Genomic DNA, 71,875 nt, shown 5'->3' on the forward strand with positions numbered 1-71,875 from the left:
CATGACGGGTCTCATTTTTTTCTCACTATTGTTGATGATTATTCCCGTGCTACTTAGGTATATCTTATGCAATAAAAAAGTCAAAATTTTAGTCACCTATCACGATTTCTTTACTTGATTAGGAATCAATTCGATAAAATTGTGCAAAAAAATCGTATAGATAATGGTCGTGAATTTTTCACTTATGATTGCAAAGAATTCATGTCTTCCCATGGAATAATCCACGAAAGTACTTGCACTTACACTCCACAACAAAATGGAGTTGTTAAGCACAAGCACAAACATTTGTTGGAAGTAGCTCATGCATTGAAATATCAAGCTTTTATTCTTGAGTCCTTTTGGGAAGATTGTGTGGTCACGACTACCTATTTAATTAATCGCACGCCAACTTGGATTCTCAATGATAAAAACTCCTTTTGAAATGTTGTACAATAGAAGACCAGACAATGATCATCTTCGAGTTTTTGGATGTCTGTATTATGCAAGAAATGTGGGCCCTATGAGCAAAATGGACCCTCGACCAACTCAATGTGTGTTCATGGGATACCCCTTCTTTCAAAAAGGATATCGAGTTACTGATATTTCTACAAGTGAATTCTTCATTAGCAGGGATGTTACATTCCATGAAGACATATTCCATTTCAAGGAAATAATATCTTCACCAGACTCGACTTCACCATCTTTAGAAAGACAACGGCCATTTTTATCTAATGAAGATCTATCCTTACCTTTGCCTCATTATCTTGTTGCACCAAAGCCATCCACGACAGAAGCTGTGCCAGCATTAGAAGAACCAGAACCTCATAGTACTATGGAGGAATCACAAGAAGTGGATATTCTCCTTCCTCATTAGGCACTTAAGAAACTTTTTCTCATTTCTCATTAGAACTTGAACCACCTTAGCAACTTCGACAATCCCAATGACACTTTCGTCCACCACGTGGACTAAAGATTATATATGTTTTGCAATGAGTTCTCTAATTATCCCGTCATGGCTATCCCTTAAGCACATGAATTGCATTAACCAAATATCAAAAGAATGGGAACCATCTTCTTTCACTAAAGCGGCACGTGATCCTCGGTAGCAATGTGCAATGGAATTGAAACTTAATGCTCTCATGGAGAACCCACACATGGGATTTTGGTCCATTGCCTCCCCATCGGAAACCAATTGGTTGCAAGTGGGTGTATAAAATCAAGTTCAAGGCAAACGGCTCTATTAAAATATATAAGGCTCGTTTGGTTGCGAAAGGATTTACCCAAAGAGAACGTTTTGATTACCATGAACTTTTTCACTTGTTACAAAGGAAGTCATGGTCCGCTCCTTCTTATTTATTGCCATCATTTAAAATTGGTCCATGCATCAAATGGATGTCCATAATGCATTTCTTCATAGTGATCTAGATGAAGAAATTTATATGAATTTTCCTTTGGGTTTATGCAAAGAGAGGGAGTCTTGAGTATGTTGCCTACATAAATCCCTATATGAGCTGAAGCAAGCATCCAGACAATGGTACACCGAGTTCACTGCTACACTAATTAATGTAGGATTTCAACATTCCAAGCTTGATTATGCTTTGTTCACACAAACTGTAGGGAATCCATCAATTTATTTACTGAATTATGTTGATCTTATACTTATCATGAGAAATAATGAATATCATGTTGCAAAATTCAGGGAGTATCTACATTCCACATTTCATATCAAAGACTTTGGGCCTCCCAAGTACTTTCTCGGCATTGAGATTGCTCGGAATGACAAAGGAATTAGCCTTAGTCAAAGAAAATTCATCTTGAAGATTGTTTCAGAAGCAGGATTATCAGGATGTAAGCCTACAATTATCCCAATCGAGCAAAATACCAAACTTACAACACACGAGTATGATCGGGGATCTTCTTCATCTACTAAGGATGCATTACTCAAGGATCCATCAATATATCAGCGACTCGTTAGCAAATTAATATATCTTACTATGACAAGACCTAACATATGCTATGCGATATAGATCCTTAGCCAATTTATGTATATTCCAAAGCAATCCCATATGAAAGCAGCTCCGAAGGTTGTAAAATATTTAAAGGGGTGATCCAGACTTGGCATATTCTTATCTCATGATTACAACATGAAGATGATAGCAATCTGTGATACAGACAATGCTACTTGCTCGATGACCAAGAGGTCCATCACTAGTTTATGTATCAAATTGGGAAATTAAATGATATCATGGAAAACAAAAAAAAACAAAAACAATTGACCATATCATTATCATCAGCCAAATCAAAGTATTGAGCCATGGTGAAGACCACATGTGAGATTGTTTGGATACAAGGACCACTATCAAATCTTGGAATATGGATCAATAGACCTAGTAATTATTTTGCGATAACGGCGCTGCACTCAAATTGGCAGCAAACACAGTTTTTCATGAAAGGACAAAACACATTGAGGTTAATTGTCATTTTACTTGAGACAAAATCAAAGAAGGAGTCCTTGTGACAAAGGGCATTGGAATCATGCAACAACCTACATACATTTTTACTAAGCTCTTATGCTGAAGACAACACACATACTTATTAAGCAAGCTAGATGTCTTTGATATATATAGGCTACTAGCTTGAGAGGGAGTGTTGGAAATATATCCAAAGATTCTTATATCTATTATATTCGAAGATTATGGTATCAATTACAGACAAACTGATTTGGTTAATATGTGATTAATCCAAAGAATTGGAAATTGTATTTCTTGTATATTTTTTACTTTTTTATCTTCTTTTCCTTTACATTATAAAGGAACGTTGTATACAATATAGAGTAATATATTGAATATAATTTTTCTCATTTCTCTCTCAATTTCTGTCGAAAGGTACTTGGGTAAACTCTATTACATGTAAGATGAATGGGCCCGTGATGACTAGCAAGGTCATATAATGATAATCACAAATTTGGTTCTAAATAAATGTCAATTAGTTCGTTTTATATTTCTTTGTGAAAATATTTGGCAAGTGTAGATGGATTAGCTTTTCATTAACAAAAAATAATTAAAATGTGCTTGTATTTCACCGAAACAATCGGAAAGATTTTGGGTTTTCCTAGCTCCCTTATTGTCACTTAAATGAAGGTTATGCAACAACCAAGACAAAGTATTTTTAGTTTCCAAGTTTAATTTCCAATTGCCTTGGTTTTGTTGGAAAATTTCTTGGTGACCATGTCAAATAGTGCTTTCATTCTCAAACATTGAAGATCCATCGCATACCTAATGGCCTTCAAACATCGGCCGTCGCTCTCACATCTTTGTGTGGTCACCCATTCCCTTACCGTTGCATAGATTAATTGAATGTCTTGAATTTGACCCTTTCACATAATCCAATCCCCTTGCCGTCGCATAGGTTAATTGAATGTCTTGAATTTGACCCGTTTATAGAATCCGATCCGTCGGAAGATTTGAATGTTCAAAATCTGATACCAGATTTCTTCTTATTCTTGGTCAGTGGTTCTTTGTAATTATCCATGAGTGCATCGTTGCATGTATGACTCCAACTTTGACCTTGGAAAAGTTTTGCACTACAAGGCAAAATAAGGGGGGACATATTTGTTCATGTCATGGGTTAAAAGGTAATTGTCAAGGAATAAAATAAAAGCCAAGGGTTTTTGCTTTTGTATCTCCTACTTGCTTGTAGGAGCCACACAAGTGTAGCCACATGAAGGAAAAGAAGGAGGACGCACGTTCTTGTCTTTTCTCGGCCTAATGAAAAGAGTTTTAATTTTGTGCAATGAAAGTAACGGTAACTCCAATTCTTCAATTATATTAAATTATTTGCTACTAACTCTCCCTTTGGATGTTAATGCTCGAATCAAATTTCATAAATCTTTGATATCTTTTATTGTTTGTAATTAGTCTTCACATTGCTTCAGACTCCTTTCTCTTCGTGGGTTTAAATGCTTCAGTCTTTGGTTTTTTTTGCATTGATTCAATTATAAGATCTCGGTTAGCTTCCATGTTCATATTACAACACAATCCTTATCATTGCTCCCATCTCTCTTAAGGAAAAAGAACGGTGATGGGTTTTATAAAAGGTACTGGGCCGCCCATGTTGGGCCAAACCCAACCCATAACTCAAAAAGGGCCCATTAAAGTATGTAGTTATTTTTGTATAAAATAAACTACAATATAAAATAACATTAGAAAACAAAGACAATTGACAATGTTTTGCAAGTTTTGGTTATTGGTGGATTCTCTCTCTGAAGAGAAAGAACTCAAGAGGCTTTAATCGACAATTGAAGGATCAATTGCTCTTGAGACTGTAATAACATTTAATCCGTGGAAAATAAGGTACATCCATCTTGGTGATGTCATTTACAATCATTGTTGCAATAATCCTAAGACATGTTTCCGCATTTGTGTTTTAGTATTACTCGATAGTTCAAGTATAAGTTTTTTATTAGGAATATGTTTCCGACATTGGTATCAAAGCCTAGTGTTGTTGTTTCCCAATTATTGTTGTTGTTTATAAATGAAGCAGTGGCCAAAATTCATGAAACGATGCCGATGAACACTCGAGGGTACAAAACCTAACACTCAACCTTTATGTTTGACATCCTATCTCAAAGTTTCATGAGTCAAAATTTGTTTTTGAATATGCAGGATCAAAATTCTCATCAAGACGAGATAATCGACTGGTGGCATGCCGCTGGGGGAGGTTGGACATGCCTGCAGGTGCGGCCAGAAATGGCAGTTCGTCAAGCATATGTGTTGCACATGCGCAACGGGCACAAAACCGTTGGCATGTGCGTCACATGCTATTAATGTCATCGAGACATCAGCTAACACTAAAAGTTAAGTCAATCGATTTGACCCAACCAAGTTGGCACCACCAGGCAACTTGTTAACCATTGATCAGCAATGACTGTTGATTATTGATCGTTGAACAACGTTGAACCCAAAAAAAAAATGTGTTTTTTTAATTGCATTCACCATGAATTATATGTAATCCATTTTTTGTTCTACATTTATTGTAGGAACAATGGCACTCCATCACATGCACACACTTATTCACATATTGTTAGATGGACAAAAGGCAAAACTTGCAATGATGATATTTGAGTTAACTGATTATTGATAGGAATGTGATAACATAACGGAACATGTGGTCAAAGTCAATAAGATGATACAAAACATTATCTAAAACAGTTATCCCATGCCTAATTTTGAGAAGGTGGAAGCCCTAATTAACACTTCCATTTGAATGGCTAATAGTGTTAAATCATACATGAGAGGTTAACGTGGTTTTGGCTTATAAACAGTTTGCAATGGCTTTTGTGAGCAATACTATAAGGAAAAGACCACGAAGACTTCAACCCTAAGAATGAATTAGACCTAGCGTAGAATGAATGTGCTAAGGAGAAACCCTAAGGATTCTTATATGTCTTCTCTTGGTTGCCAAAGAGGAAACTTAAGTTTACTAAGAAATTTAAAAAGTCATTCCTTGTACATAAGTTAGATGAGCATCATTGAATTTGTGGTCTTTTAGAATGTTTTTGAATATCTTATATAGATAGTTTCTTCAATGTTGATGTTGTATTTTCTATTGTATTGTTTATTATATGTAAATGAGATTTTTCGTTAATAGATGTTTAATGTCAATTGTTCATGTTATTATTAATTCTTGTGGAGAGTTTAAAGAAGTTTTAAGTAGTTTCAAACAACTTATTTTGCATAGAAGATTATATTAATGACAATTTTAGTTTAGGATTTTAAATGATAATTGGAAACAATTGTGATCTTTTGATTTTGAAACATTATTTAAAATTATTCATCAATATGATTATTTTATGCAAAATAGATATATAAATGATAGATATTAATAATTTATGCATGTGTTCTAATATGTTCAAGTTTAATGATTTGGCAACTAAGAGTATAATCGCTAAACTGAACAGAGGAGAGAAGTTGAATGATAATAATTATGAAATATAGCATATGAAAATCTAATATATACAGTGCGTCACCTTGAGCAAAAAGATAATCACCTCCTAGCGGCTAAACTAGAAACATATATATTACGTTGATTCTAACTTACATAGGGTTTTGAGCTTCAAGCGCAAACATCTTAAAAATTCATTTAAAATGTGAAAATGTAAGGGAGCGAGCTATTTAGGCAAGAAACCAGGATTCAACCAACAAGAGAGAAGAAAGCGTCAATGTGTGAAAAGAATGTCAAGAGTGAAATGTTACAATTGTGACAAAAAGAGTCACTATGATCGCGACCGTAGCGAGCTAAGAAAGTTAAACATTCTTGTATTCTTGAGAGAATTTTGCTTATATATCAAGTTTTGTATTTCTAACTAAATATAATCATTTGTGAATTGTAGATTCGAAAGCAACATACCATATAGCGAAGGATAGAAAAGCTTTTGTGGAGTTTTGATGAGTACTGACTAAAATAAAATAGATTTATGTAGGGAACAATTCAAAAGCTGAAGTTAAAGGAATTAACACCTGCTAATTAGTTATGTTTGGTGAACGCCCATTAGTTCCTATATGATGTATTATATGCTCTGAAAATTCATCGAAATTCAGTGTCTATTTTAGTGTTAGTTCAATTTGGTTTTAATTTGAACTTCCATAATAGTAGTATAAACTTGTATTTAGGTATGAGTTACTATGATTGTGGTTACTTTCTAAATAAGTATATTGTGTTAAATAGTGATTATAGTAATGTCAATATTAGTTATTTCCCATTCATGTCTTCTAATTCATATGATAATAATATGAATGTATAACATGTTAGACTTGATCACATTGATCAATAACGAATGAATAGATTAGATAAAGAGAGCTTATTGGACAATATTAAAATGTCGATTTGCCCATATATGAGCATTGTCTAGTAGGAAAAATAACAAGTAAACCATTTGAAAAATGAACAAGAGTTGAATTTCATTTGCATTTAATACATTCTAATATCTATTATCTATTATCTAATGAATGTGAGAGTAAGGCATGAGATTGTATATCTTATCACACGTATAAATGATTATACTCGATTTAGATATGTCTATTTGATTTACATAAATCCGAGACATTATATTGTTTCAAGAATTTTATGAGTTTGGTAGAAAATCAATTATATAATAAAATAAAAGCGTTATGATATGATCAATATCGATAATATCTATCTGATGAGTTTAAAAACTTATATGATGAAAAATGAATAAAAAGATCATTGCATATTCTATATACTTCTCAACAAAACAGTGTCACGAAAAAAAAAACATAATCCTACTAAAAATAGTTAAGTCCATGATAACGCGTGCTAACTTGCCTATATTTTTTTAGGGTGATATTTTGTTAATTACTGTATATGTATATATATATAACCGTGTGCCTTCCAAATCAGTTATTTCTATTCCATATAAGTTATGGACTGGTAACAAACTCAACTTAATCTTTTTAAAATCATGTGGTTATGCTGCCTATGAACCCTCTTACAAGTATGGGAAATTGGGTTCCATAGGCAAAATGAGTATTTTCATAAGACATTCAGAGCACTCAAAATGATATATACGTATAGATGAGTAAGAAAATGAGAGTATAACTGAATTTAAATTCCGAGATATCACATTCTTAGATGATGAATTTCCTAAGAATGATGACTTCTTCATATTTTGAAATATTTGATTAAAATAATGAACTTAATGGAGTTCGTCCAAATGGAAGTAATGTGAGAAATGGATAATTAAATTCGATTTAGTTTCAATGACAACTACTTGATGAGACAATATTATTATTATCTAATCCAAGTGGGAATGTAATTGAGAATAATGTACTAACTGTACAATCTCTCATATGGCGAACAACTCACAAAAGTATTTCTCATTAACGTTTTAAAATTAAAGGGTGAACTTTTATAATTGCTCTTTAAAATGAAGATAAGCCAAAGAATGTAAATGAGACTTTAAATTGCTTTAACAAGGAAAAATGAATGCATACAATGGAAGATGAATTAAGTCAATGAAGTGAAACAATATTTAGGAACTAGTTGATCTTCCAAAAGAACGCAAAACCATTGGAAATAAATGGGTTCTCAAAATAAACTGTAAAACCGATAACTCAATAGAGAGATATAAGGATCATCTTATGGCAAAAAAGTATAATCAACATGAATGAATTGATTATGAGGAAATTTTTTCTCTTGCAGTGAGATCTACCTTAATTCGTCTTATTTTGACAACAGTGGCCTGCATGGATCTTGAACTATATCAAATGAATATAAAGACTATTTTTCTCGATAAAAAATTAGAAAAAAATTATATAGAACAACCTATTGGTTTTATTTCAAAAGGCGAAAAAGAACAAAATGTATGTCTTCTTTTGAGATCAATATATGGTTTTAAGTAATTATCGAGATAATGATATATACATTTTCATAAGGCAATAATGACATATGATTTTACAATAATTGATGATGATTATTGCGTATATATCAAAAGATTCAAAAATCAATTTGTGATCATATCATTATATGTTGATAATATACTAATTACTAGAAATAATATAGAGTTTGTTAATACTGTTAAGAATTGGTTATTTGCCAACTTTAAAATGAAAGACATAGGCGAGGCTACACATATTCTTGGAGTTAAGATTTCGAGAAATAATATTCTTGAACGATTGCATATGCAAAATTGCAAACTCATAGATACACCAATTGCAAAAGGTAAAAAATTGGACTATAAATTGTGTTCAAACACTCCACAATAAAATGAACAAATGTAATGTGTTTCTTATGCTAATGTTGTTCGAAACTTGATGTACTTTATGATGTGTACAAGACCTGACATATGTTTTGTAGTTGAAATGGTAAATATGTATCAATCAAATCCAGATTAAGCACATTGAATAGCTGTCAAAATGATACTAAGGTTTCGAAAAAGTACTATTGATCATTTACTAAGTTATTAAATAAATGATCTACGACTTGAAAGCTACTCAAATGCTAATTAGAGAAAAGATTTAGATGAAAAGAAATCTAATTCTAAATTTGTTTTCTTACTGAACAATGGTGTTATATCTTGAAGTAGTAAGAAACAAACGTGTGTAGCCTTGTTCATGATAGTAGCCAAGTCCGCAGCATTATCAATAGCAGTACAAGAAAGTGTTTGGCTTCAGAGATTTCTTGATCATTTGGTGTCGCTAAAAATGCTACAACTTATTGTTGGTTAATTGTAATAGTAAAACAACGATAACGTACATTAAGGATCCAAAATATCATGAAAAAATTAAATATATAGATACTAAATATAACTTTATCAAGGATATGGTTGCACAAAAAAATGTGAATTTGCAATACATATCTATTTATAGAATTATAGCAAATTTCATGAAAAAGCCAATACATAGATATTTTCTGCGATCATGTAAAATATTTAAGATTGCGTAGAGGTTGATATATTGAATATTTTAATTTCCCTAAGTATTCACATTTAATGAAGTTATCTATTTATTATTAATGCCAATGACTTTTAATTTGACGTTTATAAATTTTAATGCTTAGTGCATTATATATTGAGAAAGTATGTTAAACAGATTAGAGATTATTCTACTTACACAGGTAATCACATTTATTTACTGTATGATAAATAGAGATGAGATAATTTTTAAGCTTATTATCTATGTGATAATTAATAACTGAAGCTTAAAATATAGATGCCGCATTAATTGAGTGTTAAAATGAAAACATAATATTTATTATATCTGATCATGTTTTACTTTATCTGTATTTAATGCCACATGTGAGTTTTGATGGATTTTTGAAAGAATAGATACTTAAACTCAAGTTAGATATTAGGTATGTTTGAACTATCATCTGTACATTATTAAAAATGAAGAGACACACTCCATAATAAGAGAGTTAATTCCATAATATGTATTCTATACTATATATACACGAGACAATTAATAAGAGTGACAAAGGTTTTTATCTTAACTTTCATGCGGTGTAAGACTCTTAAGGAAAATAGTTCATCAATAAGTACCTTCATGACTCTTAGTTGTTCTTAATATTTCTATTCAATATTTGCTATATTAGAATGTTGTTAATAATCATTAATTGATTTAATCTAATAGAACATGTCTAAAAAAGCAAGTTGAACTGAAATTGAGACTTCAAGGAAAGAGGAAAATCAAGTTTGAGATATTACATTTTAGTTTTATATTCTTTAGTCGACCAATTATAATTAGTTTAGGTTAATTATAATTGTGAATATGATATATTACAATTAAAAAGAGATCAAGAGATATAAATACAATCAATTAATTTAGGGTATTGCATACTATATCTATTTGAAAATGTTATGTCCATTTTGAACTGCTATATATTCATAATAGATGTATGACAACAAGCTCTCGAAGTATGTTGGTTACATGAATTATTTGTTGGTATGAACATTGCAGAAATGAGAAGAGAGAGCTATGTTCAGTCCATCATGTGCAAGTGGGAATGGGTTTTATAAAAAGTGCTGGGCCACTCATGCTAGGCCAAACCTGGCCCATAACTCAAAAGGGGCCCACAAGAGAAGGCGGTTACTTTTGTGTAAAATAAATTGCAATATAAAATAACGTTAAAAAACAAAGATAATTGACAACTTTTACAAGTTTTGATTTTTAGTGGGTTCCCTCTTGCAAGTAAAAGAAGTTAGAGGCTTCCATCAACGATCGAAGGATCGATCTTTCTCGAGATTGCAACAACATTTAATCCATGGAAAACAAAGTACGTCTATCTTGGTGATGTGCTTTACAATCGGTGTTACAAGGATCCTACGACACATTTCCACATTTGTATTTTAGTGTCACTCGATAGTTTAAGTGTAAGTTTTTAATTAGGAATCCGTTCTTGACAAATGGAAAAATAGAAAATCAATAGGAGCCTTTTCATGAATCCAATGATGACCTGGAGAAGGTAACTTCAAAATGCAAAAGCACCACTTGTGATCTTAGAGGATTTCAATCGGCTTAATAAAGGAGGTTGATCGACAAGTCCGATGGACAACTGGTTTCAAACCCTCGTCACTCCCCGTTCACTAGTTCTCCTCCAACAATTTCGTTCCTCCTCATCTCCTCCCTTGTCTGCATCCAAAATTGGAAGTCACCAGACGGGAAAGGAGGGTAACTGCGCGAGTTATTTCCTCCCAAGATCGATCAAAGAAGTCTGATACAAACAGTTGATGTTTCGTAGAGAAGCCATCGTTTTTACCATGACCGTGCCTTGTCATTTTGGTTCCCAACCAGCGCAAGCATCAAGCTCTAAAACCCTCTGTGATTGCACGACTTATATTTTTGTTGAGTCCATGTACTTCATTTCCTTAAAGGAAACAATCCCCGGCCGCCGTGCGCCCTAACCGACAAACGATTCCAGGGGATCACTGTTGCCTGGGTCCCACCTCTTGTGGGCCCAACTAACATTAAAATAAAATAAAATAAAATAATAAAAAGAAGACGTAAAAGTCAAAAAGTTAAAAAGGACATCTACGGTTTTGCGATCCAGTGGCGAACGCCTTTCATAATATTGGCGCAAATTCAAGTATGTTATTCTTGCTCCGTTTAAGCTAATTTATCTTTTTGGTGAGGAAATATGCTTGTATCGTTAATATTAAGCCTTTAGCGTGTGATTAAGGAAGAATGTATTGTATACTCTGCTATTCTTTATGTTTACTGAAAATCATTTAGGCTGTCGATAATTTTTTTTACATTGAGTTTTCACATAAAATCTTAATACTTTTATCTTCTTAGCATTTTGGCATTATCTTTACTTATTGAGAGATTGTATTGGCTGATTATTGTTGATTTCAGTTGATTTAGTTTTGAAAAGAGAAATTGATCCTAAATTAGATTTGTTCTTAGTAAATTGTTGCTCTGGGTTCTCTCCAGCAACCGTGGCACAAGATATTAATTAACCAACATATGCCAAGATTGATGTCGCGAATGAATCAAGGGTGGATGATAGCTTGAACAAGAATGACTTGGCGTAAACAGAGTGGAAATATTTTTCTTGTGACACATAAATACGTTGATATAAAAGTTGCACTCGAGCATAAATCATAGAGGTCGATCAAGTTGTATTCAAATTCGTTAATTTCATGCCGGGAGTAGGTTGTATACTTAGGGTGTGCAAAATCGTAGTTCACGTTCCTAAATCGGACATTCCGACGACATTTAGCCATGTGATTGTCGCCATCGCTAGAGGCTTTGCACCTCCCTTGAGTTCAGTCCGTTCGGTAGTATCGGGCCTTACAATACAAAACGTGACTCACGTTTACAGCCATCTTATTTTCTTTGACGCTGCACCTTTCATATAGGCAGAAAAATAGAGCAACGACTAAATCTAAATAGACAGTTTCACAAGTGTAGTAAATTTCTGAACAAATCAAGTTCCTGGATGGAAACTTGACTGCAATTCATACGCTGGCAACAAATTCCAACCGAGCAAGCTAAGTAGCATAACAGCTTGCTTCTACTGGATCGCATCTGCACATGTCCCCTCTCTCTTCCCTTTGAATATCTCTAAGAATCTGACTCGAATCATTTGCAATTTTGGGGCAATTTAAAACTAGACGGCCCTTAAATGAACCATGTAAAGAGCCCTGGAGGATGTTTGATCATTCACATAACAAATCTCTCCTTCATCTTGCACCTACTAACATCTTTGCAATACGTTTCTCGATTGTGTGGAGATTATAGCCTTTAGGATGCGTTTGAAAATATTTCTGTTTCTACGAATAATTTTTTTTTTTTTTTTTTAGAAATAGTTCTTTTTTTTTTCTACTCTCTATAATAGTTTCTGAATAAAACAACCCGTTCAGTAACAACACAATATTTCTATTCTCCGAATAGAAAAAGGACAAGAATGTGTTTGATACAACCCATATTTTTTTTTTTTTTTTGTGATATAGAATTTTTTTAATTTTTTGAGATTTTTCCTTCTTTTTATTTTTTTTCCATCGGCAACTGGTGGATGGTGGCGAGGGTGGCAAACAAGGCAGGCGATGGATAGCAAGGAAAAAGAAGAAAATAAAAGAAAGAAAATGACTTATTTCTATAAATTATTCTTAGGAATAATAAGCTTTTTTTTTTTCTTTCTACTTTTTATTTCTATTCTAAATCTATTGATCGGCTACTTTTCTAATCTGGTGTTATCAAACGAATTTTTTTGTTTTTTTTTTTTTTCTGGAGAGCAAAAAAGAAAAAAAAAACAAAGGAATATAAATGTTACCATATAGAGAGCCTTCGGTATCATTTGATTTCACTTAGATTCGTAAAACTTGTTTTTTCGTCCGTTTATTTAAAAGGATTTTCAATCGAAAAAGATGTTTGGTTATGCTAAATGAGAAATGTCTATCCAACATCGTTTTCACTTGACAACCTTTGCCTGCTATGTGTAAATGTCTGGTCCATTTCGTTCGTAGCTACGTGTCTAACGTGAATTTCAACTGCCCTCACGATGATAGGATCAAGAGAGAGGCGCCCCACCATTTTTAGCGTGACCGACTGACCAAAACCCTATTTAAAGATGCAATTCCCTTCGCGGGTAATGTCCGAACAAAAACAAAACAAAAGCAGAAACAGATGACCAACGCAGCACCGTATCGAGTCCCATGTGTTGCGCCGCATAGAGGGGGCACGTGCTTCTTCGTCGCTACACCGTCGCGAAAATGCTTTGCCTCGCTTGCCAGTTTCACTTCGAATGGCAAAGTTCTGGTGAACGCTTGTATTCGAGCATTCGGGGATCTAGAAGACATGCGCGTGTTTGCATGACGTTTTCTCGTTGGATATGTCATGTCTTTATGCATGACCGAATGGAGCGTTGAGTCAAGAGATAGATATGAAAGTCGACGAAGTTCCCTTTCGCCCAACTAACCCACGTCCAAGAGAAAACAACAACGCGGTTTAGGGTTTGGCCTTTTACTTGGAGCGTTGACCGTGATGGAGACCTCCTCTTTTAATCCTATATAAAGCGATCGTGATCGTTTCCTCTTACGCATTTAGGGATTGGATTCCTTATCGTTGCTGTCGTTGTTCTCTCGCCAAGCAAGTTTCTGTGTGCTTACCCTCCAATTTTGTAGAAGTAACGCCTGATATTAGACCCTTGGATCATGCCTTGCCACGTTTCTTTTTTATAGGTGAGCGCATTTAAGACGCCAAATAAAGAAGGGGAGACCAGGTTTTTTTCTTTAAGGCTAGTAATCAAGTCTACTCAAGTGACGAGTGAGTGATTATGATAGAAACTTTTTTTTTTTTTTTTTTATGACCGCCCTCTAGACACTTGTAAGGCATATTTGATAAAATAAATAGTTTCATTTCTAATGTTTAGGTTATGATAAAACCATAGAATCTCAGCGCATTAAAAATTGCAGACTTTATCTCCCTCAAAGGGGTACTTGTCAACAAGATCTTAATCGTGGTTTTGTTTGTGATGGGTAATAGTCTATCTTTTATCCTTGAACTTTTAATCTGTCTAATTAAGTTCTTGAATTTGCATAACTTTGCTAATTGAACTTGCATAATCAACGCCCATTTATTTAGAGCTAATCAAACTTGATCAACTTTTCCAATCATGCTTGCCCTGCTTCAAATCCAATTCATTGGAATTGATTATTTGCCAAAGCTAGCAAGATTTAAAATGAAAACCTTTTTAATTAAAAACTTCGAAGATGACAATCACAATCAAATCTTGAGCAATTCAATTTCTCTCCATAAACATTACACTTGAGCTTTTCAAATGTGACTTTCTCTGGCTCGAGCAGACTCTTTAGCTTTAAGGAATCGAATTTGGAGGCGAAGGGGTTTGATTGGAAAAATTATGCGAACATAAGAACTTGATTTTAAAGAAATGCATAAATAGACTTTTATCTAAGTAGTTGATGCTTTCTTCCGCCATTGGCCATATATACATGGCATCAGCACTTCACTAATAAACATAAAATGTATTACGTTTAATTACGTTTTCTCCTTATGAATGTTACATATAAAGCAACTTGACATACTTGCAAGTATTTTCTAATAAAGCCCGTCATGATATACTATTATCATTTCACAAATCTATTTCCTTTATTAGTCCTAATACACCCAATATCATTCTTCTTTTGTGCCATCACCAATTATTACAGAATTTTGCCCAAACATTATGCCGGCACAGGTAACACTGCTAACCCCTGAAATCCATATCGAGATGCTGCTATATACGTGGTTACCGACAACGACACTAGCTAAAAAAAAAAAAAAAAAAACCGGCGGGAGAAGTTGTAACTTTCGATGTACTGAATGATTAGGAAAACTTACTCGTTAAGACAATAAATGATGAGGATAGGCAAAGGCAAAAGGAAAAGTAGGACCAAATAAAGATGTACCCTTTTCTTATGCCACGCTGGATTTTACGTGTTTCCGAGGACCGACCCCTTTTTCTGGTTTGATTGATTAAAGCCGACGTGACATTTGCGTGATTCGCGGTGGCGATCCACCGCCACGAGAAAAAAATCATACGCCCCGGCGGCACGGAATCGTGGTGGAGATCGGGTGCGGCGTCCGGCGCGCGCCTTTTCATGCTCCCTTCCTCCCCGCGTCCGCGTCCGCCAATCCAATCCGCGGGAATTCCGCGTGCATTTGCTCGTCGGCAGCAAGCGGGGCCGCCGGTGCTTCCCTCCATCATCGAACGTCCAGCTTCCACTTGTCTGGGGAAGCGCAGAACTCGCTCGGTTGAGATTCAAGATGAAATTTTTAGCGTCTGGGCGTGACTGGACGATCTGAATCTGACAACCCTTTTCGAAATAGTCAATTCGCGGATCCGGTGGATTATGTGGAGTCACACATGATCTCGTGCGCGCTATGCAAGGATGGCTGGCAGTGTGGTGAGAGGATTCGGTGCGCTTGACTGCACCAGATGTTTGTCTCCATATGTTAAAGTGAAGGCTGATTAGGCGTAAGCAATTCAGGGGAAAGATACTCTAGTTTATCGCTATAATCTCAGTGGCTGATTTAACATGATAGATTAAGCCTATGAAAAGCGGCAAAAAAAAAGAAAGAAAGGGAGCCAGAAAAGCGAGAGAGAGAAGGGGAAAAAGCAGAAGTAGACAAAAGATATCAGGTGGGGTAAGCAACAGTAGATATCGATAAAGAAGAAAAGCCCACACTGCTTATCTCTGCTGCTTCGTTAATGCACAGGGAACGCGGAGTTAGAGAGAGAGAGAGAGAGAGAGAGAGAGGGTCCTTTGGTGGTGGCATTCACACCCGCCTTTTTTTCCTCTCTTGTCACTCCTCCCACCATGTGACTCCCTGTTCCCGTCTCTCTCCTTGTCTTTCTCTTTTATATGCTGTGAATGGGTCGGCTTTTCGCATTCAATCTCCGCCCATCTGACTCTTGGTTTGCTCTGGGTGCCGGATTGATGACCAGCTGGCTCTGTTGACCGCTCCCTCCGTTGCCCAATTCCCAAGTTTCGGTTTTTTCCCGGGGTTTGGCGCGGGGGCCGAATCTTGGAGATGCTTTTTCTTCTTCTCCGGTCGCTCCAGTGATATCGGGTTCGCCGGAGAGGAGGGGAAGCGGTCACGAGACATGGGAAGGCTCTTGATCGCTTTCTTGGTTCTCTCGTGGGCTTCTTCGAGCTCGATAGCAGATGACTCTGTTTCGACCCGGCATGGACTCGCCAAGGATCCGCTCAAGTTCATCTTGGGTCAGTCACTTTACTAGGATTTCGATGATCTTGCTAAAATCTCGAAGCTTTGCGTTTCTTTCTTTTTATGCGAAGTGGCAGTTCTTGGAATGGGCTTGTCGGTGATTTTCCTTTCGTTTCGTTGCTAAGGCGAGATGAAGAATCTTTTCTTCGCATGTAACTTTACATCCGCTGAGCAGTTATGTGCAGAAGATTCGTCGTTGGGATTGCCAGAAAGCTGGGTATTACTTTGTTTGAAGCGTTGTACTGGTTCAGTAGATGATGTAGTGCATTGGCAGGCCTGAGATTCTCTGCACTATGTTACTCGTATTTGTTTTTTAGTAGCTTGGTGCTTGTTCCAATTATTTGCAGCATTGCAGTTGGTGCTTTGTCGTCTAATAGTTTGTACCCGCAGGTCAAGAGAATTTGGGGCCATGGAAAAATGGCATCTCGAACACTGCCCTTGCAGAAGCGCCTGGGCCAGAAGCGAGTGGTCCGCAGAGCACACTGGTGTTAGCGGGGAATAGAACAAATAGGCCTGATATTCTTCGCGGGTTTAAGCATTATCGAGATGGTTGGGACATTTCTAATCGGCATTACTGGGCTGTAAGTCTGGTTTTTAGTTCTTGTTCATAGCATTTCTTAACGTACTACCATTAAAATTATTTAGAAGCATTGAGTCTCGTAGTAGTTATTCCTCTTTGTTTTTCTCTTGTGCTAGTGGACCTAGCCAAATTGTATTGTTGTTTTGCTTCGTTCCTTGTGTATGTACTAGCAAACATGAATATGGTGGATTGAGTTGATGATTTTTGGGATAACTCAAGTGTCCTCGTTGTATAAGTGGATCCAATAGTTAGGTTAAAGTTTTGCATTTGACTGTTCACCTATACAAAACTCTACGAATCCCAGTGACTGCTCTGACATTAAATTGGATGTCAGGCCTCTGTTTCTTCAGTTGCATGGATAGGGAAGCAAGCCTCACATGATAGTGCATCCCTTCGTTTCATTTTGAGAGTTACTTGTTGTCTCCCTAGACAGCTGTTTCTGCTGTTTAAATCACCAAGGTACCTTGCAAATTCTGTTAGTCTGGATTATAATCTGACAAGGAAAAACAATAATAAAATGACATCCAACAGTTTGTGTTTTGTATACTTGTGACATCTGCCTTGTCATGATCAAAATCAAGTTGGCATATGTATTTGTACTTCAGATGTCGTCTACAGCATTTTGACGCATATCGATTGGATTTGTGTCATATCATTTCCAATCTGCAAGGACACATCGGGGTAGTTATATTAAATGATTCTATTGCATTAAGATTAAGTTAAATCTCTGCTATATACCTGATTTTTCTAACCATCTTTCTTTGCAGTCTGTTGCATTCACAGGTGCTTTTGGTTTCGTGCTTGCTGTCCTATGGTTTGTTTTTTTCGGGGTGGCTCTACCGGTACATCATTGCTGCAGATGGCAAATGACAATAAAAGACAGGGGATCTCCCAATTCACAAAGAATATGCCTCATAATGCTCCTTCTCTTCACATCTGCCGCGGCGTAAGAACCCAACTTCAAGCTCATATCGATAAATTGTTAATGTCAATGTATTTTTGCTTCCTGTTTCCCATTTATTTATTTATTTGGTAAAGGCTTTTTTCCCATTATTTGCATTCTCTTTGTTCTTTCTTTTTTATTCTTTCATCAGTTAATTTTCTGACTTTTGGTGGTTTATTGGAGTGAAATTCACTTAATTGGATTAGGGGTCCTCTTTTGTGCATGTATAACTTGGTTGGATGTACTAATGTTATAGTAATAACATGTCTGATATGATCATATGAGCACATCATTCACTTCTTGCCAAGTGGTTTCTATCTGTCTCCAACTTTCGTGAGTTTTGTCTTCTTTAGCAAATCACCCACACATTGTGTGTGCATAAGAGGTAGAGGATAGAGATTTCCGTGCATTCCATTGATTGTTCATGTGGAGATTTTGCCTCTTTTCTCTTCTTCACATTCTCTTTGAACTGTTATTCTTTCATTCTTATTATTGTTTACTTGGCCTTCTGTTGTAATGTGATTGACAGAATGACCTCTGCTAATATATATATTGTTCGTCCTAATCTAACTCTAAAGTTACTATCAGATTTTTGCCTTAGCTCTTTACAGAGTGTGAGAGTTGAACTCCACATTTGAAATTAAACGTACCCACCCCCCAGCCCTCCTTGAAAAGATGGGGAATCAAACTCCCCACCTCTCCCTTCTCATGTGAGAAGAGTGCTCACTAGGGTAGACTCCTGTAATTGACCTCTGCCAATTTAACTAAGATACATAACATCTGAAAATTGATCTACAAATTTCATTACCGATAGAATAGTCATGAATGTTTAAGTAAACAGCACTCTAAAACTTTTGGATCTTCTGTTCATTTTCAAGCTCTTCTTAACACACTCTAAATCTTCAAATGTACAGGGTTGGATGTATACTTCTATCTGTTGGACAGGATGAATTTCATGGTGAAGTTTTTAGTACTCTGAAATATGTTGTCAACCAGTCAGACTACACGGTGCAGACACTCAGAAATGTTACTGGGTATTTGTCTCTTGCGAAGAATATCAGTGTGGCCCAAATTTACCTTCCATCCAATGTCATGAGTGATATAGACAAGTTGAATCAAGATTTAAATGCTGCGGCAGATACTCTGGCAGAGAAGACAAGCGAAAACTCTGGAAAAATAAGAAGAGTATTTAATGCAGTGTATGTATTGTCCTTGCAACACTTTAACATACCGAGTTCTTATTGGTATTTGAGGCAACAATAAGTTTTTTCGATGCATTTGTGCAGGCGCTCAACATTGATCACTGTGGCTGCTGTGATGCTTCTGCTGTCTCTCATTGGACTTTGTATGTATCTGCCACACTGCTATTATTTACAATCTCTATCTGACCAGTATGATTTTATTTCTCCTTGTCTTCTTGCCTCTGATTCATTATATTTTCATCTGCCAGTGTTGTCTGTCCTTGGCCATCGGCATGCAATATACTTGTAAGGCTTTTGCATTGACAATGATCTTTTTGCAATGCAACAGTGATTTGCATTTCTTTCTCAATATTGTTTTATTACTTGAGTCTAATATGCTATCTCTTATCTTTGCAGATTTGTCATAAGTGGGTGGCTACTTGTTGCTGTTACTTTCATCCTCTGTGGAGTTTTTGTAATTTTCAACAAGTAAGATGCTGAACTCCACTGCAAGCATCTTCATCAATTCTCCCTAGCCTCTGTATTCAATAAAACGAAAGATCTGCTTGTAGATTTCTATATAGGTGCAAGCTGAATTTAGACTTTATTAGTTCATTTATTTCTCTGAGACATAATCTGCATGCGGACTTCATTACTTTCGTAATATCATTCTTATGTTTGAGGTTTGATGTTTCATATTCTAAATTTGAACCTCCAACAGTTCCCATTTCTTCATTATTTACTTCTATTTGTCCTGTTATACATTTTCTTGTGTTGTATCCTAAAACTTTTTAGCTTTTGCTTGCATTGCCAATATATTAACTGGTTGTACCTTTCATGACTAGACTAAAAATCAATCCTGTTGCCTGAATCTATGCCTTCTTAAGATCTTTAATGCTTTGAGAATATATTCATGTCATGTGAATGAGAATACTGGGAATGATAGAAACTGAACCATTGCTTCTCCTCTTTGTCTCAGTACAATTTCTGACACTTGCATGGCAATGGAAGAATGGGTGGAGAATCCCCATGCTGAATCTGCTCTTAGTGACATCCTTCCTTGTGTCGACCAGAGAACCACAAATCAGACACTAGTACAGAGTAAACAAGTCATCTCGGGTATTGTCAATGTTGTGAATCAATTTATATATACCTATGCCAATACATACCCAGCCCAGGGCAATCTCTATTACTACAATCAGTCCGGACCTATGATGCCGCCTCTCTGCTCTCCATTTGACTCTGCTCTGAAAGATCGCCAATGTGGACCGCAAGAAGTGTCCATTGCAAATGCTTCTTTGGTATGATACTTGTTGGCCATTATTTTGTCCTCCTCTTTCTACTAAGAGAACAAGCCGTTGCAATACATGCCCATTTGTGGGGACACATTAGGTCCTTGGTGCTTAAGTTAAAGCTGTTAAAAATGATAATTTTAATTATTCACGAGGTCCACATCTGATGCTTTTGTCAAAAAAAGACCTGGTTTGGGTTGTTGTTGATATTTCTTTTATTCATTATTAGTGGTTAAATTTTGTCTTTCTCGTTTCTCTAACACATATACTTCTGAGAACAATTACTTTGAAGCTAAGTCACACCTGCAAATGTGAGATCCAGTGATCCTGTGCATTTGTCTGCTTTCCTTTCACTGATGAAATACTTTTGGGATTTCCCTTTTGTATTCTTCATGATAACTAAATCCCAAAGTAGTTAGTCTTTCACGGTTTTTGTTGAAGTTCTGTACTAGTGGGTGAAAATCACTAAAAACATCCTTTGCTTGCCTTGTTGCTCTCAATAAGCTGCAGTAGTTTAAGAGAAACGATCACCAAGCAACGCCTAGTCCCTTTCCTTGTACTTCAACTGGTTGCATTATTAGCCTCAATAGATTTTTTGACTTCTCCATTTCTTTTGAAATGTATTCAGGTCTGGGAGAATTACACATGCCAAGTATCTGCTTATGGCATATGCACTACACCCGGTAGAATCACCCCTACAATTTACACGCAGTTAGTGGAGGCGGTGAATGAAAGTTATGCACTTGAGCACTACGCCCCTCCTCTACTTAGCCTTCAAAATTGCGACTTCGTGAGGGACACGTTCCAGGAGATAACCACCACTCATTGTCCTCCTCTGGAAAGTCATCTGATGTTGGTCAATGCCGGACTGGGCTTGATCTCTATAGGAGTCATGCTATGCCTTGTCCTCTGGATACTCTATGCAAACCGCCCCCAAAGGGAGGAGGTGTTTGCGAAGCTTTCCTTACCAATCAAAGTCTGCAGGAACTTCAGGAGCGATACTAATGACAACAATATCAACGGCGGCAACAACAATAATGTTCGCCGTGATACTGGGTCATCCAACACGAGTAGTGTATTTTAGATCGAATGGTAGGATCATTATAAAAGTGTGTAGTTTACTTTTTCCACTTTTTATAGTTCGAGCGTCCTCCCACGGCAGGAAAAAAACCAAGTGGGGCAAAGCTTCACTTTGAGTTTTTGAGGGGTAAAGCCTTTTCGACTGTATCCTGTTGCTAGCATGTAGTGATTTCATTCTTGTTTCTTTTCTCCCAAAAGAAAACGTGGCTTGCGAATGTGCAATTCACGGCATCTACTTATTAGAGTTGCTTGTTAGTATGATTATCTTTTAGCACCTCCGGTAATTCACCGGTTTTCCAGCTGGGAAGCGACTCTTCCGTGGAAGGATATTTCCAAGTATTTAGGCTGCGGCCATCTTCAGGTGAAATTTGGGGCCCGATAGAGCGACGCTGCCCGTTTATAGAAAATCTATGTGCTTCAGAAAGCAAAAGCAATTTTCTGTATGATAAAGGCTAGTGAGTAGGAGGCATAAGAAGAGAGAAGCAAAGAAAATTGAAAAGCATAAGGTGTATTCATCAATTAAGAATTTTCTCTGGGGAACGGCAAAGAAAATAGAGGTACCATGGACACTGAATTAAAATTCCTCTGTAGATCAGCATCTCCTTGACACTGTACCCTTTTCTGCATTGTCATATCTCTTCAAAACCATATGCACGTTTAACTAGAAATGCAACGGATCGACCAGAACTCAACAACAGAATTGAGCAGAGACCAGTAGGAAGATGGCGATCCAGACCCGAAACTGCCACGTCGCCCATCCCTTTCCCTCGAAATGGCCACTCTTTTTGGACCCCTTGTGCGCCGCCTTGTGCCCCCCTTTGTCCACCGCCCTGCTTTTCGCTCCGATCATCTCGCGAACCCCATGGACGACGATCCACTCGTTCACGTACAACTCCGGGTGCTCGATGGCCACCTTATTAACCATGAAGGTGTCGCCGGATTTCGCGATGCGAATGCCGTACCCTTTCTTGTACGTCGGCAGCGCAGGCCCATTACTGAACTCAGTCAGATCACTCCGCAGGAGCTTACACCGAACCACGTGCTGAAGAAAGATCGAAGCGTCCTCGCTGAAGTTGCCCTTGTTATGCGTCATCGCCTGGTCGACTGGAGCGAACAGAGTCAACGTAGCAGTCCGATACTCGAACCCCAGAAGCTGCATTCCGAGGATAGAACCCATCACAGAATACCCTGAAGATTTCATCTTTCTCGAAGCCTCGTGGAACGAGCCATCGCCCGGAAAGCCCGCGCGGTTTCCCCTCTTCAGCGAGGGGACGCAGTTCAGATCCAGCGTGGGTCCCTGCACGGGCGAAGAGAGCTCGAAACCTGGGTCGAAGAACCTCTCAACTCCGAAAACCGTCAGGGACTTGTCGGCGAACAGGGGCAAGCCGTCGATCTTGACGCCGTTGAGGGAAATGGACGGGTCGCCCGGCAGCGAAGTGACGATGAGGGAGCGGTTGCCCAGCGCGGTCGGGACGGCGGTGCCGTAGGGAAGCGAAGCGAGGAAGCGATGGGAAAGAGGGAGCGGAGCGAAGTGGAACTGGAGGAGGGAGAGCGAGGGCTGGCCAGACCGGGAGAAGGCGGCGTCGCGGGGGGCGAAGATGGTCAGGGACTGAGAGCGCGGGACGACCGACGTCTGAGAGACGAGCTCGAGGGTCAGAGCCATCGACGTGAAGCGGGCGCCGGAGAGGATCCGGGCGGCTTGATGGAGGGAGTCGGAGTGAGGGGCGGAGGAGAGGGAGAGCGGAGGGACGACGGCGAGGACGGCGGCGGCGGCGGCGACGAAGAGGACGAAGGGTAAGGACGCCATTGATCGAGGAAGCTTGGGGGAGAGAGTGGTTTCTCAGTTTGGTTGGCTCCGATTGAAGGTGGAGCACTGAGAATGAAATGAGCAGAAGGGCTTCTCATTGACGAGCCCGAAGATTTGGCGGGAGATTGCACCTGCACCGTTTGGTTAGTTAGAAATAGTTACGGTTTTTTGGCAGTAACTGTGCAATGACGAAACTGACCTCAGAGGCTGATGCGGATTTCATCATTTTGCATTTGCTTCTTTTTTTTCTTTTTTTTTTTGGCAATTTTGAATCTACATCTTATAAATCGCAGTACGTACACGCTTACAGTGCAGCTAAGAGCTTGAATACTCCTATTGACGTGAACAGGAATTGCAAGCAGATCGATCCAATCATCAAACTTCAAGAAGATTGGCCTGCATGGAGAGATCTCCCAGCCCTGTCAAAGAATTGTGAATGCGGAATGAGGAACGTGCTTAAGGCTAATGAGGATCCAGCTTGCACATTCAAAGCTCCGCGATCGCTCCGTCGTGCTCATTCGGGCGCTCACCGGATGTAGAGGTATGACAATTCATTCCAATTCGATCGAACAAAAAGGAGGAGAAGGTGCCATAACCCATTATTGGAATCAATTATATGACTCGTCTTTAAAGTATAGAATTCAATCATATAGTAAGATGAAAATAGACAGGGAGAAACAGGTACAGGCATATGCTATTAGATCATCCCTTCCTAGTGCCCACGCATCTGGTCCTACGTTTTGAAAGCTTCTCTCTTCATGAACCATAAACAAACATTGCTCCTTGGCCATGAAAAGCAACTAATTCTCCTTAAGCGAGAAACAATCCCGCTCAATCATCAATGTACAACTCCGTAAAGCACAAGTACAAGAGAAAATTCCAACTCAGAAATCAATGGCGACACCCACGGGTCACCCTCTACCATACTTTCAGAACACTTACATTAACTATGCCACAGAATCGCACAATCTCATCTAAAATCATGTAATTTTGTCCAAAAAGTATCTGTACAATCCATATCGGACCTTCAAAAGGCAGTAACTGTGTAACGGGCCAACTGGTGCGGGAGCATTCAGGGAATTCCTATTGCTGAGGTTGATTTTACCTTTGGTTTTTTTTTGGCACCTCAGTGTGTGTAACGACTGTCCGTCAAAAAATATGTTAATTCCAGCTTCTTCTTGGCCTGAAACGTCGTTGAAGGAAACAGAAAAGAAATAAGAAAATCTAACTCCAAACAAACAAACACCCCCTCCCCTCCAAAAAAAAAAAAAAAACTCTTTTTTCAAATTCCAAAATAAAGGATCAGCAATCCTAGCATCCGGGAACATTTTTGCCCGTTTACCCGCTATAAAATTCTTTAGTTATTTTCCCTAAACTGATAAGTACCTACTCAAAATCATATGTTTTTATAAGAGTGTAAATGGTGGTAATACTTCCGATTCTTCTGCCGTGAACGCCAGTAGCATGCAAGGGCTCCAAAGGCACAGCTAGCAACAGCAATTGCTAACGCAGCTCCGATAGGCACCACAATCGCATTTGTTGAGGCCGCTGAATCTTCCAGAGCTCCAGTAGCTCCATCCTTCTGAATAATATCTTTCTTCTGGTAAATAGACACAAGGGTCTTCCCATAGTACTGCTTCAGAAATTTAAAAACCTCATCCTGGTCCCAGTCAATATTAATAGAACCATCATTCCTTCGACTGTCAGACTGATGACAAGATGAGCAAAGCTGTTTTGGAGGCCAAATGATCTTTGGAAACTCTGGATCGGCAGTGCCTAGAGAAGCTTCATCTTTCATCAATCTCTCATTTACTTTGTTATGCGTACTCCACAACCAAAGTGCAAAATCACGTGTTGTCTTGAATGGAGTAGAAACACTGAAGAAAATATTTGCACATGGTAAATGGTAATAATACTAAAAGAGCTTAAGCACATGGTTATTAGATAGTTGTACCTTGAACACATTGTATAGAAATGTTGGCGACACTCCTCACAGATGAAAAAGTTGTGGATAAAATCGCATATGGCTCCAAATGCAAACTGACTCTCTCCATCTTCAATTCTTACAGATAGAGAATGAAGAAGCACCCACAATCCACAGCTGCAAAAGAACCAAATCGGCTGAATTAAAAAGTGTAGCAAGAAATGACATGAGCTTCTGCCACATTATACTGAACCTTCCAAAAATGATGCTTAGGTGAGAGTGATGAGTCAGGCTTCAAATAAAGGAGAACAATAATACCTAAATCCTCTAGTATCATTCTTGCTGCCACGGCAGAACATCTGCAACAAAACACGACGAATGCCAAAATTTAGCTGCTGAAACGTATAGGTAATTGAAATTCCAGCGCGAGGGAAATGTGAAATAATCAGACAAAAAAGTTTCTTCTATCATTAAGTCCAACACTTTGTCAATTTGTATGAGCATGGTGTGAAAAGGATGAAGATAAAAACATCGGCTTATTTTGGCACCCAGCTCTAGTGGGCTGAGGCACAATACCCGACTGCTATTGTTGCAAAATCGATGACTGCTCTTCAACAACTAAATCACCTAGTTTCAGAGGTGCTCTCCACTTATGTATCATCTCACTTTCTCTTTTACTAGCACTTGGGGAAGTCACAAACCCATCATGTTTACTGTTTGATGCACTGCCAGAGTGTCAATTGCATGAAGGCGACTCTGAATATTGTGAATTTCTATGGCCGGTACCATTATAGCATCCTAGACCAGAAATCAGGTTACTAATTGCTTAATGAACCTTGTGATTTGCATGAGCTAACCTCCTTTCCTTCAGGGTTCAACCTTTATTTGTAACCTTTTCACATTTTCTTTCTTATCTCATTAAGACTTGACAAGTCACACCAAATCATTGAAGTCCAACATTATTCCCAAGTAAAAGGCATCACTACCAGAGTCCAAAGGCAAGTTATAACACTGACAAGCACCTTATGAAACTACCGCAGCTCTACCTATTATAATTCCATTCTTGTGCTTTAGGCTGAGGATCAGACGACCTAATCACTTTTGGCAAGGCATAAAAGTTTGGAGTAAGAAGAACCTGATTGCTTAAAAAGATCACACTGGATAACATATCATGCAGATATAAAATGTTCAAGCAACGAAACTTCTGTTACTAATGAACCATGAGAAATGGACACTAAGGATGGGCTTTAAGATGATGTGTAAAACTGGTTTATATGTCTCTAGGCTACAGCACGTTGGAAATCTTTTCTGCACTCCTCAAAATCACGATTAGATCTGCCATTACTGTGTTGTTTCTCTCTTTCCCCCAACCGTAGTAGCCTAACCTCAATGAATTAAAAGACATTTCAACAAACATTAATTAGAAGTGCCCTGCTATTATTATTTAAATACATAAACACTGATCAGATGCAAAAAGTTCATAAATCTCACACAGAGATATCCAGAATTTAACGAAAGTAGAGAATGCAAATTTAAAAATAAGTATGAAAATAGAATTAACAGTGTACCTACCCAATATCCACGAGGAACTTCTTTTCCACATATCTGGAAATTATGAATGGCTGTCTTGTCACCACCACTAGAAACTTCCTGTCTGTCAAGCATCAGCATATCCAAGGGATAAAAGTGATCAAAGTTGACAAGAACTTCCGCACTACCCTGACGACACCTAAAACAGACAGTCTAAGTCAAAAACTAGTGAGGCAGAACATTAATGGCAATCATAGTTGCAAAATAAAGAATGTGAACTAACCGCCTCGAAGGGTGATGCACAACCAGAAGTTGCAGAAATTGTATGAGTGAAGCCCGAGTTTCCGACTTGATCTTTTTCATGTTATATATGGAGAGGACCAGAAATGAAATTGAAAACAATGTAAGGGATTCAGTAAAAAATGGAAAGACGCCAGATTAGGTCTCACAGAACCATATCAAAGGTAAATAAATTGCACCTTGTGCTCTAAAATGATGTCAAAGGCAGTGACTGTGGCCTCCTCAACATCATATACAGCCCGTGCAATCTTCAGTTAACCATTTCATAGTCAATAGTAGTACAGAAGAGTATAATTAGATAAAAAAGAACTATTTGGACTATGATGATCCCACCTGTTCAGGGTCTGAAATATTTGACGAGAGATGCTCATTTTCAAATTTCTCATCATCCAAACCATATGAGCTGTACATTCAGTATTGAACAGTAGAGAAAAAAAATGAGAAGTCAAAGTTTAACTTTGCAGTACTTAATATGTGGCTCAAATAACTCAGATAGACAAGATCGTCGTCCACAAATGTGAAAAGAAAGGTAAAGCCCACTTCACTTCGAAGATTAGACATGTCTCAACCCAAAAGTAATGTAGCTCCCTGATTGACATCTAATAATGAGGTCCTCATATGAATTCTCGATTTCACTCTGACAATAGTGACTATTCAGTATACATTCTGATTCCATCCCCACAAATATATATATAAGTGAATCAGCATCTACTGAACTACCAAGCACAACAAATATAAGTTGATCAAACTTGAAAAGCCTATTTTATGTTATTTGCATATAATTTAGCTGTCAATCTGGGAATCTAAAATCTACAGATGACTAATTTGTTAATACATTCCAAAAATGAAAGGATAAACTTATCTCTGGTTGACAAAAGGAATTTAAGTAGCTGGATGCATTTGTTAGAATGTCCAAGAACTTATAAGATGAATGATGTACCACGAATAATCACTTTCTAACCAGAAAATACTAGAAATACTTCCTACCTGCCCATTTGCTTATTGATCCAATTTAACAGGCGTTCTGCAGTGCGTCCATCATCAATTGCACGTATCTCACTTTTCTCTTGTTTAGGTTCCCAACCGGCAGCAACAAACTTGGAAGGAGGCCCCCAGAAGAGCATAGGATAATGACTCACAGAAAATTTATCACAAAGTTTGTTGTTTATCTGCTCTGCCAAACAATCAAAATGGACCAAATAGCTGAATCATGTATTAAAGAGATTCCAGCAAAGACCGCATAAGCAGGTCAATCTATAGTACAACATAAATAAGTGAAACGGCAAGGGGCCAGCATTTTCAATTTTCAAATAGATGGATGGTACAAAAAAGTGGTGGCTTTCAAGTAGTGGACCATCCATGTTTATCAGTAGCAAAAATTGCAAATCATTCATTTTCCTTTTGATAAAAATTTCATTGTCTAATACTAGCAACCTGCACATCAGATATTTGCCAACACAATTACCTATCCAATTCGAAATTCCTAAATGATTTTGCACAACCATGCCAGTTCTGATCCATCATACCACAAGTCTGGACATAAATACCTCTCTAAAGGAAACCAGAGTTTTCCTGCATTTTTTTTGTCTGCAAAGCAGAGTATTTCGAAGCAACAGTATTTGGAATAGAATGAAATGCTGACACAATAATTTTAAGTACCCTCAGTGCGCAGTCTACTCTTGTCATCAAAACTATCCCGGGATGCACTGCATCAGGTCCATTGAAAAGTCTGGCCACCTTCTCATATTGCGGCTACAAAATTGAATCTTAAAAAGTTATTAAGAGAAAAAAAAATAAAGAATTCAATATTTGATATGTAGCACTAGCAGATAGTACCTTGTAATTTCTACATGCAGGACACCTGCAAGATCAATAATCAACAGCAATCAGAAATTCAGTTATACACACCCAGCCACTAATCCATACATCTACGCTGCCACACAAAGAAACCGACATAAACACACACATGAACACTCAAACTCGTTGGACACGCATGCGTGAGAGAGAGAGAGAGAGAGAGAGAGAGAGAAGCTCAGAGCTTGTCTTTCGGTAGAAGCCTAGAATTACAATTTAACGTACCTGCAATGCATAACTGAACATTTTGAAATTCACTAAAGCATTTGGAACCTGTCATGCTGTTGCATGAGCAATTATACCTATATACCTAGAGGGTAAGGGCAGTTGTTGCCACCTCAACATGTTGGCAGAAGGCAAATCTACAAATTTTATGTCAAATGTATCCCAGCATAAGAATTAATCAAAGTGAGCAACCTGGTTTCTAGAATTCAAAAGACCAGCAACTTAAGCAAGCACTTATTTAGCTGCTACATATTGTCTAAAATTGTGTTTTACCATTGATCAGGCATAGCAGAATCAGTTAATCAAACTAATTCAATCTCAGATGCCATATTGCCAAAACACAGGATGGCATAACAACATAGGCTAAGTGAAATCTAACATATTTCCACCAGTTAACCAGCCAGAACATGTGAAGCCAGATGAAATTCTACCTTCCATCTAAAGCATGCAGGGTCCATGCTTGCAAAGGTCATCTTAAAGATCATTACTTGAGAATGGAGAGTTGGTCGCTGATTTGGTAAGTTGGTGTTTTACTCAATTGGGCAATCATATTCAAGCTATCAGGTGTGTTAGTATTTAGTACTATGATCAGTTGCAGCTATCTGCTCTCCTAGTATTACAGGCCAACTCATAGCAAAGGGAAAGCATTGGGGTGAAAGCCTGCATCATAAAATACCACGTTGTCCTTAAAATTCATTATTTTGAGCAACTCATCCATGATGTCTCCGATAAACCCATGAGTCGCATGATTTTTTCGTCTCTACTCTTTCAATTGATGCTCCTATTGGCTCTAATAATTTTCCAACATGATATCCATATCAAGAAACCAAAGGGTTGCATGAACCAATGCTGGTAATAAGGTCAATCCGAGTCAATATTTCAGTTAATATTTTCTGCAGCTTAACCATGAAGGGCTCATTGATATGCAGCAAAGCAACAGCAAGATGATGCTCCACAAATGTTTGAATGAACAAATTCCATAATCACTACACAACATTCAGTCCTTTATCTCACCAACCACCACAGATAGACATTTTTAGTGATGAGTACCACCATAGCCTCACTGTTTAATGGTTCTTGGCAGCTTGCTGCTCTCTCTGACTTAAAATAAAGGCTGATCAATATATGAAGATGGTCATGACAATATCTCCCTGATGACCAGCAGAAAAATATACATAAACGTTCAGCCCTGACTTAATTTTTGTTTACTGAACATGCTTCAGAGCTACCACTACGCTGGCTGCTCGATAAAAATCCATCCTACGTGAGTCAACCGGCTTTCCCCCAACGACCACAATTTGTTTCCTCGTGCTACCAAGTACCTAATTCAAGTGAAAATATAAATTTTCAACACAGCCAAACGGAAGCTGACATCTCTCGCAGTCTTCAGTTGCTCATGAGCAATGGAGTAACAAAGGAACATGCTCTACTTTATTAGCTCAAAAACTACCACCACGTATCAGATGCAACGCCGGTAGAGCTAACAAAGGCACGCCAACTAACCCGATCTCAATACTACCAGAAACGTTTCTATACCACCTAACACTAATCATTTCACCGGAGAGACAGGTTCCCGAACGGGAAATGAATCGCGCCGAACGGCGCTCCTAGTCAAATCAAACGGCGAGGCATCGCCGAACTCACGCACGCACGCGGCCCAAAAGATGCTATCGGGAGGTAGAGAGAAAGCACTGACCAGTGGGCGAAGAACTCGACGACGGCGTAAGTTGCGGGAGTTGCCGCGAGGGCGGCGTCGAAGTTGGTGGCGTTCAACTCGACGGCGTAATCCGCGGCGGGGCCATCGGCGGCGGCGGCCCGCAGGATCGAGCGCGATCCGGCGGCGGCCCAGGGCGGAGACGCCGTCGCTCGGTGGAAGACCAGTGGCGCCAGATGCAACAGCAGCAGGATCGCAGCTATCCAAGACATGGAAATGGAAATGGAAATGGATCCCGCGAGGGGGAGAGGGAGAGGGAGAGGGAGAGGTTTCTCTTCTCCGATCTAGCTGCCGGCGGACGGAGATTACAGGGGAGGCGGGATCCGGCGAGAGGGAGGGAGGAAACGGCTCCGAATCGGGAATTTGAAGTCTTTTTTTTTTCCTGGGGATCCGATGTCTTTTCGTTACAATTGTCTGCGATTCTTTCCGATGGAGAGGAGGTCGGAATGCTGATTAGTTACGGATTTGTTCAGGTTTTGGTGGGGGTGTCGGAAAGAATTTGTTGTGGGAGGGGGCCCACGCTTTTCTCTTGACCTACTAGTTACTATGTGCTGCTTCCGAATTAAGAAGGGCCTAAAGCCCACGGTTTGGGCCTGAGTTCATATTACTACTATTTACACAGTAATGGCTGCGATTACATCATATTTCGAAAGTTTGTTTAAGAGAAATATTGATCGGAACAAGAGTTCGGTAAATAAAAAAAAGGCTAATCGGTGAGCGAATTTCATTTGTTGGTTCGCATTATGAAATTCGAAGAATTGATTGTCATCAATCTCCATCTCTTCCCATCGAAGACTCCCGTTACAAAGAGTAGCGAGTTGAGCATGTTGAATGAGTAGGTCATGTTAATATCTAGATAAGCGTCTCTATCTCGACAGTTCGTACGCTAACTTTGCAGGACATCCCTAGCATTGTCCATCCCGCTACGCTTACAAGGGGAGCGGCTAGTACACGTCGGCCTTTGCTTTTTTCCTAGTTCCCACTTTGAAGGCTTTCGCCATCACCAGGCCTACCTTCTCTCTCCCTCAGCAGCCTGCCTCACCATCACCACATCCGCCCTCCACCAAGGCCGCCCGCTGCTCCCCTCCGTCGATGTCACCTCCAACAACAGGCGGATTAGAGCGCCAAACAAATCGTAACCCTCTAGAACTAGAATTACCTAATATTTGCTGATCTCGCGATACCAACTAAACAACTAAACATTTCTGCATTGAGAAGACAATGAGCATATGAAACCGTTCAATCAAATCCCCTAGATTTGGTCGTCTATGCAATCAAATTTTGATTTCCAAAAATAGAGTAGCTCGTTTATGGAACATATTTTGTCTTTGGATGTTAATCAATCCAAATATCTTGCACAATTGAATGTTTTTGTGTAGATAATCTCAGTCAATTAAAATTTTCTAAATAAGGAATTCAAACTAGATCACGAACGATTAAGGAATAAAATTATCTTAAGATAGTATTCGTGATAAAAGTTGTTATAGTAGAATTATAATCCATTTTCATATTCACAATCATTGTTTATATTCTAGCTGCTAATATCTAGTGTAAACTCTGCTGATATCCACTTACTAATCTACTTGTATTCACATAGTGCTCTACCCATATCCACTCAATACTTTGCCAATATTTATGCGATAGACTATTGATATCCAAGCAGTACCTTATTGATATCCATGCATTACCCTCTTGATATTCAAGCGACGGATACACTTAACTTCCTAAATATATTCAACTGTTCTCCTATAATCCTCTAAACTCGACACTTTGGTATATTTAAGATTATCCAAGATTGAGTGCGCTCAACATATGTTCTTTAAATCATCAGAATCATTTTACCAATTACATCAAAGTTCTTTTTCAATGCAGATATAAACTGAAAAATAAACAATTCTAACATTTATTAAGGTCGACATAATTCATTAATAATTTTGTCAGCTTCAAAACATATTATGGGTTCTCTCAACAATATTAACTCAAATGAAAAAGAAGCACACTACATGGAGAATTAAGCACATACTTCTTTGAGTTGGGGATATCCATTTAACGGCCCCGTTGATTTGAACTCAGATTTATGTTCCAACTCAATTCTCTCTTCCAGAAAATGTAGCTGGCTAAAGCATCTTTCCCACCATGAAACAAAGTACAGTATGTACCAGCGTAATCACTAGATATTCTCTTCAGACTTCTTGCGCTTAAGGACCACAAAGAATGTGATGGATTCATAACTTTCTGGCTTCAGGAAAAAGAGAGATTTCGCCACTTTCAGCGAGTGACGATGGAACAAGTCGTCGATGATCAGTTCATCGCCAAAATGATGGCGCAACAATCCCTCTAATCCCACTCTCAAGCAGAGAGAGCGCGATTCAGGGGTGGAAAAAGCAACGTGCATTTTGGGGTGGCTTAGAGTCTGAATCCTCTCGATGTGGAAGAATTTGTTTCGACTAACCACTTGTTTCATCTCCTTTTCTGATGGGAAATACATTGGCAAGTTGAAGCTCCCTACTTTGGCTTTGCTTATGATCCCCTGCGTAACCAAAATTCACTTTCAAAGTGATAATAATCCTGCTTGTTTCTTGGATGCAAATAGTGATTTTCGCCATGCGTATTTTCTTTGTCCATCTTTCACGTGCAATGTCAATATCTCAACAGTCACCATGCCTCGAACTGATTTTTAATCGTTTAATATATAGATTTCAACTGCACAGATCCAAGAGATATGGACACCATCGAAAATAAATTATTTCTTGCATCTGGGATAGACAGCGGAAACAACCTACAATATGCCACCCTACATGGTTTTCACTCGGAGATATTATTTTTCACGAAAGTTATTACATTCTTTGCAGCATAGATCTTTAAACTTAGCTTTGCAACTTTCAAAGTTTTTTGCCACAAAGTGATCCATGAAACCACACGATTACTTATTTAGGGAGATCCCCTCTGAAATAGCTCTTGTGAATGTACTTTGTTGGAATAATTAGGACATCCAAGTTAAACACGCTACTGCTAACCTTCATGAAAAGCATCGGTAAAGCGAACTTTAGTACGATTAGCGTGGCCAATCATCCTGAAATGCATAATTCAATCTCGCTGGTCTTATTCTTCCGTACGATCTCATGCATCAAGTGTTAGCCCATGGATGCAATTACGTACCTCATTTGCCATGTCCACAAGGCAAGAACCCAGCAGCTCGAATTCTGACCCTACGGTGGTCTGAGAATCATGAACCAAATCCGGCACACCAGGCACGACCATAAATATCAATCCTTCACTGATCATCTCCTCCGCTCTCGCACTGAGAAACATCTCCATGTCTCTCCCGAACTGAGCGGAGTAAGCCCCGACGACCTCGGCGGGCGAGTTCACGTGATAAATCCTCTCTCCATTCCAAGCACGGGAAGACTTGTCCAGTATCTCTTGTGGAACGCGGGACAGCCAGTGGAGTGCACAGGACGAGTATGCAAAGTGTAGGGATGCAGTCGGGAGGAGACGGCCATGGAACGACCCTGGGGCTGCCATGGCATAGTAGCGCCGCCTTACTGGCAGGTGGTTGGTGAAAATCGTGTTGAAGTCATTGGTGGGGAGGTCGTTGAAGATGGCTTGGAACTCGAGGGTACGAAATCGGGGTTCTTTGATGGGTTTGATGAGGTCTAAGAGGCATTGTACTATGGTTTCGATGGCTTGGATGGATGTGAGTCCTGTAGAGCAACCAAAGTCTGCTATTCTGATGATGGGGTTTGGAGAGGATAACGGAAGGTGGTTGAGATCAAGGGTTGTGGGTAAAGCTTCCTTGATCATATCCATGGCGGCGGCGGCGACTCCTTTCTGTAGAGTCGGACAATATGTGGTGATTACTTTTGCAATACTTAATTTTAATAATTGCAATTAAGACTTTTCCAAAACACATCCATATGTTTAGTGGAGAGATCGTCCAATGTCCAGTCCCTCTAAGAATGCACGAGACGGAAGAAAGATTCACTAGATATCTAATACATGCACTAGCTTATGAAGTGATTGATACATCCAGACCAACCCCATAATTAATACTCACCGCTTGAGTACACCTGTTAAGGGTTATCTTAACTGCTGAATCGAGTCTTTGCCAATGACTTTACGACGGTGATAGTGTTTGATGCAGCTGAAGCAGGGTAATGAAATACAGAAAAGATGCTAAGTTCGCAAACACGAGTAGCAACTCAAAAACTAGCATACTTGTGCAATAAGAGAGAAAATTCACCAAATAAAAGCTGGTATTTTCATATAATAGTGATTAGAAGTGGATGTATGAAGAGAGAGGCAAAGTGGAAAAGATATTGAAGGAAGGATGAGATAGGACAGTCCAATTACTAAACTAAAAATTATGAGACAAAGGGAATTTTATCGTTGGTGAACCAAATTATAACTAAATAATTTTAAAAAATCAATATCTTTAGGTAGTGGAAAATGATCATCTACTTCTTGAAATATATATCATCAAAACAGTACTATGATGGGATGCATAGAGTAAGTGCTTGGTCCATGGAGCCAGTTACACACGAGCTTTCTGTTCTAATCTTCAATGGATGCAACATTTGGGCATGAGTTGTATTCTTTTCACAGCTAGTAGAAAAAAGGAGAGAATGTTAAGCGTGCTAAAACTTTTTATGAAATTCGATCTACCACGTGAAGCTATAAAATTATATAAAGTGACAACCAACACGATCCACATACACTGGAATTTGTATTCATCTTGTATAGAAGATCCCTAATAGAAGGAGTTCTAGGCATAGTTATAAGGTCCGCTCGGGGGAAAATTTTCCAAAAAGTCCTAAATATATTATACTTTTACCAATTCAATCTTAAACATTTTCACTTCTTACCAATTGAGTTCATCTGGCCAAATTTGGCGGAAATTGCTAACGTGGCCAGTTAGTGCTAACGTGACGTTTTTAAATATATTTTTTTTGAATTTTTAATGTCTTTTTCCTTTTTTTTTTTAAAAATATTTTTTATTCTTCTTTATTGAGTTTGGGGTTAGGGCCAGCGAGGGTTGTTGGCTGATCGTCATTGGCCACAATCGAGGGCCGGTAGCCATTGCATTCTATAGGCGAGGGCTAGCTGACCCTCGTTGGCCTTGAGCGAGGACCACGACGCCCTCGCCTGGCTAGATTCGATGAGGGCATCACGGCCCTTGCCAATTCTAGGTGAGGGCTCACAAGCCCTCACTTTTGCCAGCAAGGGTGGCAACACTGTCGTCCAAGGCCGGTAGGGGTTGGTCGACCCTCCTTGTGGCTGACAAGGGTTGTTGACCCTCCTTTGTGGCCAACGAAGGTTGGTCGGCAACCCTTGCTGACTTTAACCCAAATAAAAAAAGTAAACATAAAAAAAATATATATATATATATATATATATATTAAAAATTATTTTAAAAACGCCACATCGTGTTGATGGCCACATTAGCAATTTTCAATTAAAATTGGTTGGGTGTACTCAATTGCCAAGAAGTGAATGTTTAGGATCGAATTAGCAAACTTAAAAAATTAATGACTGAATTGACAAAAGTACAATAAGTTCGAGAATTTTTTTAATAATTTTTTTGTCTGTTTGGCCATTGGTTCAGCGATGCTAAGGGCGCGTTTAACAATTTGCCAGATAATAACAATTTCTATTTTCTTGTTCCCGATAATAAATTTAGAATAGAAATCTATTTGATAAACATTTTGTTTCTGGAAATAAATTTGTTAATGGGAATAAATTTGTAATAGAATTAAGAAATAAAAAAAAATTGTTTCTTTATTTTCGAGAATAATTCTAGAATCAAGCCAATCAAAATTTCTTTCTTTTCTTTTCTCTTTTTCTTATTCTTCCACCGCCGTAGCCGTCTCATCGCCATCGGTCACCAGCAACTAATTGGGTGAGGTTCGACAAGCTAGCGGGAGGTTCATTAGGCCGAGCGAGGCCGGGCAAGGCTTACTTAGCCACTAGAGTGAGCCTCACCTAACAGGGCGAGGTTTGGCCGAGCTATGGCAAGGCAAGGTTCAACCTCACCAGATCTAGGCGAGGTTAAGCCTCACCCAACCAAGGCTCGGCCGAGCCTTGCCCAGCCACTAGTGAGACTTGACCTCGCCCAACTAAGGCTTGGCCAAGCCTCGCTCAACTGCCGATAAGGTTTGGTCAACGAGGCATGACCTTGTCGAGGGCCAACGACCCTTCGACGAGGTCATTGGCCCTCATCCGACCCGACACTAATCATCCCAAGGCTCGCGACTAGCTAAAGGTTGAAGAGGAAGATAAAGAAAAAAAAAAAAAAAAGAAGAAAAAAAGTAATAAAATAATTAAAAAAATAAAAGAAAATTGTTTGGATTAGAAATTTTGAAGATGGTGCCGGAAGCAATTCTATTATGGGAATAGAAATTTTTGGATAGCAAACACCTTTTAATATTTAAAAATTATTTTCGAGAATAAAAAAAAATATTTATGATCAGAAATTGTTCCCAGAAATAGAATGATTACTAATGTGCATGTGGTAAACATTCCATTCTTGTGAACAATTTTTTATCAAAAATAATTTTTTTCTGATATGTTCCCGAGAACAATTTCTGGAAAAAAAAAAACACATTTGGTAATTGCACAAAATTTTTATTCTCGAATAGAAATGCGTTTAGTAGGATTTTAAATTTGTTTTCTTTTAATTTTTAATACTTTTATTACATTTCTCTTTTCTCTTCTTCTTCCTCTTTCTTTGTGGTCAGTTGTCGATTGCCATGGTTGGCGAATGGTTGAGCGAGGTCCGATGAGCTCATTGAAGGCTCACTTGGCCATGGTGAGCATCAGCTTCGCTAGATCTAGGTGAAGCTGAGCCTCATCGGTGGCTAGGCAAGGCTCAAACTTGCCCAAGTGGCACGACATCGACCTTGGCTTGGCTTGCCCTAGCTTCGCGAGGCCGAGCTCACGCCACTTGGGTGAGACTCGGCCTCGCCTAGATTTGGCAAGGTCAAGACTTGTCGTGGCTGGGTGAGCTCAGCAAACCTCGCTCAATCAGTCGCCAGCCACCATTATTGGGGGCCGACAATGGCCTGTGTGTAATGACTTGGGCCCCACTGTATAATTTTGTATGCTTTGGACACTGAGTCCTCACGGCTTTAAAACGCGTCACAAGGTTAGAGGGACCTAAGCTTTACAAACTAGCCCCAGGACTCCCCCCTAAGTGATGTGGGACAGGAGACGCGCCCCTGCGCTTTGGGCCATCATATACTCTCCCCCCTTGGGAGCACCACACGCGGTCGGTCGGGAGTTGGCTCTGATATCATTTGTAACGACTCGAGCCCCACTGTGTAGTATTATCCGCTTTGGACATTGAGTCCTCACGGCTTTAAAATGCGTCACAAGGTTAGAGGGATCTAAGCCTTATAAACTAACCCTAGGACTCCCCCCTAAGCGATGTGGGATTGGAGACGCACCCCCGCACTTTGGGCCGTCACACGGTCACTAGTTAGGACTGGGGGGAAGAAGAAGAAGAGAGAAGGAGAAAATAAATAAAAGAAATTGTTTGGCTTGATTCTTGAAATTGTTCCCAAGAATAAAAAGTAACTTTTTTCTACTTCTTAATTCTATTTCAAATCTATTCTTGAGAATAAAATTTTTATCAAACGGAATTATGTTCTTTTTTGTTTCCGGAAACAAAAGAATAAAATTAGTTGTTCTAGGATGGTTACCAAATAGGGCTTAAACATACCCTAAGCATCCTTTCATCCTCCATTCTCTCTCTCTCTCTCTGCAGGTTCAGCCGTGCAATACATAGCATGAAGTTGTGCAACAAAAGAATCATTACTGTGCCGACGATGGGGCGGATTGGTGGGGGAACATCGAAAGTCAAGGTGAAAACAGGAAACACATGCGTTAGATCTTACGCTCGTTAGCAAAGAAGAGATTACCAAGAGTACAATTCTTTATATAGTGTAATATTAATTACTGACCATGTAAAGATCAGGCTAACTATGCACAAAAGCACTTGCAGCAATTTCGTCGACCAACTCTATTTCAATTCTTGATTGATAACTTGGTTAATTACATGCGAGAAGTTAAACACATTGGTTTACTTGAAGATTGAGGAGATATGTAAATAGTTTAAGTGCATGGCATATATTTGATCTTTCACACTATATATGCACCGTAAAATCTCATGTTTGGAATGTCTAATTAGGTTACAGCTTGTTTCTTAATTCATAAGGGTTAATTAGAGCGATACATCTTTGTAAGTGCAGGGAAACTTTAAGGAACGGACTGCATGCGACAAGGATTTTACTGCTAGTACAAAGAGAAAAGCTAAAATGATATATCTTGTTATATGTATGTATATCTTGTAATAAGAAGTACCTGATAGGAAGAGTTCTGCTCGTAACTGTAAGGTCCGTTCCCTCCATTCATGACCACTGCTTCAGAGATGCTCATCTTCCTCTCATCCTCCATTCTCTCTCTCTCTCTCTCTCTCTCTCACCTCCACGCGCAGGTCAAGTCATGCGATAGTATCGAATCTCAGCGCAAGCACAGGTAGGAAGATTGGCCACAATAGGCGCGATACCACTCACCCTACCCTATCACCTATCTAGGCGGCCGTCCGTCTTACATTTGCCTGAAAAGGAATTGCGCTATCATAAATGGGAATTCTAGATCGATAAATAGAATCCTCCCAAGACTAACATTAGATTGAGCACCAGTTATTTCGTATCTGGTCAAAATCTTCACCAAAAGAATCGCTATTATGCCGACGACGACATTTTAAGTTTACTTCGAGGCGGCTTTGGTAAGGGGAGATCAAAGTCAAGGTAAGAACGTGAAACGTGCATTAGATCTTACTATATTCAGCAAATGAGGCTACCAAATACCAACTCAGAAGTAAAGCTCAGGCTAGCCATGCACAAAAATACTAAACGGCGTTTTAGTAATCAAATATATATCCAAGAGAAAGTCAGCTTTTTGCTTTTCAGATAATTGTTTGATCTTTAAAGAACAACAACACGTAACAAAGGATGATTATCATTAACCCCGACGAGATTCGACTATTGCTAAGTCACATAACCAGGACAAGTCTTAGTTAAGGTGAAATTGAACAGGAGGCTTGTAAGTGTTTTCCATAATTACTAAGCCATCCATTTCTTAGGAATAAAGTTAGAAGGCATTTTGTTCACGGAAATTGGTTGTGCATTTGGCAGTGACTTTCCCGAAGGCCTATAGACCTTTAAAGGTCCTTGACCAAATGTTAACATGTTTGGCAAAATATTTTGAAGAGATTTGACGAAATGCAACATTTCCAATGTACTTTATAGAGTGTGTTTGGTTCAACTTTCCAAAGGGATTTTCCACCTCTAAGGCTCCTTGGGGAAATGTTAAAGCATTTGGTAAGTATTTTAAAATAGCTTTTTGCTAAATGCTTGCGTTTAGATTGTTGAAAACCCAATGTTACTCCCGTCCAGCCTTCCGTAGTAGCAATTGCGGAATGCTGAAACTATAATTAAATATTTTTTGCCTTCCAAAACTACCGTCGCCAATTCTATGGTGTTATAGTTTTGTCCCTCCTTGTAATTATTCATCTTCTTTGCATAAGAGCGGTCGACAAGACTAGATTTGGCCAGCAAGGCCAAATCCAGCTAATGAAGGGCTGGTGAACGGTCAATGAAGGGCTTGGCAAGGTCGCATGACCCAAGCAACCTCTACCAGAGGTTGCACGGCCTCAGGCAACCACCGCCTAGGTCTCACAACCTTAGGCGATCCTTGCAAGACCTAGGCAATAGTTGCCTAGGTCGAGTGCTGCTTGGGTTGCACAAGCCTTGCTAAGGGTTGCCTGAGGTTGTGTGACCTCAGGCTGCCCTTGCAAGAGGTTGCTCAAGGTTGGGCGACCTTAGTCGTCGGTGACCATAGCTCTTCGCCAAAGCCCACAAAGGGTTTGGACCCTTTTATGATAAAAAAATAATATAAAAAATACATTCAAAGCCTATTACAAAAGTTTTTTTTTACTTGATACTACTTGAACTCAAAGTCTCTTTATAAAGAATTTTTATCAAATACAATTTACATTTCTCCAAAGAGCTTTGGTTTTCAGCAGAAGTATTACACCTAAAGTCCATTTGCAAAGTTGAACCAAATCCACCCATTGTCTCTAAGCCTAATGAAGTTCCATAGAAGTTTTGGGCTTTAGCGTTTTCAAAATGCAATTACATTGTTTATTCTTTCAATTTTGCTTTCACTAAATTTTCAAAATTTCGAAAATGCCGTCACCACTGACCACTTCATGCGTCGTTGTTGGTGACACCAAATCTGATCGCCAACAAGCCAAATTTGGTTTACCAATAAAGGGTTTGAGTTATTGTTTATTTTAAAAAAAATAACAAGTCATTTATTTATACCTGTATTTTTCCAAATATCATTTAAACTGAAGTTACTTCCCAAAATGCTTTCAAATTACAATTTATCAAACACAATTTGTACTTCGAATACCCTTTTAAACTAAAGCACTTTGCATTTCTCCAAAAGCCTAACCAAATATAACCGCTATTGTTAAATCTACTTTTGTTTGGTCATAATTGAATTATACATGTTAAAGGTTATGCCTCATAGGATGGCTGACAATGAAAAGATCATTACATCATTTCAAATTACTAGAATAATTACATTAAAATTTTGTATGAATATCTAAGACTACATTGGGAAAGTTTAGAACTTAATTGGCATCCTTACAATGAGTTTAAGACTGAATTGGTAATTTATCCCTTTAAAAGTTGGTAAATTTTTAAAAAATTAACAATTAAGGCAAATAAAAGTGGGTGAGTCAATAAAAAAAGTTTGAAAGATAAAAAGAAAAAAGAAAAAGAAATTAAATGAATTCTAGTAATAAGTAACCCAAAGAAAAGTTAGTGACTCAATTGGTGAGTAACTTAATCGGAAAGCAGTGTTAAGTCACTCAAACAAAGGTTGGGGAATTGTCCAACTTCAACAGTCTCGCTCTTCACCATTGAAAAGAAAGCAAAAGTGGAAACGATGTGGAAGAAAGGGAGAGAGAACAATCTGATTATGAAATTAACATGGAATTATTAGATCAAGGGAACTTTGGGGTAGACAGACCAATGTACTCGCCATTACCCAGCGAACCCAATTTTTTTTTTTTTTTTCTATATTCCGCTTAATACTCCATGCTAGTAATGTCACATTGATATCTTTCAGCGGGGGGAAATGATCATCTACTGCTTGAAAGATATATCATCAAAGCAGTGATATGTTGGGACGCATATAGATGTGCTCTGTCATTGAAACCAGTTGCACATGAGCTATGTGAGCACAAGTTCGTATTCTTTTCACAGCTAGTAGGAGAAATGTTCAGCGTGCTAAAACTTTTGACGAAATTCGATTCACCGAGCGACCGCTACAGAACCATCTTATAATAGGAAGTACCTGATAGGAGTTCTGGGCGCAGCTGTAAGGTCCGTTACCTCCATTCACGGCCACTAATTCAGCGATGCTAATCTTCCTTTCATCCTCCATTATCTGTTCGTCTCTCTCCCTCTCTCCAAGCCCAGGTCAAGTCGCGCATTATATAGCATCAAGTCTTGCTACAGAAGAATCAATAATTTGCGGACCATAAAACTTAGATTATTGTGTTTTTTTTCTTCTTGTTTTTCTATTGATGCTGACCAAGAAGAAGGTAAGTAAGAAACATAAAAATAACTTTGAAAAGATGAACAGAAGAGGCCGAGAAGCCCTTTGAATTTGATGCCAGTTTAGGAGCCAGGGGAATCCTTTTACGAATCCTTTTACGAACCGTCCATTGAAAAAAAAAAGGAAGAAAAAAAGAATCTCGTATGTCGTAATTTCACCAACTCTTATTGTCTTTGTCCATTCAGAATAATTCCCGATAAAATTAACTTCATTTTTGCTTGAGATAATGACAGCGAAAGCTCTAAAGCTTATGTCCACAGGTCACTTTAACGCCGACAATAGTTGGGGCCACACTCCTCTCGAACGTGGAAGTGGAAGAGTGAGCTTAAGGCTGATGCTCGAGCAAATGGAGCGTCTTTTCTTTTGGGCGAGTTCGGAATTTATATGTACACGGTAATGGCTACAATTAGATGATTCTCCGGAAGAATTTTGAAAATATATATATTGGCTGGAATAAGCGTTCGGTGAATGGAAAAACAAAATAGTGGAAAAGGCTTATTAGTGGGCTCTTTTCATTTATTAATTTCAGCTGTGAAATTCCAAGTATTGCTCGACATATTAAACTTCAGCCCTTCCTATCAAAGACTGTTAAAAAAAGTAGTAAGTAAAGACTTGAAATGAGCAGATTATATTTAATATCTAATGAAGTTTTACCTAACTTGTCAATTATTGTGCAGAACATACTTAGCATCGTTCATCCCTCTTTTCCCTCTTTCTTCACCATCATCTCTCCTGGATGCGGATGGTCTGCTCCCAAGCAGGCATCCATCGTTTGCTGCGCTCACTAATGGCTAACATGTGTCGGTCGGGAAAATTATTTAAAAAGTCATGAACTTATTACAATTGTGTTAATTTAATCTTAATTTTTTAACAATTTAATCTTGAACTTTTTGTATTTGTGTTAGTTAAACCCATTTGGCCAATTTTGACTGGCCGACGGTGACATGACATTTTTAAAATAATGTATTAATAATTTTTTGAAATTTTTATGTTTCTTTTTTCTTTTCTTTACTTTAATTTTTATATAATATTTTTCTACTTATGATTATTTATATTTCAGTATTAATTTATTTTTTCTTTCTTCATATTCAAGAAAATTTATTCTGTAGGCTCTCTTCTGTTTTGTCTATATATTTGAGCTTACAATAAGGAAACATAAAAGTCAAAAATTGAAGTTGGTTCAAGAAATCTAATGGTTTCGTCAAAAATTATTTATGGCTAGCCTTTAACCATCACACTGTCATTGTACAATGGACAATCATACTAGATACTTTCCAAAATAATATGAGTTTTAAATAGGTTCAAAACTTATTTAGACCTAACATATCCCTATGAGTCTCTTCACTATCTCTTGTCATCACTCGATCTCACACTTGCTTGCTTTAGTTTTCCTAAATTTGATTAAATATATAAGTGTTGTAACCATATAGTTGGGTCGGATATTCATCACTATATTTGCCTTACACGAAAATAGGTGAAAAACGAGTTAAATAAGTCATTTGGATTGGACCATTTTCAACTCGACCCACCCATTTGATGGGTATGGTGCATGCAGTTGTGGATAAAATCTGGAGGGCTCTTGATTCTCAGAGCAACGTTGGTTTGGAATCAGGCAACGATTTTTGGAGTGAATTAAACGTGGAACAGAATAAGTCCTCATGTAAATTTGCTAACAATCACCTTTCGGGTGGTTTGATCTAGACCTAGTTTATAGAGACGTGCTCGATGACCATGAAACTGTCCTTGTGGTGTCATGGCTATCCGCGAGAAGGTAGAACAAGGGTGAAGTTCACAGTCCACCTGCATTTTCTTTATCCCATAAGCCACCTCCATTTTCCTTCTCATGCACGAGTGAGACAAACCTCTCGTTGTTCAAATAAAAAGAGCATGACACAACAAATTCCATTTGTTACTTTTAGACCTTGTTTGGTAACACTTCTAGAAATAATTAATGTTGGAAATTATATCCAGAGAAAGCACACTGTTTGTTGAAATCAGAACATGAAAGTAGAGAAGACAATAACAGCTATATAATATTCTTCTTTTAATATAAACTTACAACTCTTGGAGAAGAAGAAAATAAGATATTATTGAAAAATAACATAAAATTGGAGGTGAGGTACGGATAACCGAATCTCCTTAAGGCGATTAGTTCCTGCCAATGGTGCTCCACAGATTCATGAACTATGCCTCCCAAGATACAACACCTCGAACCTGTTTGGATTAGCACTATGCAAACATGACTCAGTCGAACCGTTCAATTGAACCAGCACACCTAGATAAAACAGAAGAGTAGAAAAGTATATCAAAGCCTTTTTGGAATCGAGTCAAAAAAACCAAAACCAAAAAACACTTATGAAGTTCTATGCTCATATCTATTTATAGAGCTTTTTAGTTCATGTATTACAGAGATACATGAATTAAATAGACGCGTGTATCCACGAGATTCATGAATAAAGAGATACGTGAATCCAAGAGATTCAGGTATCCAAAGATACGTGAATTCAAGAGATTCATGAACTCAAATACATGAACTAAACGATGCATGAATCTAGTAAATTCATGAATTCAATAGATACATGAACAGAAAAATTTAGGAAATCATTAATCTAAAAGAGATACGTGAACAGAAAAGACGTATCTTAATTTATTAGCTTTCGTTGATCCATTAACCATAATTACAACAATCCCCCACATTAATGGATCAACAAAACATTTTTGACTCGAAGGAATCTGAGCATGCTTGTTGAAATACATTGCATCAAGATAGGTAGCTTTCGCTTTGAACCTTCTTTAGTGAAAGCTTATCAGACTTACTTAACTAGTCGATGGGCTAAGCCTTGAATCGCCAGTTGTTTGTGTAAGTCTAGACAATAAACCTCACACAGAGTATTTCCAATTCAAGATTGGTTCTCGGTTGTGTTCGTTCTTTCGGCCTTGAACCTCTCGGGATTCATGCGTGCTTTAGAAAATCTAGCCTTTAAAGATTTTCATAGAGTCGGCTAGCTCCACGCATATAGGTACATTCCTATTAAAGATATCCTACCATATCTCACTTGGATGTTATATTCCAAGTTATAGGAATCATTAAACACATAACGTACCCTTAATAACGCTGTAGGAAATCACTGTTGCATCATAGGAATGGTAGACAGTGCTTACACTAGAGTTTCCAAAATTTGCGTTGTCCTATTGAACCTAGACCATGGGATCTCCAATCGCATAGGTTAGGTTTCCACCCTGGAATCTCTTTATTGGGTTAAGGCTCTTAAACCCATTCCCCTCGATGCGCAGTTTATTTGCTCTTTCGACAAACCTTTTGTCAGCGGATTCGCAATATTTTCCTTTGACTTTACAAAGTCTAAAGAAATGATTCCATTTGAGAGCAACTGCCTTACGGTGTTATGTCTACGATGAATATGTCTAGACTTACCGTTATAAATCACATTATGCGCCCTTGCAATTGCCGCTTGATTGTCACAGTGTATGCAAATTGCAGGCATAGGTTTTGGCCACATTGGAACATCTTCTAAAAAATGTCGAAGCCATTCTGCTTCTTCAGCAGCTTTATCCAAAGCAACAAACTCTAATTCCATTGTAGAGCGCGTTATTAGAGTTTGTTTAGAGGAAATCCATGACACTGCAACACCTCCTAGCGTGAACACATATCCGCTAGTCGATTTCGATTCATTAGAATTTGAAATCCAGTTGGCATCACAATAACCTTCCAAAACAACTAGATATTTGCCATATTGTAGAACCGTCTTTTGTCCTTTTCAAATATCCTAATACTCTTATCAAAGCATTCCAGTGCTCGTGACCTGGGTTACTGGTATATCTACTTAGTTTGCTTTTAGTTTGCTTACTGAGTACGCAATATCAGGTCTAATGCAATTCATGATATACATGATGCTGCCGATTACTTGAGAGTATTCCAGCTGTCTAACATTATTTCCAGTGTTCTTTCTTAAAGTTAGGTGTGGAAGAAAAGGATTGTTTGCATCTTTAATGCCGAATCCTTTAAATCTTTCAAATACCTTTTCAATGTAATGAGATTGTGTTAAACCTAAGCCATCATAATTCCTTAGAATTTTGATGCCGAGTATAACATCTGCGACACCTAAATCTTTCATCTCAAAGTTCTTCTTGAGAATGTTCTTGGTGATTTTGATGACCTCAATGTTATCTCCAAGAATTAGACAAATAAGTACATATCCAACTGTAGTGGATTTAGTGTACACACATTTGTCACACTCATTGATTCTATACCCATTTTGAATCATTACCCGGTCAAATTTCTCATGCCATTACTTAGAAGCTTGTTTAAGTCCATACAATGATTTGACAAGTCTACACACTTTGTGTTCTTGTCCTTTGACCTTGAACCCTTCAGGTTGTTCCATATAAATCTCCTTGTTGAGATCACCATTTAAGAATGCAGTTTTCACATCCATTTGATGTATTTGCAAATTGTATAGCGAAGCTATAGCAATCAACATCCTTACTGATATTATTCTTGTGACAGGTGAATAAGGGCAAAAGAATGCTTTAAGTGCCATAACTTTGGCTAAAGGGACACTTAAGTGCCATAACTTACGAAAGGTACACTTAAGTACCAAATTCGAAAAAAAACGGATCACTTGAGTGCCACTCCGGCCAAAGTCCGGCCAAAACGCCAACGTGGCGTTTTTCCGGCGCGCCCAAAACGACGCCGTTTTGCACGCGACGTGGCCAAACGGCGTCGTTTTGAGCGACGTGGCAAAAAGAAAATTAAAAAATTAATTAAATTAATTTTAAAATTAAATTTAGTTAAAATATTTAAAAATAATAATTTTAAAATTAAATTTATTTAAAATATTTTAAAAAATAATAATTTAAAAACTTTAAAAACCTTTAAAAATATTTTTAAAAATTAAAAAAAAAAAAAAAGGGAATGGGGAGGCGGCGAGGAGCAGCCCTCGGCCCGTCGCCGCCCGGGAAGGGCCGGCAACGGCGGGGGGAGGGTCGGCCGGGGTCGCGGGCCTGGCCGAGGCCGGCGACCCGGCCGGCCGGCGGCGAGGGCTCGCGAGCCCTCGCCCGATCGGGGGCGAGGGTCGCGGCCCTTGCCCAGATCCGGCGAGGGTCGGCGGCCCTCGCCGGCCGGGCCAAGGGCCGCCGCCCATCGGGGTCGCCCCGGCGGCGGCGGCCTTGGCCCGGCCGGGCGAGGGCCGCCGACCCTCGCCGGATCCGGGCGAGGGCCGCGTGCCCCCAGATCTAGCGGCGAGGGCTCGCGGCCCTCGCCCAGATCCAGCGGCGAGGGCCGCGAGCCCCGCCTAGATCCGGTGGCGAGGGCTCGCGGCCCTCGCCCGGATCCAGCGGCGAGGGCTCGCGAGCCCTCGCCGCCGGTTGATCGGGCGAGGGCCGCGAGCCCTCACCCGAATCCGGCGGGCGAGGGCTCGCGGCCCTCGCCAGATCCAGCGGCGAGGGCTCGCGAGCCCTCGCCGCCGGTCGGCCGGGGTCGCCGGCCCCTAGCTAGGGCTCGGCGACCCCGGCCGACCCTCCCCCCGCCGTCGCCGGCTCTTCCCGGCGGCGGCGGGGCGGCGGCGGCGGGCGAGGGCTGATCCCTCAGCCGCCTCCCCCGTTCCTTTTTTTTTTATTTTTAATTTTTTAATTTTTTAAAGTTTTTTAAATTTTTAAATATTATTTTTTAAAATATTTTAACTAAATTTAATTTAATTATTTATTTATTTATTTTGTTCCACGTCGTTGAAACGACGCCGTTTTGGCCACGTCAACATGCAAAACGGCGCCGTTTTGGGCGCGCTTCGCCGGAAAAACGCCACGTTGGCGTTTTGGCCGGATTTTGGCCGGATTGGCACTCAAGTGATCTCTTTTACTCCGATTTTGGCACTTAAGTGTACCTTTCGTAAGTTATGGCACTTAAGTGTCCCTTTGGGCAAAGTTAAGGCACTTGAGAGGTCCGCACCTCGGTGAATAAGTATCAAAGTAGTCAAGACCCTATTTTTGTCTAAACCCTTTGGCTACAAGCCGAGCTTTGTACTTATCAATGGAACCATCAGCTTTTAGTTTTTTCTTGAAAATCCATTTACATCCAATTGGTTTATTTCCAGGTGGAAAATCAACCAATTCCCAAGTATGGTTACTTAGGATAGAATGGATTTCATTGTCAACAACTTCTTTCCAGAAAGGAGCATCTGGAGATGACATTGCCTCTTTATATGTTTGGGGCTCACCTTCTAACATGTATGTTAGAAAATCGGGTCTGAAAGATTTTTCGATTCAAGACCTTTTACTCCTTCAAAGTTTGGCTTCTTTGGCCACAACTTCATCATTCTCAGATTCTGATTCTCTAAGCCTTTTTTGAGAAGGTTTTCCTTGATTTCTTTTTGCAGGATATATATCCTCAAAAAATTCAGCATCCCTTGATTCTAGGATTGTATTGACATGAATTTTCGCATTTTCAGATTTATGAACCAAAAATCTATATGCGCTACCATTTTGAGCATAACCAATGAATATGCAATCCACCATTTTAGGTCCCAACCGAGTTTGTTTCGGAGGAGGAATTGCCACCTTGGCCAAACACCCCCACACTTTTAGAAAATTGTAGGATGGCAACTTTCCATTCCATAACTCGTATGGAGTTTTACCTGTCTTTTTGTGGGGTATTTTATTAAGAATATAATTTGCAGTTAAAACTGCCTCCCCCCACAAGTTTTGAGGTAAACCTGAACTTGAAAGCATGGCGTTAGCCATCTCCTTTAGTGTCTTGTTCAATCGTTCAGCAACTCCATTTTGTTGTGGAGTATAAGGTGCAGTCGTTTGGAGAATTATTCCAAAACTAGCACAAAACTCTTTGAAATTGATTGAACTGTATTATTCTCCTCTATTATGAGGCGCGGAATGAGATCTTCAAGGCTCATCTCCTTCCGTTTGTGCTTCAAATAATTTTTGAAGTCTGACCAACCCGGAGGTAGTTTCTCAATCATAGCCGCCACTTGAAATGATTCACTAAGTATCATTCCCTCAGCCGAGATGTCACTCAGAATTAATTACAATTTTTGAACTTGACTCATGACAAATTTAGAATCCACCATCTTGTAGTCCAAGAATTTGGCAACCACAAATTTCTTGGTGCCAGCATCCTCAGTTTTGTATTGTTTTTCTCTAAGGACTCCCATAACTATTTAGCAGATTCAATATTACAATAAACATTATAAAGAGAATTCACTAAACAGTTAAGGATATAATTTCGGCATAAGAAGTCCCAATGCTTCCAAGCCTCCAACGCATCGAGCGTCGTGACATCTTGCTCATTTGGACTAATTATCGGGCACACCTCCGATAAATATTTCGTCAGATAGAAGAACATCTTTTGCTGCCACTGTTTAAAGCCCACTCCGGTGAATTTCTCCGGTTTCTCATTAGCTGTAACTAGAGGTGTTGCCATCACAGTAGGCAAGGTTCGTTGAACCATCCCTCCAGAAACATAGCCAAAAGCCATTTGGCCTATACTGTTATGAAAAACAGTCCCGGGCATGCCGGTCGTACGACTTGTACCCGCACCACCAAAATTGGTGTTAGCCCAAGGGCCCGTAGCATTGGCTACTACAAATTCAAACCCTGAGGGTTGAACATCTTCCATAGCAACGGTCAAATCGACCATAGGAACATCTCCTAAAACATTAGGGACATTGAATGGCACTTGATTATTTTCAGCCATCTTAATAATCTGACAAGAACAACAAACAGTGAGTGAAACTAATCGCCTTAAGATTGTTGGAAATTATATCCAGAGAAAGCACAATGTTTGTTGAAATCAGAACATGAAAGTAGAGAAGACAATAACAACTATATAATATTCTTCTTTTTATGTAAACTTACAACTCTTGGAGAAGAAGAAAATAAGATATCATTGAAAAATAACATAAAATTGGAGGTGAGGTACGGATAACCGAATCTCCTTAAGGCGATTAGTTCCTGCCAATGGTGCTCCGCAGATTCATGAACTATGCCTCCCAAGATACAACACCTCGAACCTGTTTGGATTAGCACTATGCAAACAGGACTCAGTCGAACCGTTCAATTGAACAAGCACACCCAGATAAAACAGAAGAGTAGAAAAGTATATCAAAGCCTTTTTGGAATCGAGTCAGAAAAACCAAAACCAAAAAACACTTATGAAGCTCTATGCTCATATCTATTTATAGAGCTTTTTAGTTCATGTATTACAGAGATACATGAATTAAATAGACGCGTGTATCCAAGAGATTCATGTATCCAAAGATACATGAATTCAAGAGATTCATGAACTCAAATACATGAACTAAACGATGCATGAATCTAGTAAATTCATGAATTCAATAGATACGTGAACAGAAAAATTTAGGAAATCATGAATCTAAAAGAGATACGTGAATAGAAAAGACGTATCTTAATTTATTAGCTTTCGTTGATCCATTAATCATAATTACAACAATTAATTATGTGCTTTTATTTGTTATTTTATTCCTTGGAGCAAAAATAGAACAGAAATCTGTTTGATAATTTTTTTATTTTCAGGAACAAAAATCAAAATTTTTTTTTGTTTCCGAAAACAAAAATCAATTCTTTTGTTCGTAGGAATAGATTTGAAACAAAATCGAGAAGTTAAAAAAAAAAATTGCTCCTTATTCCCGAGAATAATTCCTAAAATTAATTCCATTTTTTTCTCCTCTTCTCTTTTCTTCTTTTTTCTCTTCTTCTTCTTCTTCTTCCTTTGGGCCGGTTACCGGCCTCCACCATGACCGATGACTGGCCAAACAAGGGCCAGCGACCTCGCCGAAGTGTCGCCAAACCATGGCGAGGCTCGACCTTGCCGGTCGACACGAAACTGACCTTGCGCTGCTTGGGTAAGGTTAAGCCTCGCCGGTGGCTAGGCGAGGCTCATCCGACCATGGATGAGGCTTGCCTTGGCCATGTGAGCTCACCGAACTTTGCCTAGCCGATTGCCAGTCACGACGGTGGTCAGCGACCACCTACAAAGGAGGAAGAAGAAGAGAAAAGAAAAAGCTAAAAGCAAAAATAAAAAGGAAAAAGAGAAAAATATAATAATAATATTTAAAAATTTAAGAATCCTACCAAACGCATTTTTTTTTTTAGAAATAGAAATTTTGGACAATTATCAAAAACGTTCTTTTACTCAAAAATTATTCTCGAGAATAGAATAAAAAATCATTTTTAATAAAAAATTGTTCTTAGAAATGAAATCGTTACTAAATGTGCCCTAAGCGATCCAAAGAATATACTTAAAGATTTTTATATGGTTAATATCGAATCAATGAATTTTCGCTTGCAAATTTGAAGTGAGAGTCATGAGGTTCCACGCATTGAAAGCCAAATGGGGAGTTCCGAGATACATGCCGTTGGAAACTTTCACCGACCTGTCGAACGGGTGCCTTGTGGACAACACTTGATTTCCCTATCCCTCTTGGAGATAGTCTCTTCCTTTAACCCTAATCTTTGGCATTCTTGCTCTGATCTCCTGGCTTTCATCTTCAATGGCATGTTCGTCATCCTTGAACCCAGATTAGTTCTTTACTCTTAACCTCCCTTGCTTCCTTTTCTTGGCCCCGAACATGAAAATGGGAAACCTCCCACAACGGCAAAACCCATAAATGTAGCTATCTCTTGAATCAGATCCCCTAGTCATCTTTTTTTGTAAACCCCACTTGGATTGTTACCCCCAGAATCACAGATTGGACGCTCGCCCTCGATGCAACTAGCTCAAGGCAACTTCAGCACCTTTAGGGTTCCCTTCACTCTAGAAATACCCAGAAGTGATAAGCTCATTTCGACACTAGTCAAAGCAACAAACATGCAACAAATCTCTAAGAAGATGGAGGGCACCTTTGATAATTAGCTCCGAACGTTGGTGCTGTGCAGAAAGATGGGAGATCTTTGGTCAGAAGAGGACATCACAGAATTGCTCGAGGAAATGCCTGACAGATAGAAAAGTGAACTTACCCTCTATGGGAAACTCTTCTCTAAACCAAGTGTTAATTTTCAAGCATGTTTACGCACGATGAAGAAAGCATGGAAAGTAGAATTGGTGAAGTTTGAGATAATTGAACCGAGCTATTTTATCTTTCTAATTTTGTAGGGTTCTTGACTTGTAAACTCGAAGACGATTACAGAATTGTTCTTTCAATTATTTTGACTCAAAGAGTCCCCTTTGTTAAGCCATTGACCAAGCCCACATTACAGTACCTATTAAAGACCTCTCAGATTGGTAATGTCGTACTACTTGCAAGAAAATTCAAACTCTTGTTGACAAAATGATGATAAGATTGAGTGATATATTCCCGCATCAATGGTCGGGACAAATAACCCCTTCTAAATGAGAGTGAATGAAAAAGCCTTTTTCACCACAAAAGTGTCTCATTTAGCATGTTCAAGAGATTCACAGCTTAGTGAAAATTGTCTTGATAATTTTTCCTGGTGGAAGTTTGAAAAAGCCATCATGTATGGACCTTCATTAAATTAAAAAAAAAAATGAAGTGAATTTTTCCTCAAAGACCAAAGGCTTTGTCTTTGAAGCCCTAAGTTTGTTCAGTCATCTTGGTGCTTGATGAGAATTCCAAGTACCCATTTATAAAATCTTTTCAAATGTCTAGTTTGAGTTCCGGATATTTAAACCCTTTAACGCTTGATGTGATTTCTAAGTGTTTGTCTTTTTAAACATCTGATGTGATTTCCAGATGTTTAGTAAAATATTTTCAAATGTCTAATATGAACTCCAGATATTTGAACCCGTAAATGCTTGATGTGACTTCCAAGTGTTTGTCCTTCCAAACGTCTGATGTGATTTCCAGATGTTTAGTAAATGTTTTCAAATGTCCAACATGAATTCCAGATATTTGAATCTTTAAATGCTTGATGTGACTTCCAAGTATTTGTCTTTTCAAACATTTGATGTGATTTTCAGGTGCTTGGGATCTGATGAGAGTTCTAGATCCCTGAAGACTTTGAGCCTTTCAATTATCTGAAGAGATTTCCAGATGTTTGTCAGGTCTCATAGGTAGCATTTCACTCATAATAATACTTTTCTGAATCTCCAGATAAGTATGACAGGTACGTGTTCTTCTTTGCATTTGCATTTCATTGAGTGTGGACATATTCAGATCTATGTTCTTGATCAAATCATTGCATTTACATGGCATTCTTTATTACATGACCTTGCATTTATTTGAATCCATTTCTTTTTTTTTTTTTTTTTTAAAGTCATTACAATTAGCATTTGCATATTTATTGCATATTCATTTTGCATGGTTTAAATTTATGTGTCATTTATCTTTGAAGGAAACCTTTACGAGCTTTCTTTCAAAGAGGGGCAGCTGTTGATACCTAATTTAAATTCAATTTTTAGAAAATAAAAGATAATATTTGATTAGAGGGAAATTTTAATTTTTTTTTTTTTGAATTTAAAACAATTCAACAGTCGAATTTTAGAGCCACTTCTTTGTTGAAGAAGTTGAGTGAATATCGCCGGATCTTCAACAATTTCAAGTCTTTCTTCTATAAAAAGGAATGCGGGGTTTCAGGATCAGGGGGCTTCTCTTCGTCTTTCGTCGAAAAAAAGAAGAGAAAACGGAAAGAAAAAAAAAGTGTGGGGAAGGCTTCTCTTAGTTCGAAAATCAACACAAAAGAAGAAAAAAAAAAAGGCTTTTTGAGAAGAGAAGCAAAAGTCAGCAGCAGCAGAAGGACAAAACTTCTGCTGAAGGTACAGCTGCTACAGTGACCTGCAGAGAGAAGTGACGTGAGAGAGCGAGAGAAAAACAAAAAAATAAAGAAAAGTTGTGCACTGTTGATCTTCTTCGTGGGTTTCTTCTCCGCGAACCCACGCCGCCCCGCTGCAGCCCACGCCGCCGCGCCCCTCCGTCGCCCGCTTTCAGCCTCCATTGGTGAGCACCCGTGCCAGCCCTGCTGCCGACGCTCGTATCCGGACCTCCATCGTGCCTCCATAGCCGCGAACACCCCCACGACTTTGCAACCTGCTCCTCACCGACCAGCACCAGCGCTCGCGCCATCGACGCTTTTTCGCCAATCATTCCGTCCCACTAGTAGCCGTCCCAGGAGCCTCGACACCGACGCCCCTGCTCCGTCTCCGCCCAAGGCGGACTGCTATTGCTCGAACGCCGCCCCTGCCCGCGTCTTTGTCCACGACGACCATCCGACGCTAGCAACACCTTCGACGCCTGCAACCGTCGACGCCCGTACCAGCAGCCTGCGCAGCTACCACCACCTCGCCGGACTCGCCCCTGACGCCTCTGCTCACCGTGCCGGAGTGCCACTTAATCCACCCGATAACTCGCTCCGTCCAACGCCACACCACTACTGCCCCTCCAAGCCAGCGAGTCCTAAGCCGAGTTGCTGTTGCCCTACTGGACGCCGAATCGACGCCTCCGACGCACCAGCCCGCGAGCCCTCCTCGCCGACCCAGCCGCTGGACGCCTCGCCGCTCCACCCCCGACGCCCGTGCCAGTAGCCCGCGCGTCAGCTGCCTTTCGCCGGAGCCCCGCACCGCCTATATAGCCCCTTTTGCTGCTGCAGTTACCGCCTCCGCCATTGCGCCTCAGCCCGAGCCACCATTGCTGCGACCCGCGACCCTGCTGTTCGCCGGTCATCGACGCCGTGCCTCCCTGTTGCTGTTGCCGCCTAGTCCTCACCAAAGCTCTGACGCCGGCCCGCTCCGACGCTAACCATCCTTCATACGAAGTTGTCCAGCAAGTTCAGTACCGTTGGTACCATTTTCCTTGTGCAGGTCACTTGAAGCTTGAGAAGGGTGAATTTGGAATGTTCCTTGCTGGTTTTCATCTTGGAGATAATTTTCCAAGCTAGGTAAAATTTTAGGTTAAATTCAGCTATTATTTGGATTTTTTAGCTTGTGGAATTGACTTGATTTGTTTTGTTTTTATCATTATCCAATTATGAAATTTGTCATATTAAGTCATAATAATCAAAAATATTGAGCCGCGAGACGTCGGCTTAGATTTTTGCTTATTTTGACTTTTCATGGTAAATTCATGAATTGCTTTGCATCATTGATTCACATTAAAATAATATGTCATTGATTTACATGGATGGATTTTTTTGGCATGTCATCGTTATTTGTTCATTATATATCATGCATTATAGAACTTAGGTATTTAAGTCCATACATATCTCATGTTTAAAGCAACGCATTTTGATTTTTTAGATTCATATAAGATTAGGTTAATTTTCCTTTAATAAAAAAAAAAAGAGAATAAAAAATGTTATTTAGGTCATATAAATCACACCACATGTTACACTCTAGTTAGTGGGTCATAGATTAATGTTTTAATATTCCCATCATGTAGTTTTTTTTAATAAAAAAAAAAGTCAAAGATTAGTATTCCATCATTATGTTATTTTTTAAATAAGAATTATTAAGTCATATTAAAAAAAACACAAAAGTCATTTACTTAGTTAATTAATAGGTTAGTTCATAATTAATCCCATTTCATATCATCATTGTTTAATATAGGGTGCATATGTATAAAGTATAATTTATCAGGGTTGCATTATTTTAAAATGAAAAAAATCATAAAAAGAACATGTATATAGAATTACCACATCATCCATCCCATATCATGTAGTACATGCATATTTAGGATTATGTAAATTAGATTGCACACATATTGTAATGATTTGAATTATGCCACATGAATTGCATCTCATATGTCATTAAAGTAAAACTCATGCATATCATGTAGTACATGCATATTTAGGATTATGTAAATTAGATTGCACACATATTGTAATGATTTGAATTATGCCACATGAATTGCATCTCATATGTCATTAAAGTAAAACTCATGCATATCAAATTTAAATTAAGATTGCATATAATTAACATTTTCAAAAAGAAAAAGAAAAATTAGGTATCATGTCATTTAGAAATCATGTTTATGGCATGCATTTTTATTAGCATTTTTTTATTTGAATGTGATTTTATCGATTGTGCACCCGCATGACCATTTGCATGTTAGTAGCTTAAGTTTAAATTAATCAACATTGCCTGGAAAATATTTTTAAAATAAAAATAAAAATGTACCGAAAGGGCGTTAGACTAATCTAGCGTAACCATGTCCCCGGATCTATTGAATCTCTGGTTCGCAAAAGTAAAGTATTCTCCCATATTTTACTTGGGTTTCTAACCAACCCTAATTGTTTAGTGGCGGCTCCAAATTGAGTATAATTGCATGATTAAATGAGTTAATTTCTTAGTATCAAGTCGCGATTGGTAGGACTTGGGAGGGTCCGCGCCAAGTTTTCGAACTTAGTAATCCATTAGCTCTTTCAAATAATCCACCTTCAAAAAAATTCAGGAAGGTCGCGACAGTTCTCAATTCTGGTAGGTGGTCTTTTACAAGCAATCTTCTGGTATTGCAACAAAGAGATCCAAACTTACTTGAGCATTATTATGAGTTTAAACATTATCCTTTCTGGGTGCATCTATTGGGCCTTTCTTGGGCTTGGATTACAGAAAATGATGTGCATAATATAGCCTCGAAATTGGGCAAAGTAGAGGAAGTCAAAATCGAGGGGAAAAATAATAGTTCGTCCACAATGGGTAAAGCTAAAGTTACGCTGAACTTAGAAAAGCCCTTGAAGACAAGTTCTATAATGGAGGTGGGAGGTAGGAATTGGTGGATTAATTTTAAATATGAGAGGTTGCCTCATTTATGCTATTCATGTGGTTGTACAAAACAATATGCAAATTTCTGCCCAAAATTTCTTTATGAGGAAACGGGATTGTCCCAAGACAAACCTGCTAGGTACGGATCATGGCTGAAGGTTGAAGTGAGAGATCATAGCCCCTATTGGAAGACTTTTTTTTGGTGAAATAGACCTCAATATTGAGGAGGAGGACAACATACTAGCTGAAAATTCAATCTTGCAGAAAGACTAACTAAGGCTGAATAAGGCACTAGTTATTTAAAATTCAGCAATAATGAAGCCAATTCAAGAGGAGCAAATTGTGGATTATACAGCTAGAAGCAAAGGGAAAAGGGTGCAACCAACTCAAGTACTATCTCTGCCACCTACGAATTACTATAGAAGTGAAGGATCATCGAAGAAAGGAAAAACATGACAAAAGACTCCAGTGTCCAAGAAACAAAAACGGTTTACTCCATATGAGGGAAATATGTTAGATAAGGAGAAATTATTTGATACCCTTGTCTGGGTGTGGGAAGGGGTCAACAAATGGGCTTTGGTGGCTAGCCTGAATAAGCCACCAAGGGATATATGAAGATATTGAACTGGAACTATCAAGTTTTGGGCACTTCCTTGATAGTCCAGCACCTTCGAGCACTTATGGCTCGAGAGAGGTCCGACTTGTACTTCCTCATGGAAACCAAGAACAAAAAACAATGGTAGAAAGAGTTCAAAAAATGTTTCAGTTCAGAAATTCAGTAATACATAATCTAATTGGAATTGGGGGTGGATTGGTACTTGTGGAATGAGGAGGTTAATGTGCAAGTGAAAACTAGCATCGAGGAGTTCATGGATGTTATTTGTAATGATCATACGAGTGGTGTTATTACAAGAATATCATTGCTTCATGCTTCTACGAATTACCGAGAGAGGTCAATAGTATGCTAATTAGTGCATTCCCTTCATAATTCTAATAGTCTCCCGTGGCTTATATCAGAGATTTTAATGAAGTCTTATACCATTGGAAAAAGATGGAAAAATGAGAAGTGGAACGATATAGAATGATGGCTTTCAAGGATTTTGTCAGCTCATGCTCATTAATGGATATTAAGAGTAAGGCATGTGCTTATATATGGTCTAACAAGCAGGAAGGGGCAGAACTTGTGAAAAAAGGCTAGATAGAGCTCTTTGCATTCTTAATTAGCGAGTCCTATTCCCAAATGCAGAGGCGTATGCGCTACCAACTATTGGATCGGACCATAGTCCGATTATCTTAACTTCAGAGATAATGGGGGCTAAAAGACTAAAAATTTTCAGATTCAAGGATTTATTTCAAATAAGTAATTAGAAAAGCTTGGAAGAGTGAGGAAAACCAAGTTCTGGATATTGTCAGCAAAACGAGGGAAGTAGTTGAAAAATTGAGGAGTTGGAGAAGGACAAAGTTTAAAATTGCATCGCGCCAAATTCAAAAACTTTGGGGAATACTTACTGAGATGACTAATGGAACTGCAGGGGCTCCAGAGTAGGGGGAATATTGCAAAATTGTCGAGCAAATTGAAGGCCTATGAAGACAAGAAGAATGTATTGGGGTATGAGATTCAAAATTAATTGGATAAAATGGGGGGATAAGAATACGAAGTATTTCAACGCAACAACAATACAAAAAAGATAGCTCAACAAGATCTCCATGTTGCAAATAAGTGACTAAAATTGGAGTAGAAACCTATTTACCCCTTAGACTACATATAACTAGCTCCTATCAATCCTTGTACACCATGGTGGGAAGTAGAAATTATCAACTAGTCCTAGACCAATGCCCACAAATGGTCACAAATGTGATGAATGAGACCTTAACGGGGAATGTCACAAGAGAAGATGAGAAACTTGTTGTTTTTCAAATAGGCGCTACAAAGACTCTAGGACCAAATGGACTTAACGGGTTATTCTACCAAAACAATTGGGCGAAAATCCAGGAAGACATTTTTAGAATGGTTGACAACTTCTTCAGCCAAGGTACTTTCGATCCTGAGATTACCCATATAACCCTCATACCAAAAGTCTCAAATCCTTAAAACATTTCTTAGTATAGGCTCATTAGCTTATGTAATTTCAACCACAAAATTATTACAAAAGTGATGGCCAATCAACTAAACCCTGGCTACCAAAAATTATATCTCCAAAACAAAGTGCTTTTGTAGGAGACCTCAAATATAAGACAATATATTCATTGTTCAAGATGTTCTTCATTGTTCAGGAGGTTCTTCATCAACTTAGAGTGAGGAAAAGAAAGAGAAAATTTCCAGCAGTTCTAAACCGTGATACGTGAAAAGCTTATGACAAGATGGAACGCGATTTCCTATGTAATTGCATGTTACAAATGGGCTTTTGTGAGAAATGGGTTTCCCTCGTAAAACAATGCATTTCTTCAAGTCTTTTAGCATCAAAGTTAATGGAGAGTCATGTTAGTATTTCATACCGTCCAAAGGAATAGAAAAGAAGACCCCTTATCTCCCTATTTATTTATCATTATGGTCAATGTTCTATCCTCCTTGATATTGAAAGCTACAACAGATGACAGTTTAAAGGGCATTCAATTGAATCCACATTGTCCCACTCTATCACATCTTTTATTCGTGGATGACGCCATATTCTTCCTAGATGGTACCATCACCGAGGCTTAGAATTTGGCAAATATCTTACCTTAGTATTGCCATGAGTCGGGCCAAGTTATTAACCTCAATAAGTAAGGAATTTTCTTTGGGAAAAATTGTCCCCAAGGATTGAAACAAAATCTAGCAGCAGAATTGAGAGTACGAGTCATCGAGAAAACAGGGTAATATTTGGGCGTCCCATCAGAATGAAGACAAATAAAGAAGTAAATGTTCTCCTCGGTTCTTGCAAAAGTTGATAGCAAGCTAAAAGGGTAGAAATAAAAACTAATGTTAAAGGTCGGAAAAGAGATCCCGATTAAAACGTTGGTCCAAGCATTACCTCAGTTCATCATGTCAATTTTCAAAGTTCCTATAACGATTTGTAGAGCAATTGAAAAGAAAGTATCTTTGTTCAGGTGGGGACAAAATGCTTCTACAAAGGGCATACATTGGAAAAAATGGGAGTGTTAGAAAAATAGAAAAGATTTTGGGGGGAGGGGGGAGGCTAGGTTCTAGTGACCTAGTCAACTTTAACAAAGCGATGTTGGGAAAACAAGTATAGAGATTCACCCAAAACCGAAATGCAATATGTAGTAGACTGCTGAAAGGAATCTATTTTCCCATAGGAGAATTCTAGACAGCAAGCAAAGGTGCTTGACCCTCGTGGGAATGGCGAAGTTTACTCATAGGGAAAGACACAATAGAGTTAGAGATTAAATGGGAGGTGGGGGATGGACGAGGATGGATGGCTACTTTCAGGCAAGATCGGAGGTCCCACAAACCATAATGAACCTTGGTAGTGGATTTAGGCCCTATTTGGTAAAAAAAATTTATGTTCCCTAGAACAACTATTTCTGATTTTTTGTTCCTGGGAATGGAAAAAAAAAAGTAGAAATCTATTTGGTAAAATTTTTGTTCCCGGTAACAAAAAATCTTTTTTTTTTTCTGAGAATAGATTTGGAACAAAAATAAGAAATAGAAAAATAACTTCTTATTCTCAGGAACAATTCCTAAGAATTAAAAGAACAAAAACAAAGAAATTTTTTTCTCCTCTCTTCTTGTTGTTGCTTCTTCTCTTTCCTTTCCTTTTTCTTTCTTGGTTGGTTGCCAACCTTGGCCATGCTAGCGCTAGCGACCGGCCAAACGAGGGCCAACGCCGAAGTGTTGCCAACTCCCGATGACGCCGAGTCACAGCGAGGCTCGTTGAGCCACCTCTAGGTCAACAGTGTCGTCTAGCAGTGGCCCAACGAGCTCGGCCTCACTAGATCTAGGTGAGGTCGACCTCGCCCGACCAAGGCAAGGCCAAGCCTCGCCGTGGCTAGGCAAGCTCGCTCGACCTCGCCCTGGCCTAGCAAAGCTGCGGCGAGCTCGCCGAATCTCACCCAGCCAGTCATCGGCTATGGAAAGAAAAAGAAAAAAAGAGGAGAAAAATAAGAAAATATAATAAAAGTATTAAAAAAATTAAGAGAAATAAAAAAAAAATTAAGAACCTACTAAACGCATTTCTATTTTGGGAATAAAAATTTGGTGAAGTTACTAAACGCGTTCTTTTGCTAAGAAATTATTCCCGAGAACAGAATAAGAAAAAAAAACCATTTCTAATAAAAATTGTTCCCCAGAACAAAAGCGTTACCAAGCGCGTGCCCTTAATCAACCACAATGAAGATGGATAGAGCGTCCCTTTGCTATAGGAGATTTTTGAGGAAAGCGTGGTACAAGAAATCTTAGCTACCCCGTTAAGCCTATCGCTCGGATCAAACCAAATTATATGTACAACAAACAACTCAGGTGCATACACGGTCAAAAGTGGACATAACAAGCTCCGCAACTCCACCAAACCTCAATCGGCAAATCAACCATCCACCTCATACCAGCCACCAAAGAAACTATGGACAGAACTATGAAAGCTTAAAACATATCCCAAAGTCAGGTTTTTATTATGGAGCGCGTGTAACAATGCCTTACCCATGAAGGAAAACTTACATAAGAGGAATATGATACCTGAAATGTTCCTTGTGCAACCAAGCTCCCGAAACAACGGAGCATATCTTCATCAAATGCCCCTGGATAGAACAACTGTGGTCAGATCAGAGAGTGCAAGCGGACTTATCCCCAGAAATATGCAAATAGAATGGACCGATGGGTTTAGGAAAACATTACCGTGCAAGCAACCTCAAAATCCAAAGCCCTCTTTGCCGAAGCGGTCGGACGGATCTGGAAAGTGCGGAATAACTTCATCTTTAAAGCTCTGAAACCAAAGTGGAGTGTAATCATAGATGAAGCAATCATCTCGGTCAACTTGGTCGAGAAATATGGTAACACGAGCCTTGCTCAAGCTGAAGAACGAAGATCTGCAGTAGTGAGTGATCCATCTCCGCTTTAGATCTGATGGAAAATCAACACCGATTGGGCCTGGAACAACTTGATGACCTAGGGATCAACTACGGTGGTCTGTCAAAACGCTGACGGGGTACTCGTGGACGGATTTGCGAAGAAGATTTTTGCTCCAACAGCCTCCATGGCTGAAACCCTTGCTCTTTGGGAGGCCCTGAAGTGGCTTCAACAAAAGCTTCAAGACCGAAACACGCGAATTGGACAGGTACTTTCCTCTGATCTATCATTGCTCTTATCAACTGATAGCTTATCAACGGTTGAGTGTATCTTGGGTTGGCTGGATGCACCGTGGGCCTCCAAAAAAATTATCCACGACTGCCAAATTTGCTAGGCCAACTTGAAGATGTCAATATCCATTTTGAGCCGAGAGATTACAATAAAGCAGCCAATTGGGTTGTAAAGGCCCATCGAATTGGATTATAAATCCCTTTCAATCCCTTTGATCAATCTTATGTTCGGATCTTGAATCCTTTTGTAATTTGTCAAACTTGATTTAGTAACGAATATCTGTTTTTCTGACCAATAGGTATCTTGTGGAATCGGGCAAATATTTTACACTAAAGGCAAGCGCATATTGTTTGTCCTATCTATTTATCACTGTTTTCAATGTTTATGAAGATAAAAACAACAATTGCGTTTCGCAATGAATACAAATTAACCATTTTTTTTTTTTTTATATATCCATACATAAAACAGCTTTTTGGTTTCGAAATTGTTGTTTTATCTTTAACGAACTCCATAACGATGGATAATCATAATCAATCCCAACCGGAATTTGACCATAGCCAAGTCACATAACCAGGACAAGCCTTACTTAAAATGAGCAACCTTGATGAGAGAGAGAGAGAGAGAGAGAAATGAGCAACCTTGATGAGAGAGAGAGAGAGAGAGAGAGAGAGAGAGAGAGAGAGATGATTAAAGGATAAATGTCTTTATTTAATTTCAAACTTGCTTTCCCAGTCCATACATCATACTTGAGATCAACTCGTCAATAGGCTGTCTCATTTCTTCTCCTTGGAGCTCTCACGGCGTCCAGCAAAGTAGCCCTGCGGGTTCCTCTCGAACGACTCCCTCGGAATATGCACGGATCCGCCGCATCCTGGCGCAACCATAGTTTCTCCGCTGCCGCCACCTCCTTTTGCAGCCCCGCCACCTCCAACTACCCCGGTTGCCCCTCCTCTGCCACCACCACTTCCCTTTTCGCCGCCACCCTTAGCGCCACCGCCTACTTGGCCGTCCATGTTGTTAGATGTATGTCCTAAAACTGCTATGTAATAGTTACATCTTAGGGATTTCAATGGTACATATAAGGATTATGTTATTTTAATTTTAAAAGGAATTGATTTATTAATCCTTTATTCGTTTAATTAATTAATGTACACATGGTTGCAACGCACGTGATATGTGCGTTGCCTTTTATTAGTAATCTAATTAATATATATATATATATATATATATATATATATATATTAAAGTGTGCATGTGCACGAAATCATGCACATGCACGATTTGCACAAAATTGTGCGAGATGGTCAGCGGTTGCTGACCATCATGCACGAAATTGTGCACGAACGGTCAGTGGTTGCTGACCGTTTATGCACAATCGTGCATAATCGTGAGGATCAGCAACGGTTGCTAATCCCACGATCAGCAACCGTTGCTGAACCGTGAAGTGCTCGTCCAAGAAATGCCTTGAAAGGGTTAAAAAATTGGTGCGAAAGAAGAAGGGCTCATTGTTGAAAAACAGAGAAAAGTGTGGGCATGCATTTTTTTTTTTGTGAGAAGATGCTTTGCTGAAAATAGAGAGCAAAGTGTGTGCATGTTGTTGTGTCTTTGAAATGCAAGAAAGAAGAGCATTATCTCCCCATTATCTCGTTCGGGCCGTGACTATTATACATCAAGAATACGACGGATTATTTCCACATGATTGCTAGCACGATCGAAGTGATGAATATCCGAAAGTTTTCTCTTCCGTTCCACGTTCGTTGTTGGTGTGTCTGAACTAGAGGTCCAACGCTTGTGGGACTCGAACTGTAGAACATCCGAACCGGCTCGTTTCAAAGCGCGCTTCGAGAGGTATTTCGTTTAACTCCCTTTTATGTTTAGATTTTTGATTAAAATGCACGAACAACGCCTTAGGAGAATCATGTAAAATATATCTTTGTTTCCGCTGCGTTTATTTCGTTAATTTTTCTTATACATGATTCATGAAACCCCAACACATGCCTTCCACTGGGTATCGACTAGCTAGTTGGGATCTTCTGTGGAATCTGAAGAGAGACTATATGCAAACGAGTGAAGAGGCCCAGCGCATGATCCGCTATTTATAGAGCCGCGGTCAGTAATCCCGTGGTTGTGATTTCTCCGTTTGTTGGGTCAATCTCGAAGATTCAACCGTCATAAAAGCCTGCGCATGCGTGCATGGAAGATAGGAATAAGGGGATTTACAGCAACTGAGAGAAGAAAACGGGGGTGATTAAATACGCGCGCATGTTACCAATTCATGAGAATCTGCCGAACAACATTAACTAAGCAACAAACAATCAGCGGGGTTATCCGCGAGGCTTTAAGAGGGTCATTTAGAACGATAATGCGAGGCGACGTTCAAATTATATATACCCGTTCGTTCCCTTTTCATGCGTACCTACTTGCTCGGCCAGCGTGGTTCGCTAATCCGTGGATCTGCTGGAGTTTATATTTCTCTGTACCTGGTTCATGCAGGACCAAATAAAAAGGTCGGCGAGAGAATAATGTCAGCGACGATAAGACGATGATGTCGTCGTCCAAGAAAAAAAAGGGGAGTTAGTCGGTGAAGTTATGGGTGAGAATATGGGGGCGGTGTAGAAGATGAGTTTGGCTGGGACAACAGCCTTTTTTCTTCTTTTTTTGGTCAGAAGACAACAGCCTTTTATACGTTCCGTTCATAATCTCGCGGCCTTATAGAACACGCGTCTTATATTGTCCATATTGATACAATCTGCTTTATAGACATGCCCACATTCATTCAAGATATAAGGGTTTTTCTCGTAAGCAGTAGCTTGTAATTGAGATTTAGCATGATATATTTTGCCTCGGAACTCGTTGGTCTAATTCTTATCCTCTATATAAAATACATCTTTCTCGATTTCGTTCTTCAACTTTTGTGCAATAGAATTTTAAAGGTCACTATCCAACTAGCCACTAAACTTGCTCTTGCGAAATCTCTTCCGACAGCGGAAAATGATCATCCCCAACCTGAAAGATCTATCATTGAAGGAGGCGTAGTAATATCCTGGAATGCATGTAGAAGTAGAGTGTAGGAGCCATTTATACATGAGCTTTCTATTCACGGCTAGTAGAAAAAAAAATGAGAAATGCTAAGCTTGCTAAAACTTTTTAGAAAATTCGATTTACTAAGTTATGTTAAAAAGGATAGTGACCCAACCTACGCAGACATTGTAATATGTACAAATCTTGTAATAGGAGGCACCTGATAGGAGTTGTTTTGGGCATAGTTGTAAGATCCACTGTGATGCTCAATGATTTTATACCTGGTTAGAATCTCGGCTGAAAGAATCATTAATTTGGCGACAATGAAATTTAGGCTGTTACTTTGGGACGCATGAGGCTAGCCATGAATTTACCAAGAATACAGTTCTTTATATAATGTAACACTAACTCTGAAGGAATGATCAGGCCACCCGTGCACAAAAATACTTAACAGCATTTTAGTAACCAAATATATAAATATATCCATAAGAAAATCTGGTTATTGCTCTGCATATTATTGTTTGATCTTTAACCATTAGAAGTCTTCGTTAAAGCGAAATTGAGTGTTGGAAGAACAAGTGAAGGTCTTTATTTATTATAGTCAAAGTAAGCCCCTGGGTTATTCTCGAACGACATCATTCATCTGTGAAGGCTTTCACCATCACCAGGCCTACCTTCTCTCTCCCTCAGCAGCTTGCCTCACCATCACCACATCCGCCCTCCAATATAACCGCCCGCTGCTCCCCTCCGTCGACGTCACCTCCAACAACAGGCAGATTGGAGCGCCAAACAAATCGTAATCCTCTAGAACTAGAATTACCTAATATTTGCAGATCTCGCGATACCAACTAAACAACTAAACATTTCCACAATGAGAAGACAATGAGCATATGAAATCGTTCAATCAAAATCCCCTACATTTGATAGTCTATGCAATCAAATTTTGGTTTCCAAAAATAGAGTAGCTCGTCTATGGAATATATTTTGTCCTTGGGATGATAATCAATCAAGATATCTTGCGCGATTGAATATTTTTGTGCAGATAATCTCAGTCAATTAAAATTTTCTAAATAAGGAATTCCAACCAGATCACAAACGATTAAGAGGTAAAATTTTCTCAAGATAATATTCGTGATAAAAGTTGTCATCATAGAATTATAACTCCATTTTCATATTCACGGTCATTGCTTATATTCTAGCTGGTGATATCTAGTGTAAACTCTACTGATATCCATTTCCTAATCTACTTGTATTCACGTTGTGCTCTACCCATATCCACTCAGTACATTACCAATATTTATGCAATAGCCTATTGATATCCATGCATTACTGTGTTGATATTCAAGCGACAGATACACTTAGCTTCCTAAATATATTCAACTGTTCTCCTATGGATTCTCTAAACTTGACACTTTGGTATATCCAAGATTAAGTGCGCTCGACATAGGTTCTTTAAGTCTATCGGAATCACTTTACCAATTACATCAAAGTTCTTTTTCAACGTGGATGTAACCTGAAAAATAAACAACTCTTAACATTTATCAAGGTCAATGCAACTCATTAATAATTTTGTCAGCTTCAGTTATGGGTTCTCTCAACAATATTAACTCAAATGAAAAAGAAGCACACCACATGGAGACTGAAGTACATACTTCTTTGAGTTGGGGATATCCACTTAACGGCCTCGTTGATTTGAACTCAGATTTATGCTCCAAGTCAATTCTCTCTTCCAGAAAAGGTAGCTGGCTAAAGCATCTTTCCCACCGTGAAACAAAGTACAGTATGTACCAGCGTAATCCCTACATATTCTCTTCAGACTTCTTGCGCTTAAGGACCACAGAGAATGAGATGGATTCATGACTTTCTGGCTTCAGGAAAAGAGAGATTTCGCCACTTTCAGCGAGTAACGGTGGAACAAATCGTCGATGATCAGTTCATTGCCGAAATGATGGCACAATAATCCCTCTAATGCCACTCTTAAGCAGAGAGAGCGTGATTCGGGGGTGGGGAAGGCAACGTGCATTTTGAGGTGGCTTAGAGTCTGAATCCTCTCGATGTGGAAGAATTCGTTTCGACTAATCACTTGTTTCAGCTCCTTTTCTGATGGGAAATATATTGGCAAGTTGAAGCTCTCTACTTTGGCTTTGCTTATGATCCCCTGCGTAACCAAAATTCACTTTCAAAGTGATAATAACCTGCTCGTTTCTTGGAGGCAAATAGTGATTTTCGCCATTCGTATTTTCTTTGTCCATTTTTCACGTGCAATGTCAATATCTCAACAGTCACCATGCCTCGAACTGATTTTTAATCGTTAAATATAGATTTCAACGGCACAGATCCTAGAGATATGGACACCATCGAAAATAAATTATTTCTTGCCTCCGGGATAGACAGCGGAAACAACCTACAATATGTCACTCTACATGGTTTTCACTCGGAGATGTTATTTTTCACGAAAGTTATTACATTCTTTGCAGCATAGATCTGTAAACTTAGCTTTGCAATTTTCAAAGTTTTTCGCCACAAAGTGATCCATGAAACCACACGATTACTTATTTAAGGAGATCCCCTCTGAAATAGCTCTTGTGAATGTACTTTGTTGGAATAATTAGGACATCCAAGTGAAACACGCTACTGCTAACCTTCATGAAAAGTATCAGTAAAGCGAACTTTAGTACGATTAGCGTGGCCAATCATCCTGAAATGCATAATTCAATCTCATGCATCAAGTGTTAGCCCATGGATGCAATTACGTACCTCTTTTGCCATGTCCACAAGGCAAGAACCCAGCAGCTCGAATTCTGACCCTATGGTGGTCTGAGAATCATGAACCAAATCTGGCTCACCAGGCATGACCATAAATATCAATCCTTCACCGACCATCTCCTCCGCTCTCGCACTGAGAAACATCTCCATGTCTCTCCCGAACTGAGCGGAGTAAGCCCCGACGACCTCGGCGGGCGAGTTCACGTGATAAATTCTCTCTCCATTCCAAGCACGGGAAGACTTGTCCAGTATCTCTTGTGGAAGGCGGGACAGCCAGTGGAGTGCATAGGACGATTATGCAAAGTGTAGGGATGCAGTCGGGAGGAGACGGCCATGGAACGATCCTGGGGCTGCCATGGCATAGTAGCGCCGCCTCACTGGCAGGTGGTTGGTGAAAAGCGTGTTGAAGTCATTGGTGGGGAGGTCGCTGAAGATGGCTTGGAACTCGAGGGTACGAAATCGGGGTTCTTTGATTGGTTTGATGAGGTCTAAGAGGCATTGTACTATGGTTTCGATGGCTTGGATGGATGTGAGTCCTGTAGAGCAACCGAAGTCTGCTATTCTGATTATGGGGTTTGGAGAGGATAACGGGAGGTGGTAGAGATCAAGGGTTGTGGGTAAAGCTTCCTTGATCATATCCATGGCGGCGGCAGCGACTTCTTTCTGTATAGTCGGACAATATGTGGTGATTACTTTTGCAATACTTAATTTTAATAATTGCAATTAAGACTTTTCCAAAACACATCCATATGTTTAGTGGAGAGATCGTCCAATGTCCAGTCCCTCTAAGAATGCACGAGATGCAAGAAAGATTCACTAGATATCTAATACACGCACTAGCTTACGAAGTGATCGATACATCCAGACCAACTCCATAATTAATACTCACCGCTTGAGTACACCTGTTAAAGGTTATCTTAACTGCTGAATCGAGTCTTTGCCAATGACTTTACGACGGTGATAGTGTTTGATGCAGCCGAAGCGGGGTAATGAAATACAGAAAAGACGCTAAGTTCGCAAACACGAGTAGCAACTCAAAAACTAGCATCCTTGTGCAATAAGAGAGAAAATTCACCAAATAAAAGCTGGTAATTTCATATAATAGTGATTAGAAGTGGATGTGTGAAGAGAGAGGCAAAGTGGAAAAGATATTGAAGAAAGGATGAGATAGGACAGTCCAACTACTAAACTAAAAATTATGAGACAAAGGGAATTTTATTGTTGGTGAACCAAATTATAACTAGGTAATTTAAAAAAAATAATATCTTAAGGTAGTGGAAAATGATCATTTGCTACTTGAAATATATATCATCAAAACAGTACTATGATGGGACGCATAGAGTAAGTGCTTGGTCCATGGAGCCAGTTACACACAAGCTTTCTGTTCTAATCTTCAATGGATGCAACATTTAGGCATGAGTTGTATTCTTTTCACAGCTAGTAGAAAAAAGGAGAGAAATGTTAAGCGTGCTAAAACTTTTTATGAAATTCGATCTACCACGTGAAGTTATAAAATTATATAAAGTGACACAACCAACACGATCCACATTCACTAGAATTTGTATTCATCTTGTATAGAAAATCCCTCATAGAAGGAGTTCTAGGCACAGTTATAAGGTATGCTCGGGGGAAAATTGTCCAAAAAGTCCTAAATATATTATATTTTTACCAATTCAATCTTAAACATTTTCACTTCTTACCAATTGAGTTCATCTGGCCAAGTTTGGCGGAAATGGCTGACGTGGCATTTTTAAATATTTTTTTTGAATTTTTAATGTCTTTTTCCTTTTTCAACTTTTTTCTTCCTCTTTGTTTGGTTTGCTAGCGAGGGTTGTCGACCGACCATCACTGGCCACAGTTGAGGGCCGACAACCGTTGCAAGCTATAGGCGAGGGCTAGCCGACCCTCGTTGGCCTTGAGCGAGGGCCACGATGCCCTCGCCTGGCCAAATTTGATGAGGGCATCACAGCCCTTGCCAATTCAAGGGTGGCAACACCGTCGTCCAAGGCCAACGGGTTGGTCGACCCTCCATGTGGCCGACAAGGGTTGTTGACCCTTGTTTGTGGCCAGCGAAGGTCGGCCGGCAATCATTGCTGACTTTAACCCAACTGAAAAAGTAAAAATAGAAAAATTTATACATATATATATTAAAAATTATTTTTAAAATGCCACATTAGCGTCGACTTGCCACATTAGCAATTTTCCATCAAAATTGGTTGGGTGCACTCAATAGCCAAGAAGTGAATGTTTAGGATTGAATTAGCAAACTTAAAAAATTAATGACTGAATTGACAAAAGTACAATAGGTTCAATAATTTTTTGATAATTTTTTTTGTCAGTTTGGCCATTGGTTCAATGATGCTAAGGGCGTGTTTGACAATTTGCCAGACAATAACAATTTTTATTTTCTTGTTTCCAATAATAGATTTGGAACAGAATTCTGTTTGGTAAACTTTTTGTTTCTGGAAATAAATTTGTTCATGGAATTAAATTTGTAATAGAATTAAGAAATAAAAAAAGTTGTTTCTTTATTTCCGAGAATAATTCTAGAATCAAGCCGATCCAAATTTCTTTTTTTTCTTTTCTCTTCTTCTTTTTCTTCCACCGCCACAGCCGTCTATCGCCATTGGTCACCAGCGACTAATTGGGTGAGGTCTAACAAGCTCGCTGGAGGCTCATTAGGCCAGAGTGAGGCCAAGCGAGGCTTACCCAGCCACTAGTGAGCCTGACCTAACAGGGCAAGGCTTGCTTGAGCTTTGGTAGGGCAAGGTTCGACCTTACCAAATCTAGGTGAGGTCAAGCCTCACCCAACCAAGGCTTGGTTGAGTCTCACCCAGCCGCTAGTGAGGCTTGGCCGAGGCCAAGCCTCACTCAACCAACTCTATGTCAATTCTTGATTGATGACTCGGTCAATTACATGTGAGAAGTTAATAGCACGTTTGGTAACGTTTCTGTTAAAAAATTGTTCCTGAGAGTAGAAATAGAAAAAACTATTTCTGTTTCGGGGAACAATTTTTTAACAGAAGAACGCATTTGGTAACTGCACAAAATTTATATTCCTGGAATAGAAAAAGAACAGAAACACGTTTGGTAAACTTGTATAATTTTTCTATTTCTTTTAATATTTTAAAGAAACAGCCCCTAAACACGTTGGTTTACTTGAAGATTGAGGAGATATGTAAATAGTTTAAGTGCATGGCATATATTTGATCTTTCACACTATATATGCACCGTAAAATCTCATGT

General features: G+C 39.0%; 4 protein-coding genes and 1 long non-coding RNA gene across 8 annotated transcripts in view; 1 reads left to right on the forward strand and 4 right to left on the reverse strand.

Annotated features, from left to right (window-relative positions):
- Positions 1–16,210: 16,210 nt before the first annotated feature.
- On the forward strand, positions 16,211–22,064 carry LOC104433187. Its single transcript, XM_010045862.3, has 9 exons — positions 16,211–16,720; positions 17,115–17,305; positions 18,072–18,250; positions 19,162–19,446; positions 19,534–19,592; positions 19,698–19,734; positions 19,846–19,917; positions 20,408–20,729; positions 21,349–22,064. Exons 1-9 carry the CDS (start codon positions 16,603–16,605, stop codon positions 21,802–21,804), a joined length of 1,719 nt encoding a protein of 572 aa, XP_010044164.2. The 5' UTR covers positions 16,211–16,602; the 3' UTR covers positions 21,805–22,064.
- Positions 22,065–22,345: 281 nt separating this feature from the next.
- Positions 22,346–23,725, reverse strand: LOC104435500 (putative fasciclin-like arabinogalactan protein 20). The gene has a single exon (XM_039307295.1). It carries the CDS (start codon positions 23,605–23,607, stop codon positions 22,489–22,491), a length of 1,119 nt encoding a protein of 372 aa, XP_039163229.1. The 5' UTR covers positions 23,608–23,725; the 3' UTR covers positions 22,346–22,488.
- Positions 23,726–24,233: 508 nt separating this feature from the next.
- Positions 24,234–31,626, reverse strand: LOC104433186 (sulfhydryl oxidase 2). Of its 4 annotated transcripts, none has more exons than XM_010045857.3 (12): positions 31,137–31,626; positions 29,198–29,222; positions 29,021–29,113; positions 28,349–28,530; positions 27,695–27,764; positions 27,541–27,609; positions 27,345–27,415; positions 27,104–27,260; positions 25,850–25,890; positions 25,562–25,708; positions 24,994–25,484; positions 24,234–24,790 (listed from the first exon to the last, which is right to left on the reverse strand). In XM_010045857.3, the coding sequence occupies exons 1-11, from the start codon at positions 31,364–31,366 to the stop codon at positions 25,004–25,006; spliced, it is 1,566 nt and encodes a 521-aa protein (XP_010044159.2). In that variant the 5' UTR covers positions 31,367–31,626; the 3' UTR covers positions 24,234–24,790; positions 24,994–25,003. The 4 variants fall into 4 exon arrangements, with proteins under 4 accessions (XP_010044159.2, XP_010044161.2, XP_039163212.1 ...); XM_010045859.3 differs by having other exon boundaries at positions 25,041–25,484; positions 31,137–31,625; XM_039307278.1 differs by having other exon boundaries at positions 28,349–28,535; positions 28,827–29,113; positions 31,137–31,155.
- A 1,551-nt stretch (positions 31,627–33,177) lies between these two features.
- LOC104433184 (loganic acid O-methyltransferase) lies at positions 33,178–39,693 on the reverse strand. The gene is made up of 3 exons (XM_010045855.3): positions 39,516–39,693; positions 34,314–34,985; positions 33,178–33,684 (listed from the first exon to the last, which is right to left on the reverse strand). Exons 1-3 carry the CDS (start codon positions 39,606–39,608, stop codon positions 33,325–33,327), a joined length of 1,125 nt encoding a protein of 374 aa, XP_010044157.1. The 5' UTR covers positions 39,609–39,693; the 3' UTR covers positions 33,178–33,324.
- Positions 39,694–67,887: 28,194 nt separating this feature from the next.
- The window catches only part of LOC108956691, a 4,320-nt gene continuing 332 nt past the window's right edge, over positions 67,888–71,875 (reverse strand). The window contains exons 2-3 of the long non-coding RNA XR_005548121.1: positions 68,621–69,292; positions 67,888–68,021 (exon numbers count right to left, since the gene is read on the reverse strand). This is a non-coding gene — a long non-coding RNA (uncharacterized LOC108956691). The remainder of the gene's footprint in view (positions 68,022–68,620; positions 69,293–71,875) is intronic.

This window comes from Eucalyptus grandis, chromosome 2, assembly GCF_016545825.1.
Source record: "Eucalyptus grandis isolate ANBG69807.140 chromosome 2, ASM1654582v1, whole genome shotgun sequence".
NCBI lineage: Eukaryota > Viridiplantae > Streptophyta > Magnoliopsida > Myrtales > Myrtaceae > Eucalyptus > Eucalyptus grandis.

Bases quoted from the DNA above. Each gene is read 5' to 3' on its own strand.
- LOC104433187 (XM_010045862.3), top strand. From the start codon at position 16,603: ATGGGAAGGCTCTTGATCGCTTTCTTGGTTCTCTCGTGGGCTTCTTCG. The intron at 19,447-19,533 runs GTATGTATTGTC...GCATTTGTGCAG, and splicing joins AGAAGAGTATTTAATGCAGT to GCGCTCAACATTGATCACTG. The intron at 19,735-19,845 runs GTAAGGCTTTTG...TTATCTTTGCAG, and splicing joins CATCGGCATGCAATATACTT to ATTTGTCATAAGTGGGTGGC.
- LOC104435500 (XM_039307295.1), bottom strand. From the start codon at position 23,607: ATGGCGTCCTTACCCTTCGTCCTCTTCGTCGCCGCCGCCGCCGCCGTC.
- LOC104433186 (XM_010045857.3), bottom strand. From the start codon at position 31,366: ATGTCTTGGATAGCTGCGATCCTGCTGCTGTTGCATCTGGCGCCACTG. The intron at 27,765-28,348 runs GTAGGAAGTATT...CTGAATGTACAG, and splicing joins ATCAATAAGCAAATGGGCAG to CTCATATGGTTTGGATGATG. The intron at 27,610-27,694 runs GTGGGATCATCA...GGTTAACTGAAG, and splicing joins ATATTTCAGACCCTGAACAG to ATTGCACGGGCTGTATATGA.
- LOC104433184 (XM_010045855.3), bottom strand. From the start codon at position 39,608: ATGGAGGATGAGAGGAAGATGAGCATCTCTGAAGCAGTGGTCATGAAT. The intron at 34,986-39,515 runs GTACTTCTTATT...CCGACTCTACAG, and splicing joins AGCAGAACTCTTCCTATCAG to AAAGGAGTCGCCGCCGCCGC. The intron at 33,685-34,313 runs GTACGTAATTGC...TTGGTTACGCAG, and splicing joins TTGTGGACATGGCAAATGAG to GGGATCATAAGCAAAGCCAA.